The sequence below is a fragment of the Lepidochelys kempii genome, chromosome 21 (assembly GCF_965140265.1).
Source record: "Lepidochelys kempii isolate rLepKem1 chromosome 21, rLepKem1.hap2, whole genome shotgun sequence".
NCBI classification, from domain to species: Eukaryota; Metazoa; Chordata; order Testudines; family Cheloniidae; genus Lepidochelys; species Lepidochelys kempii.
Window position 1 is genome coordinate 17231345 of NC_133276.1, and position 70708 is coordinate 17302052.

Genomic DNA, 70708 nt, shown 5'->3' on the forward strand with positions numbered 1-70708 from the left:
TACCCGAAGTCCAAAGGTGCAAACAATTCGATGTTTATTGGGGTGAACTTCCAGCAAGCATGATTCCAGTTTCCTTCCTTAGTATCCTCCTTCCCAGCTCTGACACCACAGAGCCTTACACCTGTGTCCCTGTTCCCATTCCTGCCCTTAGCCAAACATGATTCCAACTTCCTTACTCCCATTCCCTGTTCCCATCTCCCCCTTTAGCAAAACATGATTCCAATTTTCTTACTCCCATTCCCTGCTCCCATTTCCCACACCCACCCCCACCCACACCCAGTCACTTCCTCATTGACTACAGATTATATAGTAAAACTTGAGTTCTGCTTAGCTATACCTTAACCAATCATTTTCCTGAAATTTAACTAACCAATCCTAACATATTGTAACATGATTATGTAACCAATTATATCCCACCACCTTAATTAGTTTACACCCAGCAAAATTAATTATACAGCAGACAGGAACAATCACAGAACCAGACAGAGATTATACAGACAAACAACAGCAAAGTGGGAACTACAATGACAAGACAACACAGAAGTGAGGATTTCACATCCCAGCTATTGATAAGTGAGTTCTTGCCAGACAGGATGCTATCAAACTAAGTTTCCTTTTACATTTTCTAGGCACTTCCCTTTCTCTGGAGGTGATAGGAATACAATCCTGTCCTGATAGTGCCTAACAGCCCAATAGCACCTTATTTCAATGTGACCGTTCGCTTCCCAGCTTATGGCTGCCTCTGCTGCTTAGCCAAAGGCCTGAGCCTAAGCACAGGGCCACAAACTGTCACAGTAAGAGAAGGCCCTTACACTGGCAGACAGTGGTTTTGATTCTTTCTTTTATACCTCTGGAACTAGCCAAGTGATAAGAATACACCTAAATTCTTAAAGTACAGGCCTTTGCAGACAGGCCTGAATATCTATATCCTAACACCTGCCTACACTGCTCCTGCAGTTAATCACCCTTGAGAAGTTATGTCTTCTTTCCCATTTGATGTTAACTTCATCTGGGAGTGGAAGCCCCTGGATCCTGCTAGGCTCTGGGGTGCTCAGTTACAGACCCTGAATCACAGGTAATGTCTCCCTGGGTATCACTGGCCAGAAGAGTCATCTCTTAACCGACTCGAAATTAGACTGAGCTCCCACGCCTCCTGAAGTGCCTGCTGGGAGACCCCATCCCCAGCCTTGCTGGGTGCCAGAGCAGCTCAGTGAATGCTGAGAAAACAAGAACGAGATTGCTAACATTTGTACAGCGCCTAGCACAATGGGGTCCTGCTCCACAACCACCGGAACTCAGATCCAGGGGCCGGTTGGGTCTGAGCTCAGGTGGCTAGCCTCCGCCACTGCCTACTAGCACAGGTCTGTCTACTTGGGCTGGGAGGCAGCTACCACAATACGAACAGGTTCTGAAAGAGCCCATAGGTGTCTAGTGCACACAGTACAGGACCACCGGTGCCTTAGGGCAGGGACAGTCTTTTTGTTCCCCTACACGGGGGATCCCGTCCCTGAGCAGGTCTCCTAGGTGCGACAGTAACAAACAAATGGAAGTTCAGCAGCAGACCACGCCTGCTGTGGAACTGGCTTTCTACAGCGCACAGGGACGTGGTTTGTACAGTGGCTGCACAAAGCCCTGGACCCTTCTGTCAATAGGTTTTCAAAACACGAAAGTAGCTTTTCCTTTCAAAAGCCCTGGGGAGTTGCCCAGGGACAAGCTGCCCTGGGGAGTCGTGCAGTGGGCTCCTGAGTTAGACCCTGGAAGGGGAGGGGCGGAATGGATCAGTTCTGGCCTCTACACTCACCCAATAGCCACCTGCTTTGGTATGAGCCCTCATCAGACTCCCAACAATTCCCCAAGGCCTCCAGCACTAGTGGCCTTGGCCCGCAGCGCTGTGATGCAGCAGGGAGGGGGGAGTGTTGACCTGGGAATGTGGCAGGGGAGTTTCAATGGGAGACCTGAGAGCCGGTAACCTGAGCGAGGAGGAGGAGATAACACCTCTGCCCAGGAATGTGGACAAAGGCTGCAGGAGGGAGCCTGCTGGGGGGGTTTAGTTTCAGTTTGGGGCTGGGTGGTGGAACGCAGGGAACCCCAGGGCTGGGGTCTAAGCTCCCTGCTCCCCCAGAAGGACTTGACTTGTACCCACAAGCTCTGTTTGAGACTGTGTTCCTATTGTTCAATAAACCTTCTGTTTTACTGCTGAGAGTCTCAGTGAATCCCAGGAAGAGGGGTGCAGGGCCTGGACTCCCCCACATCCATGACAGGCACAGCCTCCCAATGCCCTGCTCCCAGGCTGCCCGCCTCAAGGGCAAGACCTCACTGCTTTTATGCAGCTCCCCTTACGGACGGACGGACGCCAGACATGGAAGCCTGCCTCTCTCTGCAGGGCAGAAGGATCATGTGAGCAAAGGAAGGGGAGTTTTTCTGCCACTGGTAAGACAGAGAATCAACAGGACTAATCAACTGTACATTTTATTGACATCAGTGCATTCCCAGAGAAGTGCATTAACCAGGGAAGTGGCCACCGGAATAACAGGCTTACTGGAGCCATTAAGAGGGGCACACGGCTAAAGACTGACGTGCCGCTATCCCCTGACAGTGTGTTACAGGGGCTAGTCATGTTCAGAAATCAGCCTGGAGCTGGTGGGGAGCTGGGCCTGGGAGAAAGCAGCTAGTGTTTGTCACAGTGCCCAGGGGTCTGCTAAGGTGTGTCGCTGGGCCAGGCGGGAGAGGGCACTTTAGAGGAGTCTAGCAGGAGCCAGCCCCTCCTGCTCCCACAGTAAGGCAGTCCACAGAGCAGGTCACATAAATTCCATTTGATTTTTATTTCTAACCCAAATATTGCAAATATACAGAAAAATCCCAGTACAAAGTCATTCCCCAGCCCTGACTTCTCTCTCACCAACAGATGTTGGTCCGATAAAAGACCCCCTCCGCACCGTGTCTCTCTAGTATAAAGTTATACCCCAGCCAGGTTTGTTTACAGAACACTCCACACACCTTCATCCCGTCCCGTGTGCCTTCCCTGGACCTGGGCCCCGAGATACTCTCCATGGGAGGGCAGGGGCTCTGGCTTCAGTTCATGGGGACATAGCACGGGCTGGCTACCTGGCACAGCATCCCTGTGTTGATCTGCCCTACAGCCACGCTGGTAAACCAAGGGTACTGGGGCAGCATTGGGCTTAATGCCACATGACAGCAGCATCCCCAGGGAAGTGCTCCGGCAGCAACCATTCAGCAGGGACAGAGCTGCAGCATTATCAGTGCGCTTTGCTCAGGGAGAGGAAGGCTGCTGTTGCATGACACAGCGAGGCCACTGGCATGTGGGAAATGCACCATCGCCCACCAGAAAAATGTAATTTGTCTCTCCCCAGGGCTGCCTTCACCCCGTTGGAGCACGAGCTTCCCGGGGGGCAGGTGCTCTCCGCACCAATGTACCACGTGCGTAATGAACAGCAAGGCTGATGGGTTTGGGGGCAGGAAATAGGGAAGGGGGTGTGCAAAAGAGAACCACAGTGTTTACCAGCTTCCTCGACAGCCTGTAGATGAGAATGCTCCTTCAGAACAGGCTGGTCTCAAGAGCATGAGAATTCGTAGCCAGAATTTTACATTCATGCAGCCGACCAGCTCGTCCCCCAAATGCTCTGCTTCCGTTTCCCCTCGAAGGCTGGCACCTGGAGCGCTAAGAGCCATGGCCATCTGATTCTGCCCCAGATGTCTGTGCTGAGACAGTCTGCTGGAGACTCCCAGAGACACAGCAGCCACCTCTCATTTATTCTTCAGCCTTTGTTCCCAGCTGGCGAGGAACGTGGACCTGGACCTTCTCCTGGAGCTTTGGCCAGCTGCGGCTATTTGGCTGCTAGTCAAATTCTAACGGAAAAAGCTCCCCAAAAACTCATTCTTTAAAAAGAAATTTTGCTAAACCAAGTCTGGGAGTCAGAAACTCTCCAGGCAAACAGGCTAAGCTACTTCTTTCCTATTCTACACGACCGGACAGATACGGGGGGACGAGGGTAGAGTTGGGCAATGTGTTGCCCAGGAAAATGCACCCAGATCTGCCTTCACCACCGAGCAGCCTCTCTCTTAGCCAGAGAGCATCCGCTCCCTTACAACAGGCTACTCCAAAACATAGCACAGCTTCGGAGAGCAGCCTTCCAGCTGTACCCAGGGAAACAGCGCTTTCTAGTGGCCACAGGAATGGCATGGCTCTGCCTGTAAGTTTTTAAAGGAAAGCCCCAGGGTAACAAGAGTTTGGTAGCTTAGAGCCAGATTTCTGTGAAGGTATTTAAGGGCTGCTCCACTCCTTGTTGCAACACCTAACTTAGGAGCCTAAGTCCTATTGTCTTTCAGTGAAACTCAGGAGCCTAAGAGTACATCTACACTACAGTGTAAGCCCAGGGTTCGAACTCAGGCTCAAGCTTAACCCCCCTTTCGTCTACACACAAATCACGCTAACCCAGGGTTTGGACCCAGGATCCCACAGTGGTGGAGTATGAGAGCCCGAGTCAAGCTGGGACCCAGGGTTCAAACCCTATTACTTTGCAGTATAGACACAGCCCCCCTGGGCTCACGCTCCGGGAGTCTGCCAAAAGCACCCACTATCCTGCGGGCCAAATTTATTTTGTTCCTTGGACAGTCATGTTTTCGCATGCTGCCCCACGAACACAGAGCTCCAGTGGCCACGGTTAAGGAAGGAACTAGGAAGCCTGGGATGAGGGTGGCTGGACTCAGGCCTGCATATTGCAGTAGATGCTGGAGCTCAGGCTGGGACCCAGGGTTCAAGACTTCTGAACCTGGGGTCACAAATGAGTGTAGACACTCCAGCCCTACGTCTGCCAGACAGACCCCAAGCTCCCTGGAAAACATTATGCTCCTAAGTCAGCTGGTGCTGCAATGCTGAGCAGAGCAATGCCTAAGGCCCTGCCAAGGCTGGGACTTAGCAACGAGAAGAGTTGCAATAAATGGGTTTAACATGGCCAAGAAGAGCCAAGTCGAGGGGAAGCTGCTAATGGGACAGGGACCTGGACAATTCTAGACAAGCCCTGGCTCAGTTCAAATAAGCCAAGTTTGAAAAATACCAGTCCTTGAGACTCCTGTCTCCTGCGGGCCTGGGGTCGAACGGTGCTCCTTGCATCTTGGCCTATGCTGGGGCCTAACAATGCACCGGATGAATGGCAGCTCACTGGGACCCAGCCCTGGAGAACAAACACCAGTCATATCTGTCAGACTGTTCTATACATTCACTTTTTATCACCCAGCCCTCCAAGTGCAAAGGCCAACCAGACACCCCCTCCGCAATCAGCGGGGCAGCATCTATTGCAGGGGACAACTGGACGTTTAAAAAGGGACATGGACACACTGCGCAGTGTACTCGGCCGAGTGGAACTGCACCTAGAGCAGCAGCTTACAGTTTGTCAGGCGACATCACACCCAAACGCGGTACCACTGGGAAGGGCAGGGCACTGAAGATCCTGTTTGTAATTGCCAGAGTGCCTGCGAGCCACCGCCAGGCCTGGCCACATCAACAGCAGCTCTAGGAGCTACCAAACAGCTGGTTTCCTATCGCTTTGGGGCGGGACGGGACAGGCAGATGTTCGAAAAGTAGGAGCCTCTCTCTTCCGCCCCCTTAAACGAAGCCCTGGGGCTCTTCGCCAGAGCACTGACATTTCAGTGCACAGATCCACCTGGAACACGCTTCCCACCGCCCTGAAGAACACACCAGCACGCAGGAGATTTATTCCTACCAAGTTTTCTGCTGCACTTATTCCTAGAACTGAAAACAACCCCTTTCCCTCCCCTGCTGCTACCACCGGTGTTTGCAGATACAGTGCTTTCCCAGTTCAGTGCTTTGGTTCCACAAGGGCCAGTCACAGCAGTTACTCTTGGGGCGGAGATGAACTCAACTTTACGCGCTGCGTTGGTTTCATCCAATCACTCCTCTGATGAAGAAATCCGAGGCACCCGCCCCCCTCGTTTTGGCACGTGGCCCTGCGGGGCGCTGGCTCAGCGACATGCTGTCCTGGCGGGAATCCCGAGGCCTGCCCATGCTAGGTGAAGTGATGGTGGTAGGCCAGTGCCGGCAGCAGCTCTGCCCAGGCCACGCCGAGGCAGAGATGAGCCCCGAGGGGTGACGCTGGAGTTAAGAGCCTTCTCTCTGCAGCAGGGTGAATTGCACCTTTGTAATGCTTAGTGCTTAGGGAAATGCTGGTTTCACCTTCCTATTTAGTCTTCCTTAAAAACCAAAAAGCTGGAAAGAAATCTCATTACAATAAAGACAAATTAAGCCCGCCCCGCCCGCCCCCACCGGCTCTGGACAGTCTCAAGGGAAGCGGCTGGAGCACGGAGCTCCTCGGAAAGGGACCCAGGCAGCCAGCGCGGAGAAGCGTGGGCTGGAGGAGGCGGTTGCTGTTCTGCAGATCCGTGGCGGCGTCCAAACCCACTTGTCCCAGTGCCAGCGAGCAGCGGCGTGCCCCTACTCCAGGAGGTCCTGAGGAGAGAACACGAGCGCTCAGCCCTCAGGGCAGACAGCGCCAGAGCCTCCCCCATCTCAGCCTGATCCCAGCCCAGGACCACTCCCCTCCTGCCCTGGGAACAGGAGAGAATGGGACACCCCGCCTGCTGCCGTCCCCCCATGCTCAGGAAGCCACAAGGCCACTGGGAGCACAGCACTGTGTGAAGGTCTCAGCCTGTGTGATAGCTTGGATGGTGGGCGAAGCCACCAGGACAGCACAAGCCGGCTCCTCGGCCTGTCGGCCCCAGGACAGACATCCCGTTATCGACAGGATGGGCACCACTGCAGTGCAAGGTTCTCACATGTGCCATGTGGCTTCCTGGGCCAGAGGGCCTGGGGGTGGGGGCAGTGTCCACTGTCCCGCTGCGCTATTCTCTCAGAAAGACCACCTAGGAACAGGACTGGGACGGACTCATTTCCTGCAGGCCATTCAGCCCACAGGGGGTGGCTTTCAGAGACACTTGTGAACTAGCCCCGCCGCATCGAGGCCGAGTGGGAGACCCAAGATCAAGTATTCTTCAAGTCACTGAAGACATTCCAGCCCACCAGCTGCCCCATTCAGAACTCACTGGCCTGCCCCCCCAGCCCCCCAAGGGCTCCTTTGGCTGGAGCTGCTCCCCGGCCCGGCTCAGGGCCTTCATTCTGCAAGCAGGCCAACCCCAGCAGTTCAGCCCTGACCAGCCTGGCCTCCTGAAGCCTGGGGATGACACAGAGGGAGGAGGTTCTCCAGCGGCAGCCCTACGTTCCCTTTGCTGGTGGCTGTGGGCTGCAGGACTGCTCAGACAAAGGGGCATTTCATATGGCCCTGACATTCAGCCCCCGACTGCACAGGAGCAGCATCCATTTTTAACCCTATCCCAGCTCAAGCCCTGCTTCCCCAGGACACCGAGGACATGCCGTGCTCAAGCGCTGCTCTCCGCTGCATCTGCATCACCTACCTCATCAGAATCGTCATGGTAGCCCCCTTTATTTGCAGGGCTGGCTGCCTCCAGAGCATCAACCCCTTCCACCCCATTCGCCTCTGCATGCTGCTGCAGGACGGAATAGCGATGGACCAGGAACCTGGGGGTGGAGCAGACACGGGGGTCAGGGACACGCCATGCTGTCTTTCGGCACCTCTGGCATGTCAAACAGCAAGACCTTCTAATGCCCTAGGAGCTTGGCAAGGACAGCAGCCAGCACTGGGGGAAGAATTCCAGGCCTTTACGATGCCCCGTACTCTGCAGTGGAATGGTTAGTGACTGCAGACAGGACACAGGAGCTGCTTACCACTAACGAGCTTCGCTTAACTGAAGCTGGTAGATGTCAGAGCCATCTCAGGATATGCCTACGCTGCAGTCTGCGATACAACCACTAGCAACATGAGCAGGAGGCCGGGATCTCCGACAGCCTGCGCCGGAGCCTGTGCCACCGGCCGACACTGCTGCTTTTGGCCAGGGAGCTGCACTCACACTTTGGATTGCAGCATGGCCGAACCTGCTGAGGGGGCAAAAAACCCAACTGGCTTCAAGATTGAGCTGGATCAGTTTATGGAGGAGATGGTGCGATGAGATGGCCTGCGATGGCATGTGGCCCATCGCTCACTGGGCTGGTGACGGGACACTAGATGGGGAAAGCTCTGAATTACTACAGAGAATTACTTCCCAGGTGTCTGGCTGGTGGGTCTTGCCCACATGCTCAGGGTCTAAGTAATCACCAGATTTGGGGTTGGGAGGGAATTTTTCCCCAGCTCAGATTGGCAGAGACCCTGGGGTTTTTCCGCCTTCCTCTGCAGCCTGGGGCACGGGTCACTTGTAGGTTTAAAGTAGTGTCAATGGTGGATTCTCTGCAACTCACAGTCTTTAAAGCATGATTTGAGCACATCAGTCACTCAGCAAGGTTTAGGGGTCTGTTACAGGAGTGGGTGGGTGAGTGAGGTTGTGTGGCCTGTGACATGCAGGAAGTCAGACTAGATGATCACGATGGTCCCTTCCGGCTTTAAGATCTATGAGATGTGTAATACTTCACACAGAGCGACTGCATGCGAAACCCCTCCCAAACCTCACCTGCCCCCACAGACGTATTTCTTAATGATCAGGACTCCAGCTATGATGGTGAGGAGCATCACGCCCACAGCAGCCAGGATTACGGGAGCGGAGCTGGACGCAGCAGACTGCAGAGAAAGAGAAAAGCTTTACTACATTCACAACACATGAAACTTAAACCAAGACTGCTCCGGTACCTGGCGTTTGTACAAGAACCTTGTAGCCCCAAGGATCCCAAACCATTTCACAGTCTGGTATTGGCTGGCTCCCCACATGGTTTGCTATCACCTACCAGCTGGCTGGGAGTCAACAAGTTGCTTGTGCATTTCCTCTTCAGGTCCGTCACCTCACGGCTCGGACTCTTCCCACCGCTACATTTGTCTCCCGGGATCTTACGGTACCTGGAATGTCAGGGAAGAAAGCACCTGCAGGACCTGATGATCAGGAGGGAGCTTCCCAGGCCAGCTCAGAGATTGCCCGGCCATTCCTGGAGACATCAACCCCACCCCGGGATGGGCAGAAAGCGTGCAGAGCAACGTGGTTTCCTAGCCAGGATCAAAAACTGCACCCAGACCTGCTGGGGGAACTCCAGCCCTAACCTGCCAGGGGGCCAGAGGAACAGCCTTCTGAAGCTAGGCAGGCTCCCCTGAGGTCTGGCTCCGTGACCGACTGCCCGCACAAACAGCACAGGGCCAGCAGCAGGGGCATCCGTATCCACATCCATTCTGTGTGCCCAGCGCTGGCCTCCAAGGACCAGAAGGGCAGTTTCCCATTCGAATATGCTACAGCAGCACTTGTTCCAAAGCCCTGGGGCCAGGCTGGGAAGTATCATCGTTGCCCAGAGCAGGAATTGGTGACACAGCCTGGCACAGAACCCAGGTCCTCCTAATTCCCACCCTGTAGCCCTACACACTGGGAGTACGGTGCCATGGTAGCACCAAGATTTATCCCCCTGCTCCCAGGAGTCCCTGACACGCTGCTGCTGCTTCTGCCCCTATCTAGGGCTAGTGGTTGCTGAGCGACCCTGTTAAAAAGCCACTTTACCCTCTAGTCTTCAGCAGCTCCTGCCTGCCATAGAGACAGAACTCCAGGTCGTGGCCCTTCAGCTCCGGCTGCTCCACACAGACAGACTGGTTTTCAGGGCGGAAATAGCCAAAATCGCTGCAGCGCAAGGACAAAAAGCAGAGACGGGCATGAGTGACACACTGAGCGATGGCTCGGGGGCCCTTCAGCTAGCCGGCTAGAGCGTTAACACAGGCAGTCCTGGAGCACCTGCAGCGGACTCTTCTAGCCAAGTGGATACAGGCTGTGCCAGGCCTGCGGGTCAGCTCTTGGCACTCCCACATGCACCACAGGAAAGTCAGTGTCTGGTTGGGGGCCCCCACCCCCTAGTTATAGCATGGCACCATGTATGGTGCATTCCGAGTGGGTTTGCCTTCACCAGGCACTGGAGCGGGATCCCTACTCACTAGCTGATGCTCTGAGACAAACCCTACGCGCCGACCGGGCCAGACGATCCACACGAGCGGGTCCCGCGCAAAGGCAGCTCCTATGCCACCACCAGAGTCCCAGACGAGCACGCCACCCGATGCAGGGCCACTCTAGTAACCTCAGCAGAGCAGATGTCGCCCCTCGCCATGCAAGGCGAGCGAGCCTTTGCTCGCCATACCAGAGGTAGTCCTCCAGCGTGCACGGGCAGACAGAGGGCTGCTTGATCATCACGTAATCCCGGCCATTCTGACAGACAGATGACTTGCGGAGACGCAGATATTGCTCCTTATAGCCCAGAACGCAGCCATCAGTGCGGCTGCCAGGCTCGCTGGAGTGAGCCAGCCAGATAGTATAGTCCTCCTCCTCACCTACGAGAGGGGAAAGGCGATCAGACTCCGGGCACAAGATGATGTGATTGAGAAGACAGGAACTGACCCTGGGCAACAGCTGCCAACCCCAGAGCTACGCGTCACAGGGCTGAAAGCAAGAAGAGGAGTGTGGCCATTCCAGCCCATCCTCCTACAGAATCGGGCACAATGAAGCAGGACAGTCTGCCCACCCGCAGGAAAGGCAGTGATGGGTAATACCTGGGGGCACTGGCAGGGCCATGAAGGGGAAGAGATTTTACACCACCTGCTTTAGCCATTATCAACCACATTCCTTTCCGCCAACACTAAAATCTGCCCTGAAAAACCCTAGCAACATCTGCAGGGTTTTGACCGCCTGGTGAAGTCATTTGCTGTCAGTGGACCTCGGAATACTGGTAGGGAACCCTGGTTACCAAGTAGCCTACAGGAGTTAGGTGAGCCTACCCCTCATCTCACTGGGGAGTTACAGGACAGTGCATGAGATTAACTCCAGGAATCCCTGATTTCTATCCTGGCTCTGTTGGCCGTGGGTGTGTCACCCCCCATCACACCCATCTCAGAGGAGCCGTGAGATCTAGCACATTGGGAAGATTCAGAGCTCTGCATCGAGCACGGGAGACTCCTCTCATTTATACAACCCTCAGGACAACCAAGTGTCCAAGATGTTCCCATGGCAGCATCGAGCAGAGGCTCTCAGTGGGGCCGTGCAGCATCACTGCATCCTGTTTTACCGAGGGGTCTGGGCCTTGCCCGAGCCAGATAGTATAGTCCTCCTCCTCACCTACTCTAACCTGAGGCAGGCACATTAGAACAAAGCCCCCTACACCTCCATGTTCTCCACACCAAGCTGAAACCCAAGGCGGTGCCTAGGCTCGGCACAGCTGTGGTCACGTTTCGGGAGCGAAGGCTTGTACTGAAGGAGGGCAGCGCAGAGGTCGGTGAACAGCAAGTTCCATTGCGTGCTGCCCCTGCATTCTCAGCCACTAACTGCGTCATGGAAGTGGTTGGGATGAAGCTGGAGGTGCTAGCCACCGGTAATTGGGGCTTTTGGCCCCCTGGAGAGGTGTGGGAGTTTGGGCGGGCGGGTTAAGCACGCTGCCTCAGTGTTCCTGCAGCGACCAGCAGTGCAATGGTTAATGACAATACTTCCAGCGCTCACACCCAGAGCTAGTCTCATGGCTGTTGGCAGACTCTGCAGCATTTCACGCTCTGTTCATGGTTTCGCCACAGAAACAAAACTCTAAATGACCGCTCTGTGCAGGAGCGCAGTGCTCCAGCAAGGGAGTCACAGCATAGGCCCTACCCCACCTGTAGCAGCAGCCTAGGGCGGGGCTGCTCAAGGAGCTTTCTAGCGATTTACAAACCAAAGGGGACATCCAGGAAGGGAGGGAGGGGCATGTCACTAAGGAGTAGATGTGGGAATAGCAAGAGCGTAGGGACAAAATCAGGAAAACCCAGGCAAGGAAGAAGTTAAAACTGGCAAGAAATGTTAGACACAACAAGGACGGTTCTACAAATACGTCAAACTAAAAAGATCAATCGGGGACAGCGTGATCCCCGCTGCTCAGTGGAGCTGGTAACGGATTATAAGAAAGCAGAGCTGCTCATTGCCTACTTTGCTTCAGTCTTCGCACAAAAACCAGCCTGTGGCCAGAGGACTACCGAAGTTATCCCAGACAGTAAAGGGGAAGGGACGCAGATCGGGATAAGTAAGGAACATGTCAGATCTTCTGACAAATCTGAATGAATTCAAGTCCACAGGGCCAGATGCTATTCACCTGTATCTGTAAACTCCTGGATGACAGGAAGACTGGTGGAGGGCCAACTGGTGCCCATCTTTAAAAAGGGGGGAAAGAAGGAGCTGGGGAACTTTAGACCAGTTGGCCTGACTTCGATACCTGGGAAGCTGGTAGAGCCGTGTAGAAAACATTCCATTTCCAGCAACCTGGAGGATGAGGGTGATCACCAGCAGCCAGCCTGGGTTTACCAGGAACAAACCCGGCCAAACCAGCTTGATTCCTTCTTTGACAGGGTAACTGGTTTGGCGGATGGGGGAAATGTGGTGGACGTAATATACCTGGACTTCATCAAGGCTTCTGACACGTCCTACATGACATTCTGAGAGGTAAGCTAGAGAAATGTGGGCTTGACAGAATTACCATTAAGTGGATACATAATTGGTTAAAAGAACCGCAACAAAGAGTCACTAGTAATGGAATGAAATCAGATTGGATGGAGGTCTCAAGTGGGCCTACACAGGGGTCTGTTCTGGGTCCGGTGTTGTTTAACATCTTTTTATTAATGACCTCGATGTAGGAATAGATCAAGTTTGCGGATAACACAAAGCTGGCAGGAGGATGCGGGGGGGGTTGCAAACTCTTTGGAGGATAGAACTAAAATTCAGAGGGATCATGGTAAATTGGAAGACTGGGCTATGGACAACAAAATGAAATTCGACAAAGACAATTGTGAGGTGCTACACTTAGGGAAGAAAAACCAAATGCACAGATACAGAATGGGGGCTATCCGGCTTGGCGGCAGCACTGCTGAGAAGGATCTGGGAGCTGTGGTGGATCACAACCTCGGCATGAGTCAGAAATGTGATGCTCTTGCAAAAAAAAAAAAAAAAAAAAGTGCAAATGCAATTTTAGGTTGCATTAACAGAGGCACGGCATGCAAGTCATGGGAGGAGACAGTGCCGCTCTACTCAGTGCTGGTTTGGCCTCAGCTGCAGTACGGTGTCCAGCTTTGGTCACCAATGTCTAGCAAGGATGAAGAGAAACTGGAAACGATCCAGAGGTGAGTGACAAAGATGATCAAAGGGATGGAACACAAGCCATATGAGAAAAGGCTGAAGGAACTGGGTATGTTTAGTTTGGAAAAGAGGAGATTAAGGGGGGACATGATAGCAGTATTCAGATACTTGGAAGGCAGCCATAAAAAAGATGGGGAAAAGTTGTTCTCTCTTGCCACAGAGGGCAGGACAAGAGGCGATGGGGTCAAACCACAGCACAGCAGATGTAGATTAAACCTCAGGAAAACCTTCCTAACTATAAGAAGAATAGGACAATGGGACAGACGCCTAGGAAGCTTGTGGAAGCTCCTTCACTGGAGGTTTTCAAAAGGAGGCTGGAGTTGTGTGTCTGGGATGGGTTAGACCAGGGGTGTGCAAACATTTTGGCCCGAGGGCCACATCTGGGTATGGAAATTGTATGGCGGGCCATGAATGCTCATGAAATTGGGGGTTGGGATGCGGGAGCGGGTGAGGGCTCCGGCTAGGGGTGCAGAAGGGGGATCAGGGCTGGGGCCAGAAATGAGTAGTTCAGGGTGTGGGAGGGGGATCAGGGCTGGGGCAGGGAGTTGGGGCGCTGGAGGGGGTCAGGGGTGCAAGCTCTGGGTGGTGCTTACCTCAAGCACCGCCCGGAAGCAGTGGCATGTCCCCCCTCTGGCTCCTATGCAGAGGCATTGCCAGGCAGCTCTCCACACTGCCCCGTCCACAGGCACCGCCCCTGCAGCTCCCATTGGCCATGGTTGCCGGTCAATGGGAGATATGGGGGGTGGCTCTTGGGGCAGGGGCAACATGCGGAGCCCCCTGGCTGCCCCTACGCGCAGGAGCTGGAGAGGAGGACATGCTGCTGCTTCCGGGAGCCGCGCAGAGCCATGGCATGCATGGAACAGGGCAAGCCCTGGATCCTACTCCCCAGCAGGAGCTCGAGGGCCAGATTAAAACATCTGAAGGGCCAGATGCAGCCCCAGGGCTGTAGTTTGCCCACCCCTGGGTTAAACACAACAACAAGTCCTGCATCTTGGCAGGGGGTTGGGATTAGCTGACCTTTGCAGTCTCTTCTAACCCTATGATTCTAGATGGGACCAAACCATAGGAAATCTGGGGTCAGGGGATTCCAATTGCTGCAGCTTAGTTTGGATTCCTGCATGAAATCCCACAAGCATGCCCAGGTGTGAAGGGGAGTAGCAGTGTGATGTGTGCAGTCTATAGCAGAGAGGTACAGCCACTCTGCAGCAGCCTCTCTGGAGAAGATGTTCCCCTGTTATGAGGGCTGAAACTCCCACCTCTTCCCCAGCTAACGCGGCTGTACTCATCTGTTCAGATTGCTCCCCAACTTTGCCCCTCTTAGCAGGCAGGCAGCCCTTCCCTACCCCCATCTCTGTATGGAAAGGAAGGAAGCAAGAGATGCTCACAGTTCCTGCTGAGGAGACGACTGAAGTCAATGGTGTAGGAGACCCACTTGCGGGGCAAGACAGAGTCTCTGTAGCCCCAGAGGCTTACGTTCATAGATCTGGCTCCTGGCTCCGACGCCAGACCCGTGAAGTAAACGGGCTCCTTGGAGAAAGCGTACTTGTGCCAGCACTGGCCTTCATCCGTCGAGAACCTAGAGAGAAAAGACTTACCATGAGGAGCTGGATTCACAACCAAGGAGAGACCAGGTGGAACTTTCTGTGACCCCCTGCTACATTCAAAGGCGAAGAGGGGTGGAAAGACAGGCTTGCGCAGACAGGCATGAAGGCCCAGAAGGGGGAGCTTACCGACAGAGTGCCAAGCACAAAGCCGTATGTGCCCAAAGGAGAGGGCTCCTTCCCCTCTCAGCAGCCTCACTCCCATGGAAGATCCTTTGAGCAGCTGCAGAACAAGGGAGGGAGGGGAAATCCCAAGATCGACAGCAGCCTAGTTCCTCCCTCAGCACCAATCGATATGGACAGAGCTAAGCTGACAGCTCACCAGAGCCTCCCAGAACCAGAGAACAGACCCCCTCCCACCCCACCCCCTTTAGCAAGTGGAGCTCAGGCTTACTTAATCACATTGATCGGCTCGAGGCTGTGCTCAATGGCTACGATGATGCCCCCGGAGTCCAGGATGGCGTAGTGATGTGGTCCTTCCAGCACCCGTGCCCAGGTATAGCCCCCATCATCCGATACGTAAACGTCTGGGCTCACCACGGAGATGGCATCCCCCACACTGCCTGCAACATGGTGCCCAACACCACAGGGCTTAACGCAAGTCCAGGAAGTGTCCCTTCCTCGGGGGCAGACTGAGACTTACTTACTTTGACCTTCCCCTGCCCCGCAGCCTTGCTCTGTAGGAACGAGCAACTCACCCCAAGTGGATTAAACCTGTCACTTGCCAGCCCAAGGCCCAGAGGATGGATCCTGAGAGTTCCCTCCTGCTCCGCCCACATAACCCCTCCACTTGCCCTCTCCCTGTGTTGGTAGCAGTCGGGTCCGTTACCGTGAGCGATGACTGTTCCAACCACATTGGGCTCGGACAGAGGCAGCATGGGCACGTTGTGATTCAGGGAGATGCCGTACAATGCGTAGATGTAAAGGCTACACTGTAAACAACACCAAAGAATCCAGGTGAGGAGACAAGACGACACATGGGGGGGGAGGGGGGTCTTCCTGGCATGTTCCCACCAGCATCTCAGCAAAGCCCAGCTCAGGTTTGCGCCCACCCTGGGCTACTCAACTAATGTAGAGCCAGGGACCTTTACCTGCTTCTGCCATTTCCATTTTGTGCGAGGCACAGACCAACTACACAGGAAAGGCAGCCATCTGCCCCCAAAGACACCCCACAGCCTGGATTAACACATTGTGAAGTCTTGGCTGGTGTCGCTATTGAACTTTACTTTATTACACATCTCACTCACGCTGCAGGATGCCAATAAACTGAGCAGAAAATCGCCACACACAGGCCTGATGCTGCAGTATCTGGGCTGCTAGCCCTGCCACGGGACTAGGTCCCCTTGGACTTGCACATGGGAAGATGCAGGGGTCTTAAATAAAAGACTGCTTACAAAAAATGAACTATGGGGCCAAGTCTGCCCTGCCTGCATCCCAACACATGGCAGTGCCCCACACCTGAGCCTGGCTGCCCCGGGACTCATGAGAACACAGTGTGTCTGGCAGAGACCCCAGACAGACAAACCTCCTCCTTGTTCTTTGCTGCAGAGTTACACTTAGCGTTGACAGGCGCCCTCAGCGGCAGCCACTCACCGCCCTGGTCGAAGGTGATCACCGACTGGATGGAACGGTCTGGAGGGGAAGGGGAACACTTGGTGTGAAACCCTCAGTGTTTTGTATTCCACTCAGCTCACTCCAACTCAGCCCTCCCGCTGAAGACAGCAATACGGTCTGACGGGACCCTTGTCCCGGTCCATCGAGCATACATCCTACCCCTGCGAGTCAGGCAGCCTGGCTGCAGCAGCAGGTGATGAGTCGATTTCTCCCTGGCAGCTGACCACATATATTTCTGCTGCACCGTTTTCCCAGTGTAGAGCGCTCAGCTACACTGCACTGAGGAGTTTCTCACCAGCTGCAATCACTCCACTGACTCTGTTCCAGTTCTAGTAGGACCCCAAGGACTGGTTCAGTAATGGGCCAATAGAAAGCTCCCCAGTTACACCAGCAGGATGTCCAGAAGACAGCAGAGGCGAAGAACCATCCTTGCAGACAAAGGAGGAGCGTGCAAGTTTCAAGAATTTTTAAAATTATTAAGCCAGCCAGGCTCCCTCACTGCTCTGCCTTAGAAGTTAGATTGGTCCTGCATGGCACAGGTAGTGTCTGTTCACTGTATTAGCTCATACTGCCATGGACTACTCGCCTCCCTTTGTGTATCACTGTACCATTTCAGCTAAAATTCAGACACGCCAGTGAGAGCGCTGTTTCGCCTCCCAGCGATGCCCCATGGTGCCCACTTACCTCCTCCCCCCGGGATGTGCCTGCATAGTGCCATAGACTGCTGAGCAGCACTGAACCCCAGCGGGGCTCTGCCGACAACGTGATGCTTTCAAGTCAATGAGTAGAGTCCTGTGAATCGAAAGGTCTAGGTCTCGCCCCCTCTCCCAGCCAGAATAAATCTGTCCAGACTTTTGGAAGCCAACTCAGGCTCTTCTCTAAAGACCTCCGGGCTGAACCCAAACTTGGCCATTTACAGCCCTGCAGGAGACTCACACGTGAGCAGAGAAAGGGTGTTGGACTGAAAAATTTTGCACCTAGGGGCCAGCTGCTACTTTACTCCTGTGAGCAGGCCCACCAGCATCAATGGGAGCAGAACTGGGCTCACTGACTTCAATGGGGCTACTCACATGAGCAAGGACGGCATGCTATCCAGCCATGTAAGCCAGGCCCACGCGAACCCTGCAGACAGTGTAAGGGTTGGACTCAAACAGGAGCAGGCAAAGGACAGCAGAGATACACCCCATCCTTCCTGGGCAGGCCCCAAAGCATTCCTGAGGCCTGGTGCAGACCCCTGGAGAATCACACCCCCCAGGAACAGGGAGGGGCATTCAAGAGAAAGGTTCTGGCTTGACTGATGCTTTACCCCGGGCCCTTCCCCGGTGCCGGGGCAGAGGGTTTTGCTCTAATGCAGCCATCCTGCTGGGCGCAGCCCATCCCCCAAGAGCGAGCGCTTGCCTTCAGAGAGCACGCTGGTGATATAGACGCCCCGCAGCGAGGTCACATTGGTGAAGTCAGTTTCACTCCCAATGCCAGTGTAGAGATGCCGTTCGAGGGACTTGGAGTATATGAGGCCTCGATCGTCTGAGGTGTAGATTGTGCCGCATCCAGTATCTGCAAGACAGACAGATGACACAGCTCTGGAAGAGGAGCAATCAGATAGTGCCACAGAGGTTACCAGGCCAGGGAAGTTTCCTGGTCACACCCGGACTCAAGCCTCCACATGCCAGAGTCGCACCTTACGCTGCCCGTGCTGACACAGCATCGCATCAGCGATTTATCCCCATTTCGCATGGCGGGGGTGGTGGGGGCAGAGAGAAGCAGCAAGTCCAGAGGAGAAGCAAAGGGGGCCCACGAACTCCAGCGCTCACGTGGTGTGATGCTGCCAGATGCCAAATTCTTTGCTTCTACTTACAGCTGGCCTTGGAGACAGCACTTTCACCCTCTGCTTTGCCAGGAACGATGGCTCAGCAGTTAGGGTGCCCGACAGACCATGTGTAGGTGTACAACAGGGACAACAGCCCTGCCCCAGGGGGGCGTGAGAGGATAAACCAACAACAGTACTCTGGTAACAGGGCCATCTGAGCAAGGGTCTCCCTCTGTCTGAAGCCCAGTACTGATTCTGAGCCCCTTAGTTTTGCCAAATCAAAACCAGTGCAACTGAAATGTCGCAGGCATGATTGTGTGCCAGGGACAGCTTTCCTGGCAAGCCTGAAGCCAGACAGTGGCGCAGAAGTGAGGATTACACTCAGCAACTCTCAAAACCTGCCGCCTAGAAAGCAGAAGTTTGGGTTAATCTGCTGCTCTGGAAGCCTGGTGCCTTGGAGGAATTTGCTGCAGAGGGATCTGGGGGGAGAATTTAAGTATTTACATGTATCTGACAGGCAACTTCATGTGACACATACAACTATGGCACGGGGACAGTGGCAAGGAGCGCAGATCCCTCGATCCCTGTTCCATGCGGCCACAAGCCTGATGTGGCTCTCTCCATGACTGGAGAACGGGCGGGCAGGGAGCTACATTGGGTGTCCAGTCTTGACACTAGAAAGGAAGACTCCACAAAGGGACTGGTCGGAGAAGGAGCAGGGCCATCTGCAAGCTCTGCCGGGACCCCCAACACTGAGCAATTCCTGAAGTCTTAAACAATATTAAGGTAACCTTAACTCTGCCCTTGTATCACTACTCACAAGACAGTCCTACTTTCCAGCTGCAAACATGTTGACTGCATCAGCGACTCTGAAAACTGACTTGTGATCTAACTGGCCTGCTTTGGTCTTCTCCTAGTTTGCACTGGGGAATTTAAACTGAAGGGCACTCGTCTTTCCATCACTACAAGCTGCTCTTAACCTCCAAGACCATGAACAACTGCAGAGAAAATAAAGGAGACTGAGGCACTTTTCTTCATCAAAGCAGGCTGGATTCAGGACCATAAGATTCAAAGGACAGATTTTCAAATGCCGTGCCATAGTGAAAGATTTGGCACAGATAAGGGGATAATATTTCTAAGGGAATAAATTTAAGGCGTGGACCAAAACTTAACTTAAAAGATGGCGTGCAGGGTAGCGTGGAAACCACATGCATTCAGACACGCAACGTACAAAACCATAGTGTTCGCACGGGGCTATGGTATTCCCACAGCCACGGGCTACCAGGTATTAGAGCCCTTGCTGAACTCTCCTTCAGAACACTGCCTCCTACATGGAATTGCAGTGGGTATACAAGGCAAGTCAGTGCAGAACTGGACAAAGTTACGGTTGTTTCTATACTTAGAACATACAGGCAGGGGATTTACGTGAGTTATCAGCTTGGCTTTGCATTTCTAGGCTCTTAGGGTTTGCTATCAGAAGACTACAGTGTTCTCTTGAGTAGAGATTTACAATCAACTCCAGTTGGATGAAGCACTGGAACTGAAATTCGGATCTATTCAGGCACCCACCCGTCCACCTGCCCTCTGTCACTCACCTCCAGGGTCATCCACATGCATGAACACCATGTCCTCGTTAGCTGCCAGGATGGAGAAGAACTGCTCCTGACCCACAGATGGAAGCTGGGCCATATTCCAGGTCTCCCCTTGGTCAGTTGAGACATGGATCCTCCTCGTATTGCCCTGGAAGGCAAACACAATCTTTATGCTGCACCACCAGTGACTATCGTATTCAAGCGTCCGGCAGTGCCCACGCTCCTGGGGCCTAGGCGGACCAGAGAGGGCGACAGGGAAGAGAAGCAGGAGTGAGAACAGTCCCAGTACTAGATCAGGACACAGGAATGGGATAAGCAACTCTGGACAGCCACATGCTCATTTATGCCCTGGCCTGTTCCCAGCCCCTTAAGGGACAATCACATTCACACGGACCCTGCACCCACGAACCCAAACCAGGGCATTTATCCAAACCCGGGCCATGGCCTCCCCCATGGAAACAAAGAAAGGCCGTGACTTGTGGACTCTCAGAACCACCTGGAAGCCGGACAGAAAGGAGTAAAGCAAATCTCCTACCTTCTCCGTCACCACGGAAGTGAACAGGAAGCGACCTCCCAGGCCAAACGAGTAGATTTTGTTTCCTATGGTCTTGAAGCTTTTGCCAAAGTCACTGGTTTTCTTTAGCTCCAAAAACCCAAGATCAGTTTCTTAAGAGAAGGAAACGAGAATTCATGTTGCTGCAGTAGAGGGGGGGAGGGGAACACTGAGGCCAGGGCTACAGAAGGAAGAGAAGTTGGTGTAACTACGTTGCTCAGGGGTGTGAATAATGCACCCCCCTGAACAAAGCAGTTAACCCAAAGGCCCCAGTGTAGACAGAGCTAGGTCAATGGAAGAATTCTCTGGTGACCTAGCTATCACCTCTCGGGGAGCTGAACACCCACGCTGGCAAGAGACGCTCTCCCTTCGCCATCGGTAGCGTCTTCACCGACCCACTACAGTGTTTTAAGTTTTGTGAGGGTATTACGGCGTCATACTCTCCGTGATCGCTGGAGAGCACCTCGAGAATTGTGACCTGTAGGACTGCTACATTTAAACAGACTGGAGATGTAATTTACATAAATTGTTTAACCTGTAAATCCAGGCATCTAAGTCACCTTATATGGTACCTGGCAGGAGGGGGACCACAAACAGTTGACAGCTTTCAGAATCACATGTTAAAATAGCCACCGATTAGCTTTATACAACCTCCAGAGCATTTTTGCTCAGGACCATTCACTGGCCTGTCCCCAGCTCCTTGGGCAAACGAGTCAATTGCTAACGGCTGATTATTTATTAAGGTGTTTGCAGAACATGAAGCTGAAGGGAAAAGGTTTGTGAAGTCTCTGGCCTCGAACACACAGAGTGGCTTTGATTCTCTGATACTGCCCAACTGTTGGAACCAGGGAGTACTTACTGCAGGAGTCATTCAGGTAGGTGGTGAAGAAGATGGTGGCGTTCGGGCCCCTAGAAACAGACAGGAGGGGGGGAAAAACCACGAGTGCTTAGAAAGCTGATATCAGGAAAGCGGATCAACAGCTGTGTCAGACTGTCTGTGCTGCAGCTGGAGGTGTATCTGCAGCTTGGGAGGCAGATCTGCACTAGCTGTCTTCTAACTCGCACTGCTCAGACAGCCAGGAAGACGCAGCAATGCACACACCCAGAACACGTTCCCAGAGTCCCTGCCAACGGGTTTTCTCTGCTGCTTTTAGCGGCCCTAGTGATATTAAAGCTAGCACAGGCATGCCCACGTAGGCAGCAATCACACCCCCGACTGCAGTGTAGCCATACCCATAATTGTACACAACATGGGGACACAGGTGAAGCCAGACTCCCTGAGCAGGGACAGCCTGTATCCCCGTGGTATACTGGGATTCTACAACACATGCACCAGCGAGGACTGCTACAGGCCTTTCAGAGACATGTGGGTCCTTTTGCTCAAAAGTCTGGGGAACATCCAAGGGGTTTGTGAACTGCAACCAGATACCATCCATACCGCACACACTGGCCCTGTCCAGGTAGTCACTGAAGGACTAGCTTGACTAGATTCAAGTAAGTTTGTGATGAAGCTTCTACTTATCAGAAGCAGGGCTGAGACCTAACAAACTCATGGCACCCAAGCCCATGGTTCCTAAACTGTTCCAGTCTGAACTGAAAGCTACTGGATGCACGTGTCATCTTGGTATCTAGGACCAGAATGCTGAATGGTATTGCTGACTCCAAGGGGTTCAAAATCCAGCGAGACTAAGCAAACTGGGATTCAGCTCCAAAAAATCCAAGGTCCTCTCACCTTTTCGGTGCCCTCCCTCCCTCTGTAGCAGCCAGGAAGGAGGATTGTGGGCATCCATAAGCAGAATCTGACATGAGCGGGTACAGCACAGACACACACTAAAGAAGTGAAGCAGCCAAGCATGAACTGGAGTATTTATTAGACTGCTAAAGGTCTAAAGGAAGTGTGTGATGAACACAGACACTCAGATAACCCCAGTAAGGAACGGTGGCTGGCCAGGTATGGGGAGGCTCCAGATCAGTCAGTTAGGTGAAACCAGTCAGGCAGGTTTTACCAGATGAGCCCAGCCAGAGGCCCGTGGCTGTGTGTGGAGTTCTAGATACTCCATGGGAAAAGAGTGGAGGCTTCCATTGAGGGAACACTCAGTCCATGCTTTCCTGACCCTTAGAGAGCAGTTTGCTGCTCCTGATGGAAGAATCTGAGTCCAGGACACTGCACTGTGGCAGGGAAGGCTCCCCAACCCTCAGTGGGATGGGACACTTATTTCTAAATCAAAGCGTATTAAACATGAGTGGCATGTGCCCCTCATGCTGTTGGGCTTCCTCTATGGGAAAAGAGGGGACAGAAAAAGAGTGCAGGAGCATCAGTGGAAGAGCCACAAGCAGTGTTGAGTAGCTCCTGCTTTCCTTTGGCGGGAGAGCTTAGAGCAGCGGACACCGTGTTACCATTCGGCTACTCACCATTTTGCCAGACAAACAGCTTTGTGGATTTCTTCCCACTTCTCCCCAAAGTTCCTGGACACCCAAAGACTGTTCTGAAAAATTCAGTAGTCAGACAGGATTGCTGGTTACTGGCTGTGTTAACTCTAACGCTTCAAATAGCATCTGGCCTAAAAAAATGCAGAGCCAACCCTCTGAAATGGAACACACGTCAGGGCTTCTAAATACAAGGCCACATAACACTCCCTGGAAAGTACTGCCTGTAGGTTTCAGACTCAGGAATAGAAGTTCATCCCCCAGAAGCCTAAAAGGCTAAAGGACACAGCAGCTGTGATTTGTCATTCTTCCCCTTGTGGGATGCTACCACCCGACCCCACCAGGTGTCGCTACAGAACTCAATCCCGGGACATCTCTCAGTGCATTCTGGGCGCTATGTACGAAGCGGAGACAGGGGGAGTGGGACGCGTCTGGTCTCTTACTTCGGTGCTGAGGAGCAGCAGGTTGTCGGAGTTCTGCGGATGGTATATGACCTGACTCTGGGGCTGAAAGGGGAGATCTGTCTGAGCAAAGTTCTTAGCATAATCAGACGATCTGAAGATCTTTCCTCCACGGCTCCCTCCAGGCACAGGCATGTCCCCTGTCAGAATCACCTAGACAAGGAGCAAGAGGGAGACCAGGTCAGCGAGGGTGCACATGCCTTCACTGCGACAGTCAGCCTCGGCCATGTCCCCCGCGCCGGCTGAACTGACCTGCTCCAACACAATGGGCAGTGTGTGGCTCACTCAGCCCCATTTCCCTGCAATGGGATCAGAATGTGCATTTCCTGGCAATGGGGCTCCAAGTGCTTCACAGGCTCTGGCTAAGCCTCAGAGAGATAGGCAGACAGGGAAACTGAGGCACAGAGCTGTGATGTGACTTCCCCTCCTTCTCCCAGCAGGTAAATGGAGTGTTGGGAGCAGTACCCAACCCAGGAGCACACCACCACCCCTCCTCTGAACACCAGTCAGCACTGCCATGTGGAGAGTTGCATTTCAATGAACAAAAGTGCATTGCTATGCAGCATGAATGCAGCCCTCATGAAGGCCAGCTCCATCCCTGACTCAGGAGCAGTTCAAGGGAGTGCATGCTGTCCAAGAGCACATCAGCAGCTGTCTCCTACCTTCCCCGAGTTCTCTGGTCCGATGGCCATCCCAAGCTCCGTCCGGATGAAGGTGTGGTTAATGAGCTTAGTGATGTCTATGAAAGTTTTTCCATAGTCCTCGCTGAGAGGAAAGAAAGTAGATGATGACTCTTTTAGAGCAGTGGTTCTCAAGCAGTGGTCTGGGGCCTCCCAGGGGGCCGCGAGCAGGTTTCAAGGGGTCTGCCAAGTGGCACCAGTTTAAACTCGCTGGGGCTCAGGGCAGAAAGCCAAATCCTCACCGCATGGGCCTGAAGCCCCACCACCCAGGGCTGAAGTAGAAGTCTGAGCAATGTAGTTTTGCGGGAGCTCCTGTGCTGTGGGGCCCTGGGGAACTGCCCTGCTTGTTACCCTCTAATGCTGGCCCTGGCTTTTCTATGCAGAAAACCAGTTGTTGAGGCACAGGTGGGCTGTGGAGTTTTTATAGAATGACATGGGAGCCTCAGACAGAGAAAGGTTGAGAGCCCCTGGTCTAGGAGACACCTTGGGATGCAGCACAGGTGTCACTGATGCTTCAGGGACAACTGCTGGGATTAGAGAGCCTGAAAGAAGGGATGTCCTGGGCAACTCAAAGCAGCTGCTCAGTGCAGCTACCAGGCAAAGAACGGAAGCATTCCATGGAAAATGGCCCCTTTTCCAGCACTCAAGCTAGGGAGGAGCCAACCTGCAAGAGTTCCAATCACCCAGGACCAGGAACAGCCCAAAAGGGAGTCACAAGACCCCCAGACCAGTCCTGCATTGCTCAGCTCCAGCCTACAGGCTCCTTCCCCCCAAAAAAGGTGTTTACCCAGGACTGAGAATATTCCAGTCTCCAATGAGCTCTAATCCCCAAATCTTCTGCATCAGTGCAGAGGCGTCTGGGAAGCAGTGAGTACTGGTCACACCTGCCCATGAAGAACCAGGGCATGATTTGGGAGAGGGGAGTGAGTGACCGGGCACCACACACCAGGATCACCACTGGCATGTTTTAGCTCATGTGCTAGCTCTCCACTGGCATGGAAACGGTCTCGGCGACTGAACGCCCAGATTCCCAGAGCAGCTGAGCAGCCCAGAGCTGTTCTTGTCACCCTGCAGCACGCCCACCCCACTGGGCTGGGCAGTTTCTTTGCATTCCTCACACTCTCCCAGGCACATCAGAGGAAGAGACAAGATACACCCAAGCCCTGGCAATTATCCCCACTCGAGGCATCGCCCATTCCTGTACGGCAGCCCAGCACCCATCAGCAGCGGTGACACAGTGGAGTGATTAGGCACCAGTTTAGAAGCCCTGCCTCCCCCACCACACCCCAAGGAGGCTGCCTGAGCCTGCTGGCATCTCAGCCTCCCTCCAACTCCTCCCCCAGTGGCTACACCACCTTTACGGCTGGCCGCGAGTGAGCTGCAGCATCAGGTCGGACAGCCAGACGATGCAGCTCGCTAATCCACTGAGTTAATCAAATCAGCTGCATGCATCTGGCACTGGGGGCCTCACCTCCTGTAGAGTTTGGACTGCTTGAAACTCACGAACAGCAGCGGTAACTTGAATGTGGTCAGGACAAGAATAACCTGGCCAAAGAGAGGACCAGAGAGTCAATCCTGGGAAGGGCCATCAGGGAGAACCCATTAGCAGCCCCTCCCCCCGCCTGGCAGCCTGTGAGTGCAGCCCTCAGATCACCCCCTCCACTGGATTTACTGACCCCGGGAAGGGGGTTGACAGCCCCTTAAATACCCCGCCTCAGTCCAGTCACTTAGTGCTTTGACCAACCCTCCACGCCACTCTTACCCCTCTCCCAGGGAGAGTCGCTTTAACAGCAAGACAGGGACTCACTGGCCAAAAAGGTTTGTATTTGCCAGGGCGGGAAAGGAGTCTGGTGGCGAGGTACCCCCAAATCGCAGGCTGTGTGTGCTGTTGTCAGACAGCCATCTGGCCTCCAGCCAAATGCAGGGGCAGGTTATTGGCTCAACCCACCTTTCTCAAGAAACAGCAAATCCCAATGTCTTTAAGGCACCAAATGCCACAAGCTAGTATCTACAGATGGGTTTACAGGGGTATACGGCACCTTCACCTTCCAACAGGCAGCCATGTCTAGGGTGGAAGGCACCAAGCTATGGACAGCACAATGCACAACACTGATAAAAGGCGGGGGTGTTGGCCAGGCTTTAGGACACACCATTCACCCCTGAGAAGGGCCGACGGATCTTTGATGTCCACTGCCCAGACAAGACCTTGGGATGTAAGGTCTTGCCTCGCAGGCCCACACATGGGGAGGTTGAGGAGCTGAACCAACTCTGCCAGGGCTTGAGCCAATGATTCCAGGGAGACTAAGAACTTCAAACATGGGCTTGAGCCTCCAAGCTGCTCTGCGAGAGCCTTGTCCAGGACGCAGCGGGTGAGGGAGGCTGGCTGCCTCAGCAGTTCTTTCCTGCAGGGGCCCACAGGAGTGTAGGTTACCCTGCCTGATAAAGACAGCCCTGCCCTGCCCTGCCCGGAGCTGTAATTTAGAGGGGCAATTCCAGGGGTTGGAGGAGCAGCCGCCTTGTGATAGCTCGACAGAAAAACCCTCCGACGCCAGCTGCTCAGTGAGCAGTGCTGGCTGTGAAGGTTTCCTTGCAGCAGCTCCCTTGCTCCATTTTCAGACACTTCTAATGAGCGTCAGTCACACAAGAGCACAGCTCAGCAGCATCCCACTCCTCAAAGGCCTGGAGCTTCCATAGATCCCAAGGCCTGAAGGGATCACTGCAATGTTCCCTCTAATTTTTAGATCCATGTGCGGAATTAATTTTGTTATGTGCACCAATATGGAGGTGATGAGTGGCGGGGGTGCAGAAGGGGGCTCAGGGCTAGGGCAGAGGGTTGGGATGCGGGGATTGAGGGCTCCTAGTGGGGGTGCAGGCTCTGGGGCAGAGGGTTGGGGTGTAGGGGGTGAAGGCTGTGGCTGGGGCAGAGGGTTGGGATGTGTGGGGGGAGCAGGCTCTGGACTGGGGTTAAGGATGAGGGGTTTGGGGTGCAGGCTTCCCCAGGGAGAGAGAGGACTCCCCCTCTGCCCTTTCTTGCTGCAGCAGCCCGTGGCCAGGGGAGAGGTGCCTCTCCCCGCCACAGCCCTACATGCCCCTTACCTCTCTCCTCTGCAGTACAGGCCCCAGTGGCTGCACACCTGCACAGCCCTAGGGAACTTGGGACCACTGTGATCCTCCAGTCGGACCTCCTGCACAGCACAGGCCAGAGACCTGCCCCCCAATCACTCCTCGAGCCCATCTTTTAGGCAAACTTCCCATCTGGATTTAAAGATGGGCAGTAACGGAGAATCCACCACGCCCCTCGGTCAGTTGTTCCAATGGTTAATTACTCTCGCCATTAAAAATTTACTCCTTATTTCCAGTCTGAATTTGTCTAGCTTCAACTTCCAATTCAGACTGCAAGTAAGGCATCTATTTTGGAAGCTGGGCTCTCAGCGATGCCATGCCGGGACGTCAAGATGGATTTAGCATCAACGGGCCACAGGCCGTCTCAGTGCAGCAGGTGAAGGAAGAGGAGCACATATCCCTGCCCCACCCCCGAGGCTAACAATGGCGCCCCGTGTAAACCCTCCATCCCCTAGCTCAGGAGGAAGGAGCCCTGCTGGCCATTTCTTACCAGAGCAAAAGGGGGCGGCTCCCCCAACCCGTCAGGGTCAGACAACGCAACGCTCCCCCTCGAATCTGTCTAGACCCTTGTGCTGCATCACCCCTGTAACACCTGGGTACCTTCCACCATGTCTGCTGCCTGCAGTTTGTTCTCTCCCCAGAGGGTAGAGTTTAGTTAGGGGGTGGGGAGGTTAATTTTAAAATATTTATTTTTATTTCTATGTATTTAAATGTTGGGCCCCCTGGAGCAAGACAGAGCCAGATACAGCAGCCAATGGGCAGCGGGCCCTGCTAACATAATGGCAGCCACGGCCTGCAGCAGCTGCTGCAGAAGGGGTCTCGTGCTGGTCTACATGCAGGTTTGTACTGAGAGTTAAAGTAATGCAACCCTCCACGGTGGGCACAGACACATCAGGATAAAGGTGTCCTATCGGCGTAGCTCATTCCTGTAACTGTGCCGAAATAAGCGATACCAGTCTAAGCACAGTTCTACCAACATAACTGTACCCCTGCTGTAGGTTGCGCCCCTGCTGTAGGTTATGTAGATTTGTGCCATTTTTAACTATAATGGCTTCTATAGTAATTTAGCTGGAGTGTTAGACCAGCCCCCACCAGGGACCTTCCTAGGCAGGATTAAACGTATGGACACGCAGAACACTGGGAGTGTCCAATAGTCAGGAATGCTTGTGCCCAAGGTTCAAGGATTCCAGGAAGTGAAGTCGTGCTTCCCAGCTGCCTCTCCAGCTTGCTCACCCCCTGCTACTCATCATTTCGAAGGGTTACCTTTCAAAGCCCGTTCAGATCAAATGCGCTACTTACTCCAGTGCTGTCTCCAACCCAGGAGAGCGATACAGTGCCGCTGAAGTCATCAAAGACATGCTGCAAGGAAAAAGATCAGAGTCACATCCAAACTTCCACGCTCCACATCCCAGCTCAGGCAACAAGACCCTTTACTTCCCGTCACCAGAGGGGAGAGGATCAGGAGGAATTTGATCGGCATAGCGGAGTACCCCCTGGTTACACACCATCCCAAGGCAGTAATAACCACCCAGCCGCCAGCCAAGATTTGTCCATCCCACTGGCATTTCCCTCCCCCTCATCACAGGTTGCCTGGGGTTCCCTGTGCAGTCTATTGCTGAATCAGTAAAGCCAGGAGACACACCCCACCAGGGGCTTTTTTCCAGCTTCATGCTCCCTCAGGTGGCTTCCTTCACTGACCCACACACATCGCCTTACATGGGATGTTACTGAAATGCCCGGTGGATTTTTGCCACGCACCCTGTGTGTGACAACTCAACAGAGTTTGTCTCCTTAGCAGATCTCATGGGCAGGTGTCCCGAGTCCTCTTCTCTCGCTCGATACCATCCTGCCCCTTCGGTAGTTCAGGTAACGCTGGGCGGCTTGTGCTGGGCAGGCAGAGCGAAGCAGAACTCATGCTTTTTGGGCCAAAGGTGCTAAGTTCAACCCCCACCGACCACCTCTCCAAGGGGCTGATGTGCTCGTTTTTGAACTGCAGAGCCATCTTGTCTCTACCCCCAAAGCTTTACAGGGGCCTTTCCCCTTAGCACTTGATGCTCATCAGCGAAGTTACTGCAATGTGGAAAAAGCGTAGTCAGGTTCCCCTCGTGTCTGCCCTTGACACACACGCACAGGCATGACAGCAGCTCTGCGAGGGGAAGCTGATTTCACTTTTGGTTCTGCTGAAGTGCAGATGCTTGCCCAGTGTGGTCACCCTCACCTAATGGGGTTTCATTGCTAAACCAGGAGCCAGAGCCCCACAAGCGTCATGAAGCCAGAGATCGTTTACAATCCAGCCCTGTGAGAACACAGGAGTGAGCAGCACAGACTGCTCCCAGGTCCCACACCCTCATGAGTTAACAACAATGCTGCTCCTATCAGGGAGCGCCCCAGCAGCCAGCTGGCATCGAGAGGGGCAGTAATGGCTGAAAGTTAAGCAGAGCTGGACTCTTTTCCTGCTGGACATTACTAGTCACCCGTAAGAGCAGCACCATGCTGACAAGAAACACACTGGTGCATTCGCTTGGCCTTGCAGAGCAGTAAAACTGGGCTGTGCACTTTATCACGAGCACTAGAGTAAACAGTGCAGCCCTGCCAGCCTGCAAAGGCATCTGCATCCAGACAGCATTTTCCACAGCTCCTGCTGGCTACCAGGCAGGATCACAGCAAAAGGTGCACAGAACGCTCCCGCTAAGCAAAGGGACAACTGGACCTGGCTTCAGAAGCCAAGAGGGACTCCAGAGAGACGAAGCCAGCAGAGCAGCGATGCTGGGATTTGGCTAGCTAGCGCCATGTTAGTGCCAAGGAGGAACCTGGCAATGCAAATATTCCCCTGAGCAGAACAATAAACGCCATCAGTACCCTGCCCTGCAGTCTCAAAGGTTGCCTCATAATCTGTTCACAATCTCACTACATTTTGAGGCTCTCCATGTTACAGCTCAGCAGGCACTTACGCCATAATCCTAGATCAATGGCTGAGCTGGATAGGACACAGACCGAGATCTGGGTTGCAGGCGGAGAAACCTCTCCCCCTCCCAAAGCAGTGACTCCGAGACACCTGTGCATCTGGGAACAGGAATCCCAGCATTCTACAGGCAAAACCTGGGAGATGACCAGACAGTCACGATGGAAATACACCTGGGACCTTGTAATGCTCTGTTGTGAGAGGCCCTCAATACCTTGACTGCAACAGGAGAAGTGCTACCAGTTTCAGCCTCAGGCATCCAGTTACCTTTGCTGGAGGGGGTGGGAGGGGAAGAGAGACCAAAGTAACACCTTGGAGAGAGTGTAGAATGCCGTTTCTTCACAGCCATGGGCACCTTGTGGCCTCAGTGGTGCAGGGACGGGGCAGTACCAACACGGGTACTGAGCTATGCCAGACCTGTGCAAAAGGGAGGCTCCTGGGGAGACCAGAAGGAAGACGAAGGGAGACAGGGAGGCTGTGGAGAAGGCTCTTGCACCAACAAAGAGCTGGACCAGAGAGAGCTGATGCTATACAAACAAGAGGAGCAGAAGACAGAAAATCCAAGACGTGGGCTGGAGCGACCCCTTGGAGCATCACTAGCCTGGGTGACTCTGAAACGGACCCAGAACAATGCGGAGTTTGATGCAGTCTCACCTTTTGGAGTGTGCAGGAAGGGGCTGATCATATGCTTAAGTGGAGGAAACTGGGACTTTGGAAGACAAGGAGCGAGACATGGAGACACACATGGGGACTTGCCACAGCCAGGGATTGGCCCAGTGAGTCAGGTGAAGGAGGAAAGTTCTGGACAAGACAGAGGGGTGGCAGAGGGACTTTCCGAGCAAAGGAAGGAAAGAGGAAATGACATGTACAGCATAAGGGGGCAGGGGCACGTCAGGGTAAGGGTGGTGGGTATGGTACGGTGCAGACAAAGAGCAGAACCTGTGAGCTGCAGAAAAGGGGAGAGCTGTGCCCCTCCTCCCCTGGAGCCAGTGCGGCACTAATGGATTCATCTGAGAGACACCTATTACCATCTCATTAAAAAAATAGAAGAAATGTAAATTAGCTGTGTGCGTGACAGATCGGACCGGGGATACCAACGGGGGTTACAGACATGCCAAAGTGAACGTAATCCAGACAACATAGGGGCTTCGAGTGGGAGGAAACGCAAGGGGGAAATTTACAAATGATTGGCAAAAAAATCCCTGCTACCAACCACCTCCAAACATGGAGGCTGAGTCTGCATCACTGTCCTAGCCATCCCTAACCCCAGGCAAATCCGCCTCTTTGCTCCCCTCCTCCCAGGAGGGAGCAGCTCCATAAAGATACTGCTTTGAGCCAGATGGGGACCAGTTCTCTGAGAGCACCGAGGCACTCCCCTGACACATGGCTCAAGCACACAATAATCCCAACAGGCTTCCTAACCCCCTCCACTTCAGCCAAACAAGATCGGGAAGATCTTCAGCCAAGCAAGATCTGTTTCCCTGGGAATGAAGTTATGCTTTAATCTTGCCAGGCCTCATGCTATGAGGCCACAAACCATCCACTGGACGGCCATGTGACAGGAGGCCACTCTGCTATACAGCAGTGTAAAAGACCTTGCGTTTTCAGCCGACAGGTCCATCAGTAACCAAGCTTCATGGTAGCATAGCCCCCGCTGCTCAGTCTCTGTTAATAAAGGATGATTTTAACGGCGTTACAGCTCCTCTTCCTGCAGGAACGGAAGAGATGGGCTTAGCATTTAATTACAAGTACACGGCAATGAGTTCTTACTGCTAGGAGGGGCTCTGCGGAGAGCAGGCCTCCCACCTCCTACGAGATGACACTTGGCCCACGGCAGGGGTGCAGGCGGTGAACTAGGAACTCCAGGAGCGGCAGCTGCAGCAGCACAAAGAGTTTACTGTCTAAACGCAGGACTCTGCACGAGAGGGGCTGGAACACCCGGCGATATCGCCGTGCTAGCAGGTTAGTGGGCGGATTCAGGGCTTGCTTGACTAGCGGCAGGATAGACCCACTCCTCTTAAGTAGTCAAAACTTGCTTACACACAACTCCTTAGCACAGGTGCTGGCAACTCAAAGGCATTTCACGTCAGCACTGACCATCCCTCAGGGAGGCAGAAGGAAAGCTACTTTGCACTTTGTAAGTGATCACAGAGTGTTTAACAGCTAAGCCTCAACACCACAGTGTACAGGGAAGGAGCATGAAGAGATCTCTTCCCAGGGCACTGAAATTGCAACCACCTCTGGGACGGAACATGGCAGCTGTTTGTTATTATACAGTCACAGCTGGAGAACCCGACCAACCTCAGCATCTCATCTTGCTAAGCACCACACAAACAGCCCGTCATGCAGCGCTTGCACAACAGCCCATGCGCAGCCCCCTAGGCCACGCTGCCTCTTACATATAAGGCAACAAAACACTTCGCTCCCGAAGAGGTCTGCCCATACAGCATGTTTAACCAGAAGAAACGCCTGCAGAGGGAGGAGGAGTTGTTATTACTCTGCAAGCCAGCTGGCAGGTGCTATGCACGGACTTGGCAGCTAAGGCAGGAGAGCACACAGGCTGATGCTAGCCTCGCCTCACCCCTCCCTGGATTTGCAGGTGTACTCCTGAGCTAGGAAGTTTTCAAACCCTTCAGGAGGCAGCCACACATGGGCACACGTTTCAGCATCTGATCAGAGAAGGAAACCCCAGCAATCAACAGAATTAAACCCACTGGCCTCTCCTCACCCGGACTGCTGCTGGGAAGCTTTGGAGCGGACATCCCAGCAGAGCGAGAATCCCAGGAAGAAGTGTTGCTGCAAGACAGAGCTGTTTAATGCAGGCAGCAGTCTGCAGAGGGTTTGGGGATTTACTGGAACCGGCCTGCGCGAGGAGGGGATGGAAGGAGGGTCTTGTGACATCTGACTTGGCCAACTAGGGAGCAGCACTTCAGCTGTACAGAAACTGCAGCCAGGCCTCCCTGGACTGAACATTGACAGACCCTCTTCCCCCCCACGGGGAAGAGACTATATTCCCCACAGACACACACAGTCATACCTGAGATGTGGGGCCTCTCAAGCATAAAGCAGAAGACTCTGGGAGGAGAGGACCCTCAAGGGCTGGGGGAGAGCAAGCTGAACAAAAAGAGAGGCTGAGAGCTGTGTAAGCCCTGGTCTACACTAGGACTTTAGGTCGAATTTAGCAGCGTTAAATCGATGTAAACCTGCACCCGTCCACACGATGAAGCCCTTTATTTCGATTTAAAGAGCTCTTAAAATCGATTTCCTTACTCCACCCCTGACAAGTGGAATAGCACTTAAATCGGCCTTGCCGGGTCGAATTTGGGGTACTGTGGTCACAATTAGACGGTATTGGCCTCCGGGAGCTATCCCAGAGTGCTCCACTGTGACTGCTCTGGACAGCACTCTCAACTCAGATGCACTGGCCAGGTAGACAGGAAAAGAACCGCGAACTTTTGAATCTCATTTCCTGTTTGGCCACCGTGGCAAGCTGCAGGTGACCATGCAGAGCTCATCAGCACAGGTGACCATGATGGAGTCCCAGAATCGCAAAAGAGCTCCAGCATGGACCGAACGGGAGGTACGGGATCTGATCGCTGTTTGGGGAGAGGAATCCGTGCTATCAGAACTCCGTTCCAGTTTTCGAAATGCCAAAACCTTTGTGAAAATCTCCCAGGGCATGAAGGACAGAGGCCATAACAGGGACCCGAAGCAGTGCCGCGTGAAACTGAAGGAGCTGAGGCAAGCCTACCAGAAAACCAGAGAGGCGAACAACCGCTCTGGGTCAGAGCCCCAAACATGCCGCTTCTATGATGAGCTGCATGCCATTTTAGGGGGTTCAGCCACCACTACCCCAGCCGTGTTGTTTGACTCCTTCAATGGAGATGGAGGCAATACGGAAGCAGGTTTTGGGGACGAAGAAGATGATGATGAGGAGGAGGTTGTAGATAGCTCACAGCAAGCAAGCGGAGAAACCGGTTTTCCTGACAGCCAGGAACTGTTTCTCACCCTAGACCTGGAGCCAGTACCCCCCGAACCCACCCAAGGCTGCCTCCTGGACCCAGCAGGCGGAGAAGGGACCTCTGGTGAGTGTACCTTTTAAAATACTATACATGGTTTAAAAGCAAGCATGTGAAAGGATTACTTTGCCCTTGCATTTGCGGTTCTCCTAGATGTAGTCCTAAAGCCTTTGCAAAAGATTTCTGGGGAGGGCAGCCTTATTGCGTCCTTCATTGTAGGACACTTTACCACTCCAGGCCAGTAACACGTACTCGGGAATCATTGTAGAACAAAGCATTGCAGTGTATGTTTGCTGGCATTCAAACAACATCCGTTCTTTATCTCTCTGTGTTATCCTCAGGAGAGTGAGATATAATTCATGGTCACCTGATTGAAATAGAGTGCTTTTCTTCAGGGGACACTCAGAGGAGCCCATTCCTGCTGGGCTGTTTGCCTGTGGCTAAACAGAAATGTTCCCCGCTGTTAGCCACAGGGAGGGGGGAAGGTTGAGGGGGTAGTCACGCGGTGGGAGGAGGCAAAATGCGACCTTGTAATGAAAGCACATGTGCTATGTATGTAATGTTAACAGCAAGGTTTACCCTGAAAGAGTGTAGCCACTGTTTTATAAAATGTGTCTTTTTAAATACCGCTGTCCCTTTTTTTTTCTCCACCAGCTGCATGTGTTTCAATGATCACAGGATCTTCTCCTTCCCAGAGGCTAGTGAAGCTTAGAAAGAAAAAAAAAAACGCACTCGCGATGAAATGTTCTCCGAGCTCATGCTGTCTTCCCACACTGACAGAGCACAGACGAATGCGTGGAGGCAAATAATGTCAGAGTGCAGGAAAGCACAAAATGACCGGGAGGATAGGTGGCGGGCTGAAGAGAGGGCTGAAGCTCAAATGTGGTGGCAGCGTGATGAGAGGAGGCAGGATTCAATGCTGAGGCTGCTGGAGGACCAAACCAGTATGCTCCAGTGTATGGTTGAGCTGCAGCAAAGGCAGCTGGAGCACAGACTGCCACTGCTGCCCCTCTGTAACCAACCGCCCTCCTCCCCAAGTTCCATAGCCTCCACACCCAGACGCCCAAGAACGCGGTGGGGGGGCCTCCGGCCAACCAGCCACTCCACCACAGAGGATTGCCCAAAAAAAAGAAGGCTGTCATTCAATAAATTTTCAAGTTGTGAACTTTTAAAGTGCTGTGCTTAAAGTGCTGTGTGGCATTTTCCTTCCCTCCTCCACCACCCTCCTGGGCTACCTTGATAGTCATCCCCCTATTTGTGTGATGAATGAATAAAGAATGCATGAATGTGAAGCAACAATGACTTTATTGCCTCTGCAAGTGGTGATTGAAGGGAGGAGGGGCAGGTGGTTAGCTTACAGGGAAGTAGAGTGAACCAAGGGGCGGGGGGTTTCATCAAGGAGAAACAAACAGAACTTTCACACCGTAGCCTGGCCAGTCATGAAACTGGTTTTCAAAGCTTCTCTGATGCACCCCGCGCCCTCCTGTGCTCTTCTAACCACCCTGGTGTCTGGCTGCGCGTAACCAGCAGCCAGGCGATTTGCCTCAACCTCCCACCCCGCCATAAACGTTTCCCCCTTACTCTCACAGATATTGTGGAGCACACAGCAAGCAGTAATAACAGTGGGAATATTGGTTTCGCTGAGGTCTAAGCGAGTCAGTAAACTGCGCCAGCGCGCCTTTAAACGTCCAAATGCACATTCTACCACCATTCTGCACTTGCTCAGCCTGTAGTTGAACAGCTCCTGACTACTGTCCAGGCTGCCTGTGTACGGCTTCATGAGCCATGGCATTAAGGGGTAGGCTGGGTCCCCAAGGATACATATAGGCATTTCAACATCCCCAACAGTTATTTTCTGGTCTGGGAATAAAGTCCCTTCCTGCAGCTTTTGAAACAGACCAGAGTTCCTGAAGATGCGAGCATCATGCACCTTTCCCGGCCATCCCACGTTGATGTTGGTGAAACGTCCCTTGTGATCCACCAGAGCTTGCAGCACTATCGAAAAGTACCCCTTGCGGTTTATGTACTCGGCGGCTTGGTGCTCCGGTGCCAAGATAGGGATATGGGTTCCGTCTATAGCCCCACCACAGTTAGGGAATCCCATTGCAGCAAAGCCATCCACTATGACCTGCACATTTCCCAGGGTCACTACCCTTGATATCAGCAGATCTTTGATTGCGTGGGCTACTTGCATCACAGCAGCCCCCACAGTAGATTTGCCCACTCCAAATTGATTCCCAACTGACCGGTAGCTGTCTGGCGTTGCAAGCTTCCACAGGGCTATCGCCACTCGCTTCTCAACTGTGAGGGCTGCTCTCATCTTGGTATTCATGCGCTTCAGGGCAGGGGAAAGCAAGTCACAAAGTTCCATGAAAGTGCCCTTACGCATGCGAAAGTTTCGCAGCCACTGGGAATCGTCCCAGACCTGCAACACTATGCGGTCCCACCAGTCTGTGCTTGTTTCCCGAGCCCAGAATCGGCGTTCCACAGCATGAACCTGCCCCATTAGCACCATGATGCATGCATTGGCAGGGCCCATGCTTTCAGAGAAATCTGTGTCCATGTCCTGATCACTCACGTGACCGCGCTGACGTCGCCTCCTCGCCCGGTATCGCTTTGCCAGGTTCTGGTGCTGCATATACTGCTGGATAATGCGTGTGGTGTTTAATGTGCTCCTAATTGCCAAAGTGAGCTGAGCGGCCTCCATGCTTGCCTTGGTATGGCGTCCGCACAGAAAAAAAGGCGCGGAACGATTGTCTGCCGTTGCTCTGACGGAGGGAGGGGCGACTGACGACACGGCTTACAGGGTTGGCTTCAGGGAGCTAAAATCAACAAAGGGGGTGCCTGTACATCAAGGAGTATTTCAGGCAGGACTTCATGGAGGGTTCCAATAAGAAATGGTGCACCTAAGTTATCGTTGTTATTGGAACAAGGAGGTTAGCCTGGCCTCTGATTGATACATGGCTAGATTTACCTCGCTGCACCTTCTCTGTGAGTGACTGCAGTGTGATCTAGAGGAATGAGTCCCCTAGACAGGGGAGGAGGCAAATGAGTACAAAACAAATCTGGTCTATTTCTTGTTTTGATCCACTCCATCTATCTTTTACATCTTTGGCTGGCAGCAGACGGTGCAGAAGGACTGCATGCCATCCACATCTCATGGCTGCTCGGCAGAAGATGGTACAGTACGACTGCTAGCCATCTTCATCTCTTGCCTGCCTGGCAGAAGATGGTACAATACGACTGCTAGCAATCCTCATCTCTTGCCTGCCTGGCAGAAGATGGTACAGTACGACTGCTAGCAGTCCGTATCGCCTGCCCGCTCACCATAAGACGGTTCAATAGGACTGACTGCAGGACTAAAGAGAATGACCTGGTCAAGTCACTCCAAATTTAGTCCCTGCGCCCATGTCTGCCCAGGCGCTCCCAGCCGACGTGGCCAGGAGCACCTCGGACACGACGAGGACGACTACCAATCGTATTGCACCGTCTGCTGCCAGAAGGCAATGGGTTGCTGCTACTGTGCAGCAAAGCCGTACCACGTCTGCCAGCACCCAGGAGACATAGGGTGACGGTTACCTGAGCGGGCTCCATGCTTGCCGTGGTATGGCGTCTGCACAGGTAACTCAGGAAAAAAGGCACGAAATGATTGTCTGCCCTTGCTTTCATGGAGGGAGGGAGGGAACGGGGGCCTGACGATACGTACCCAGAACCACCCGCGACAATGTTTTAGCCCCATCAGAGCGCTCCATTGTGACTGCTCTGGACAGCACTCTCAGATGCCCGATTGTTTGCCATTGCTCTGACACCGGGAGGGGCGCTTACAGGGTTGGCTTCAGGGAGCTAAAATCAACAAAGGGGGTGGCTTTACATCAAGGAGTATTTCAGGCAGGACTTCACGGAGGGTTCCAATAAGAAATGGTGCACCTAAGTTATTGTCCTTATTGGAACAAGAAGGTTAGCCTGGCCTCTGATTGATACATGGCTAGATTTACCTCGCTGCACCTTCTCTGTAAGTGATTGCAATGTGACCTAGAGGAATGAGTCCCCAAGACGGGGGGCGGGGTTGCAAATGAGAACAAAACCAATCTGGTCTATTTCTTGTTTTGATCCACTCCATCTATCTTTTACATCTTTGGCTGGCAGCAGACGGTGCAGAAGGACTGCATGCCATCCACATCTCATGGCTGCTCGGCAGAAGATGGTACAAGAGGACTGCTAGCAATCCGTATCACCTGCCTACTCACCATAAGACGGCTCAATAGGACTGACTGCAGGAGTAAAGAGAATGACCTGGTCAAGTCACTCCAAATTTAGTCCCTGCGCCAATGTCTGTCCAGCTGCTCCAGGCCGACGTGGCCAGGAGCACCTCGGACATGACGATGACGGCTACCAGTCGTATTGCACCGTCTGCTGCCAGAAGGCAATGGGTTGCTGCTACTGTGTAGCAATGCAGTACCGCGTCTGCCAGCACCCAGGAGACATACGGTGATGGTTACCTGAGCGGGCTCCATGCTTGCTGTGGTATGGCGTCTGCACTGGTAACTCAGGAAAAAAGGCGCGAAACGATTGTCTGCCCTTGCTTTCACGGAGGGAGGGAGGGAAGGGGGGCCTGACGATATGTACCCAGAACCACCCGCGACAATGTTTTAGCCCCATCAGGCATTGGGATCTCAACCCAGAATTCCAATGGGCAGCGGAGACTGCGGGAACTGTGGGATAGCTACCCACAGTGCAACGCTCCAGAAGTCGACTTTAGCCTCGGTACTGTGGAAGCACTCCGCCGAGTTAATGCACTTAGAGCATTTTCTGTGGGGACACACACACACTCGAATATATAAAACCGATTTCTAAAAAACCGACTTCTATAAATTAGACCTAATTTCGTAGTGTAGACATACCCTAAGAAGATCCCAGATTTCACTCCCTCTTCAGGAGTCCAGAGGCCCATAATAAAAGTGTAAGAGCTATGGCTCGCTCTCTAGTCTCCAACAGGCACGATCCATTCTATCGCAGATGGCTAGGACAAAACACTGCCAGCCCAAGCAAACAAATGCTCATATTCTTCTCTGGGCTGAGACACCATGTTATTTAAGAATGCTGATTTCTGACACAGCCTGTTTCTTTTAGACACGAAGTGCTTTTTACATGCCCACAGAAGCTATGCGCTGGAGCAGGAGAGGATGGGATTGTGGGTCAGACAGAGAAACAGGAATCAGCTCTGTCACATACTGGCTTTGGGCAAGACACTTGCCCTCTCTAAGCCTCAGTTTCTCAACTGTAAAATGGGACAAAACTGCCTGTGTGGCAGGGAGGTTGGGATGCTCAACTCGGTGTTAGTAAAGGGCTTTGCCAGCTCTGGACGCCCAAGAAGATTTTTAAGTCACACCACCAGCTCCAGACAGAATAAGGTGACAGCAGATACACTGCAGAATACCATTGTACCATAGGGCACATCCACCACAAAGGCAGGATACAGCACCCACAAATGATGTAACATTACATTGGGATTACATACCCCCAACGTGTCAGGAAGAGTAAGGAAATGAATCCCAACTTTTGATCCTACATCAGGTACAGAAGAGGCCGACAGAAATGGGCTTAAAGCCCCAGGCAAGTCAGTTCACAAGCCTGGTGAGCGATAGGACTTCGCCACTAGTTGCTACAGAAGCTAAGGTTTCAGAGGAGCAGCCGTGTTAGTCTGTATTCACAAAAAGAAAAGGAGGACTTGTGGCACCTTAGAGACTAACCAATTTATTTGAGCATAAGCTTTTGTGATGCATCCGATGAAGTGAGCTGTAGCTCACGAAAGCTCATGCTCAAATAAATTGGTTAGTCTCTAAGGTGCCACTAGTCCTCCTGTTCTTTTTACAGAATCTAAGGCTTTGGTCCTTATGGTTGTGAAGAAAACCTTCCAAATGTGAATTCCATGTAAAACGATGCAGTGCCTGTCTTCCCCAGTCGGCAGACAGTGCCTCTACTCCTGCTCATAGCTTTGCCAAACAGCAGCATGAAATTAACAAGAACGCTGAGAATGCTGCGGTCCGTAGGCAAAACTGACCAGGATCATCACTTCTGGCTTTAGAATCTAGGTCTACTTTCTCCCAGCACTTGCTAATTTGGAAAGCTAAAAGCAGAGGCAGACACTGGAGCTGCTCCTAGGGGAGAAGGGCTCAAAGAAGAGGCTGGGGAAAGAAGGGGAATAGTAGGGACACTCCCTCCCTGGCTTGCAGGAGCCCAGAAGCTCTGTGGGATGAGCAGAGGAAACCTCTGCCCTTCCAAGCAGCCAGGAAGCTCACCTATTTGAGGCAGGTATGGTGTGAGGGGAGGGAGGGGAGATAAGCCTGCCAGACACAGTTCTGCCTCTCAGGGGATCCCCAAAAAGGCAATACATCTCAGGTACAGAATTAAACCACAAAGAAAAACACCAAGAGTGAAACAAACATCTGCTAAAGCCATGAAGGGAATACGGAGAGATAGGAGGGATACAGAAAGAACCAAATAATAGGATTTTCTACAGCAGATTATTAATGCAACAGCAGCACTGAATTGCCCGGCTATAGTTAAGGGCCTGTTACAGTTTTGATTCTATGCCCCTGTGCTCACGGTCAGTGGAGCACAGGTTCCTGCAGTACGCATACAGGTGCAATCTTTGGAGAAATTGCACTGTACCAAGTCAGTGAACTGTGGCTCTCAGATGACTCAGGGGAAAGGGGAATGATAGGTGTCTCTAAAAACCCACCACCTGCTGCTGCAGAGTTCCAAGGATGCACCAAGGTGCGACAAGACTCAGTGCCTCAGACCCTTAATCTCACGGGAGCAGCAGCACGGGCCCCTCTGCCGCTCACTCAGCATCAGAAGAGTGACCTGTTTGCAATCTCACTTTGAAAGTCAGGGAGAAGTTACAATGCTGTTCAGGTGAAGACACATCAAGGTGTTTAACACAACATTGAAGGGTTCTCTGTCTTCTATCTATGGGCCTGCTACAGTGCACAGACTAGCCCGATTCTGTCCTGCTCTGACACATGCAGGTAAACCAAGTGCTCAGACATTAAAGATACCTCTCTAACTCCAGGCAAAGTGCGTTCCATTATCCCCATTCAATAGAGGGGAAACAGAGGCACCAACCTAGGAAGTGACTTACCAAAGGTCACATTGACATTTGCCATATTACACACTCAGGTGGCAGGAACCTGCTCGACACAAACTTAACCCCTCAGCTCCTGGCTGTGCAGGCAAAGACCAGCCCACAAGCGACTCCCCCGCCATCCCGACTGTATGCAGAGATTTCTTGAAGGCACATGGGGCAATTAGTGTGGGAGGACCAGCTTTAGCACTCCCGCCGCCCAAGACAAGGGCTCCCTCGCTGCAAGAGGAGGAAGGTGAATCGCTGTCCTTGGGGCTCTGCTAAGAAGCAAAGACCAAGGCAGCTTGGGAGTCCCCAAGACCAGGCAGGCATGGCTGGCACAGAGCAGCGCCCCCTATTCTGGGCAGGGCAAGATCATCAGCGGCGGGGGTGGGGGGCTCTGTCGGTCTGTCGGCCCCCCGGCGTGGGCGGGTCCGGGGGGGGGGGGCTCTGTCGGTCTGTCGGCCCCCCGGCATTGGCGGGTCCGGGGGGGGGGGCTCTGTCGGTCTGTCGGCCCCCCGGCATTGGCGGGTCCGGGGGGGGGGGGCTCTGTCGGTCTGTCGGCCCCCCGGCGTGGGCGGGTCCGGGGGGGGGGGGACTCTGTCGGTCTGTCGGCCCCCCGGCGTGGGCGGGTCCGGGGGGGGGGGGCTCTGTCGGTCTGTCGGCCCCCCGGCGTGGGCGGGTCCGGGGGGGGGGGGGGACTCTGTCGGTCTGTCGGCCCCCCGGCGTGGGCGGGTCCGGGGGGGGGGGGGACTCTGTCGGTCTGTCGGCCCCCCGGCGTGGGCGGGTCCGGGGGGGGGGGCTCTGTCGGTCTGTCGGCCCCCCGGCGTGGGCGGGTCCGGGGGGGGGGGGGCTCTGTCGGTCTGTCGGCCCCCCGGCGTGGGCGGGTCCGGGGGGGGGGGGCTCTGTCGGCCCCCCGGCGTTGGCGGGTCCGGGGGGGGGGCTCTGTCGGTCTGTCGGCCCCCCGGCGTTGGCGGGTCCGGGGGGGGGGGACTCTGTCGGTCTGTCGGCCCCCCGGCGTGGGCGGGTCCGGGGGGGGGGGGCTCTGTCGGTCTGTCGGCCCCCCGGCGTGGGCGGGTCCGGGGGGGGGGGGGGACTCTGTCGGTCTGTCGGCCCCCCGGCGTGGGCGGGTCCGGGGGGGGGGGGGACTCTGTCGGTCTGTCGGCCCCCCGGCGTGGGCGGGTCCGGGGGGGGGGCTCTGTCGGCCCCCCAGCGTTGGCGGGTCCGGGGGGCTCTGCCGGTCTGTCGTCCCGGGGTCCCGGCCCCTCACCTGGTAGGTGTTGTTGCCCAGGACGGGCTCGAACCCGCGGAGCTCCCGGCAGCCCGGCTCCGCCGCCCGCCGCCTCCGCAGGAGCCCGGCGCGGGCCCCCTCCAGCCGGCCGGGTCCGGGCAGCAGCAGCAGCAGCAGCAGCAGCAGGAGGGTCCCGCGCAGCGCAGCCGCCCGCAGCCCCATCGCCGCGAACCAGCCCGAGCCCCGCCAGCGCCCGGATCCCGGCTTCGCCGCGCCCCGCCTACAGCCACCCCATTGGGCAGCACGCACCCATCTGCCACGTCTCATTGGTTGAAGGAAACAGCAGTCTCCGCTCCAGGAAACAAGCCCCGCCCTCCCTGATGGCTCTGTCCCTGGTCGTGTGGCCGCTCGAGCCTCAGACTTCTGATTGGCTTCGTGAGCTGTCCGTCTCTACCCTCGCAAGCTCTCACACCGTCCCCCTAGCAACGTAACGTGGGCCAAGCCTGAGCAGACCCTTTGCCTTCTGATTAGCTTCCCACGCCCAGGCCTTGCCCTAGGCCCCCTCCCTGCCCCCGGCTGCGGCCTCAGGGGCTTTTTTTTTTTTGCTCCAGGCTGGTTCTACATTAGTGATGGACTTAGATGGAGCCTGCCAGCATGGCTGGCTGTATCACCACGCCCCTGACAGTGTGTTTCTTACAGCTCCAGCTTCTGGAGTCAGGTGAATGTGCGAGTCTCAATGAAGTAATTTTAAAAGTTTCTAATGATCCTGGCTGTGGACAAAGTTGAAAAGGGGGCCCGGTAGCTTAAACACCAAAAGGTCATTTTTTAAAAAATGTGTTTTTAAAGTCTTTAGTTTAAAATATATCTCAAGCTTGTTGAGTGCTTCGTGGTAGCAATGCTGGGAGTAGCTGGCCCTCTGAGCAGTTCAAGCCATGGTAAATTAGGCAGGAACAAAAGTAACCTCAATTCCAACCCACAATAACACCATGGCACGAGTGGAAAGCAGCTTCTAATTACAGGTGTGGATTTAGCAGGATTAAACCGATGTCTGCTTGCAAAGGTTAGAAAACATTATCAATCACCTAGAATCTCAAATTCCCATGATTCTTTACATGGTTTAAGGCACCTGCCCTTGGGCAGTGAACTTCACCCTCTACAACAAGACAAGACATTGCAGGGATTGTGGGGACTGGAGAATTAGACTGAAAGTAAGAGAAGGGGGAGCCTGGTGGTGGATGAGAACACGGAGACGGATCCAGGCCTAGGCAAGTAGCATGATGGAAACAGGAAGCCAAACGGGTCAGTACAGCAAGAAGATGGAGGGGGACATGAGAGCACAAATGATTTGACATGCGAGATTAGTAAACCAGTAAATTTGAATTAGATGGAGAGTGAATGAAGGGATGCAATATAGCACTACATAGAAGGAATGTAAAAAGATCCTATCTACTAATTAAAATTATGGAAAAGATGTTCAGCGTCTCTGCCTCCTCCAGCAGTGAATGGACATACATGTTTAACTGGTTTCTCTTCAATGCCTTTTAAGCCCTCTTCTAGCATAAACATTTTGAAATGTTTTTCATTCTGGGCTATAATTATGCCCTTACAAATCCACATTTAAAATGTTATGTAAGATAGTTGTACCATGTCCACACACATACGCAGTCTGAGAATCCTAGAAAGGAAACCAAACCTCAGGTCCTGCAGTGCAATGCTGCTGTTTGGAGTGCCACTCCACCCCCACACAAAAACTTTAAGTGCTTTTTGAGGGTAAAGAGCAGCTTTGTAACAAATTAAGCTCCAACTCCATGGCAGGGGTCATGGGGAAAGTAAGACGAGTCAGAACCCACCAATGGAATCATCAGAGAGATAAAAAAGCTCCCCCTTCAGCCAAAGGCAGGTATGGAGTTCACAGCGATTCAGATTAAGGGAAGCTGCAAAGGAGAAAGTTCCTAACCCAACTGTATAACACTCACCATCTCGAAAGCTTTATAGTGACTAAGCCTCATAACTATGCGGAAGTGAGATAGCTTATCTCACTTTGGCAGATATGTAGAAGTCAGGTTAAGTAACTTTGCTTTGCCCAAAGCCACAGATTAAGTCAGCAGGCAAACAGATTAAAAATCAGCAGTTTCTGGATCTTCATTTTGTTCTCATTCCATATTCCCTAGCAAATGAGAGGGGGGCTGCAGCCAAGAAAAGAGCTTAATTTTATATCAGTGTCATCCCATTTTTCCAGGCATTCACTTGGATTTCATGTTTGAAAAATATAAGGACAAATATCTGACATTTCTACAACTGCCTGAGAGGCACTGCGTATCACCTGAGTAGTGCCATGGGAAGACGGCAAAAAGAGCCCAGATGAAACTCATTTGCAAGAGAGCAAAATCTATTATTCCAAGATGCCCTACTTGTATTTGACTTGGCTGACTTGCAACAACTTCAAGTATTTAGTATTTCTCCCTAGAGGGATCAGAGATCAGAACACAAAGCCTTGATTTAGTTAGAATACCATGGCAGGATCACATGATAGTTGGTACCAGTAAACAAGTGATTAGGATAGGATATAAAGGACATTTCATTGTTTTGAGTCCCACCCAGGGAAGATGTGTTTGTTGTATTTTTTTTCCCTAGAAAAGTCAAGTCAAAGGAACAGCACCATCTCCTGTAACAGCAGGATTCTTCTTGTCATATACCACGGCTAACTGTACAACAGTTAAGAACCAGAGAAGAATGGTACTATAAAGGCAACGTGCTGTTGCCCATCATATTAACCCAAGCCATGGAAACACTAGCATTGATCTCCAGATATCTGAATCCTACATTTCTTTTTAATGGGCAAGTTTCAGTGGCACTGACCTTTGAGATTATAGATCTGCAGACAAGGCCCATGAGGAATATGCATAGAGGTAGAGTGGGATTGGGAGTCAGAAGACCTAGATTCTATTCCTGGCTCTGCCACTGGCTGTGACCTGGGGCAAGTCACTTCACTTCTGTATCTCAGTTTCCCCATCTGTAAAATGGAGCTGAGACTTACTAAAATCTACAGATGAAAAGTATGAGTCAGCGATTATAATACTCAGGTCAATGAAGCACATATCTTGTGATGGCATATAAGGGCAATCTGGCCAATGACTACTTATACCACACAATCACTAGGATTATGGTAGACGAGGCTTTTCAGCTCAGCTCAGCAGCTCACCTAGGAGAAAGACAACTCTGAGTACAAATCCTGCACCCACGTCAGCTGCCATGCTTGTGGCATTTACAGCGGCTTGGGTGAGAGCGTGGGAAAGACACTGTGCAAGCCTCTCTCACTTAAACCCCCATTCATAGTGCTGGTTGTTCAGCCAAACTCATTTAACTCAATGTAATCAACTTACCCAAATGCTGTGGTGATGGGGGACAGGCAGAGGATGCTGCTGGCAGTCCTTAGTCACAAGACTGCACGCAGGCAGCCTTACGGTGACAGTCGTTCTCCACAGCGTAGGGCAGATATGGAGCTCATCCTCCTGAGGTGACAGAGCAGGCCTTTTTGGAGACTTTAATGCCCCTGTGGCAGCCAGTTCTGACATGGGGAATAGGGTGCTAGGCCATCATGGCATTGGAAGGTCAAACTCCAGCAGCCAACTATTTCTCTCCAAGTGTGCCAAGTTCAATCTCACCATTACTAACACAGTCTTCCAACAGGCCAAGACAACATGGATGCATCCCAGATCAAAACAGGCACATGATGGATTATGTAATTGTACAGTTTAAAGACATTAAAGATGTGCACATCACCTATGCTCTGAAAAGAGCCGAATGCTGGTCAGAGCATCGGCTTGTGAGAAGCATGTCGCTACACTTCTCAGAGTCCCCTAACGACACCATAAACCACCAGAGATCAATGAGCTGCCATGAAAGACCAACTTTGCTTGTTTGCTGGGGAACAGACACCAGAGACTGCATTAGCTGAGGTATCAGAGAACTCCACAGACATTGAGGCAACCTCAGAAGCTCAGATATGTCACATCCAAGGTATTTGGCTTTGTAAGGCAGAAACACCAAGACTGGTTCAATGACTGACTGTGAAATAGACTGGCTAGTGGAGACTATGCACATCACACACAAGTCCTACATTTTGGATAAGAAATCAGCAAGGAAGGCCTGGTACCATCAGGCCAAACACTGCAAACCTGATGAAGAACCACTGATGGGAGCGGAAGGCTCAAGAACTGCAGAAAGTTGCTGACAAGCATGACATGAAGACCTTGGGTGCTAAGAAGGGCACAAAATCAAGTGGTACAGTCACTGTCCTTACAGCCGATGGTAACCGGTTGCTCACACACAAAGAATATTCTCTCTCGCTGGGAAAAGTACATTGATCATCTCCTGAACTATGTCTGACAATGCCACTGACTCAGTCCAGCAGTGTCCTGGCCTGGAGGAGCTGCCCATGTACCTTTCTTTATATGAAGTTAAAGGCAACTGTCCTCAGGCAAGTCACCACACCCTGACAGTGTCCACCTGAAGTGTACAAATGTGGAGCTGCCCACCTATCAGGAAACCCACCAGCCTTTTCAAGGTTCTATAGGAACAGGGTACGGTGCCACAGGAGTACAAGGATGCTTTCATAGTCCATCTCTACAAGAGGAAGGGAAGCACATCCAGCTGTGACAACTATCGCAGAATCTCACTGCTGTCTGATCCTCATTCGGGTTGTCCTCCACAGGCTTGTCTCTCACCTACTGGATTCAGTCACTGCGTGGCTTTGGTGCTGGCTGTGGCACCAGGAACATGACTTTTTCAGCCTGACCAACACAAGAGAAGGCTCGTGAACAGAACAAGAACCTGTACATAGTGTTTGTGACCTAACCAAGGCCTTCAACACGGTGAATCGCAAGGGCCTTCTTAAATGTGGCTGCCCAGAGAAGGTGATTGCTGACATCTGCCCATTTCACAGTGGCGTGATGGCCAGCGTGATGGTGTGGTGACTCAGACACCTTCCCCATCACCAATGGCACCAAACAAGGGTGCATAATGGCTCCCATTCTCTCTGCCATTCTCTTTTCAGCTGTGCTCTTGTTCGCGTTCCAGGACTTTGATGGAGGGAGAAGAACACATCCAGTTCTGAATGGATGGGGGGGGGTCTATTAAATCTACAGCGACTCAGGGCCCACATCAAGGTAAACAAACAAACAGCTCCTGTTTGCTGACAACTGTGCCCTCATTGCAAACACACCCAAGGACATTCAGCTTACTGTGAACTGCTTTACCTATGCCTCAAAATGCTTTGGTTTTACAATCAGCCTTTACCCGCCAACACCAGACCATCAGCAGCATGAGCACAATGATCCCATGGTCACAACTAACAATACACCCCTCAACTTGGTCAGGAAATTCTGTTACCTGGGTAGCACACTTTCCAGCAATGCCGTGTTGGATGAGGAGATGAGGGGACAATTTCCTGGCGCAAGTGCTAGAGGAGCCAACTAGGGGGGGTGCTTTTCTTGACCTGCTGCTCACAAACTGGGTAGAATTAGTGGGGGAAGCAAAAGTGGATGGGAATCTGGGAGGCAGTGACCATGAGTTGGTTGAGTTCAGGATCCTGACGCAGGGAACAAAGGTAAGCAGCAGGATACGGACCCTGGACTTCAGGAAAGCAGACTTCGACTCCCTCAGGGAACGGATGGCCAGGATCCCCTGGGGGACTAACTTGAAGGGGAAAGGAGTCCAGGAGAGCTGGCTGTATTTCAAGGAATCCCTGTTGCGGTTACAGGGACAAACCATCCCGATGAGTCGAAAGAATAGTAAATATGGCAGGCGACCAACTTGGCTTAATGGTGAAATCCTAGCGGATCTTAAACATAAAAAAGAAGCTTACAAGAAGTGGAAGGTTGGACATATGACCAGGGAAGAGTATAAAAATATTGCTCGGGCATGTAGGAATGTTATCAGGAGGGCCAAATCGCACCTGGAGCTGCAGCTAGCCAGAGATGTCAAGAGTAACAAGAAGGGTTTCTTCAGGTATGTTGGCAACAAGAAGAAAGCCAAGGAATGTGTGGGCCCCTTACTGAATGAGGGAGGCAACCTAGTGACAGAGGATGTGGAAAAAGCTAATGTACTCAATGCTTTTTTTGCCTCTGTTTTCACTAACAAGGTCAGCTCTCAGACTGCTGCGCTGGGCATCACAAAATGCGGAAGAGATGGCCAGCCCTCTGTGGAGATAGAGGCGGTTAGGGACTATTTAGAAAAGCTGGACATGCACAAGTCCATGGGGCCGGACGAGTTGCATCCGAGAGTGCTGAAGGAATTGGCGGCTGTGATTGCAGAGCCACTGGCCATTATCTTTGAAAACTCGTGGCGAACCGGGGAAGTCCCGGATGACTGGAAAAAGGCTAATGTAGTGCCAATCTTTAAAAAAGGGAAGAAGGAAGATCCTGGGAACTACAGGCCAGTCAGCCTCACCTCAGTTCCTGGAAAAATCATGGAGCAGGTCCTCAAAGAATCAATCCTGAAGCACTTGCATGAGAGGAAAGTGATCAGGAACAGCCAGCATGGATTCACCAAGGGAAGGTCATGCCTGACTAATCTAATCACCTTTTATGATGAGATTACTGGTTCTGTGGATGAAGGGAAAGCAGTGGATGTATTGTTTCTTGACTTTAGCAAAGCTTTTGACACGGTCTCCCATAGTATTCTTGTCACCAAGTTAAGGAAGTATGGGCTGGATGAATGCACTATAAGGTGGGTAGAAAGCTGGCTAGATTGTCGGGCTCAACGGGTAGTGATCAATGGCTCCATGTCTAGTTGGCAGCCGGTATCAAGTGGAGTGCCCCAAGGGTCGGTCCTGGGGCCGGTTTTATTCAATATCTTCATAAATGATCTGGAGGATGGTGTGGATTGCACTCTCAGCAAATTTGCAGATGATACTAAACTGGGAGGAGTGGTAGATACGCTGGAGGGGAGGGATAGGATACAGAAGGACCTAGACAAATTGGAGGATTGGGCCAAAAGGAATCTGATGAGGTTCAATAAGGATAAGTGCAGGGTCCTGCACTTAGGACGGAAGAACCCAATGCACAGCTACAGACTAGGGACCGAATGGCTAGGCAGCAGTTCTGCGGAAAAGGACCTAGGGGTGACAGTGGACGAGAAGCTGGATATGAGTCAGCAGTGTGCCCTTGTTGCCAAGAAGGCCAATGGCATTTTGGGATGTATAAGTAGGGGCATAGCGAGCAGATCGAGGGACGTGATCGTCCCCCTCTATTCGACATTGGTGAGGCCTCATCTGGAGTACTGTGTCCAGTTTTGGGCCCCACACTTCAAGAAGGATGTGGATAAATTGGAGAGAGTCCAGCGAAGGGCAACAAAAATGATTAGGGGACTGGAACACATGAGTTATGAGGAGAGGCTGAGGGAGCTGGGATTGTTTAGCCTGCAGAAGAGAAGAATGAGGGGGGATTTGATAGCTGCTTTCAACTACCTGAAAGGGGGTTCCAAAGAGGATGGCTCTAGACTGTTCTCAATGGTAGCAGATGACAGAACGAGGAGTAATGGTCTCAAGTTGCAGTGGGGGAGGTTTAGATTGGATATTAGGAAAAACTTTTTCACTAAGAGGGTGGTGAAACACTGGAATGCGTTACCTAGGGAGGTGGTAGAATCTCCTTCCTTAGAGGTTTTTAAGGTCAGGCTTGACAAAGCCCTGGCTGGGATGATTTAACTGGGAATTGGTCCTGCTTTGAGCAGGGGGTTGGACTAGATGACCTTCTGGGGTCCCTTCCAACCCTGATATTCTATGATTCTATGATTGGCATTTGGCAGGCTCACCCACAGGCTCCTCCAGAGGAAGTATGGAGTCTGCGTCAGAACCAAGAGAATCTATCGTGCTGTTGTACGCACCCCACTACTCCATGGCTGTGACACATGGACATTGTACTGATGCCACATCAAACAAGTGGAGAGCATCCACCTTTGCTGCCTAAAATCCATCTGCAACATCAAGGAGTACAAAAGGAGTCCTGACATTTAAGTCCTTGAGAGGTGTCAAATCTCTGGCATCGAAAGCATGCTCATCCAGCTTGCTGGGTCAAGCACCTGGTCTGCATGGAGATTTCCTGTATATCAAAAGCAGTTCTCTACAGCCAACAGAGCACAGGAACCCACTCTAAGGGTTGACCTATCCTTAGATATAAAGAAACAATGAAGGCCAATCTCAAAGCATGCTAGACACTGAAATGTGGGAACTTGTTGCACTAGATAGACCTAGATGGAGAGGTCAGTGCCATGAGGCTGTGTGTCTGCTTTTGAGGAGTGGCATGAGAGATCTCTACAGGAGAAGAGAGCATGTCATAAGGCCAATGCCTCAAACTCTCCCCTCAACAACCGCTACACTCGCAAAACATGCAACCGTATTTGCAAATCCAGGATCAAACTCGCTACCCATGTGCGAAGTCATAAAACCAAATAAGCCCAGAGCCTCCATGAACAGTGGATACAGGTACAAAGCAACAAAAATTATTAGGGTTATGGAATAGCTTCCATACAAGAAGAACTTAAACTGGGACTGTTCAGGTTAGAAAAGTGATGACTAAGGAGGGATATGATAGGGGTCTATAAAATCACAACTGGTGTGAAGAAATTGCCCTGTTCCACTCATTCCCTCTGAAGCACTGGCATTGGGCACTGTCAGAAGACAGGATACTTGGCTAGATGGCCCATTGGTCTGACCTAGTATGGCTGTTTTTATAACTAACTGCTTACTTTTATGGTCCACAGACAATTGGCTGATAAAGTCCAGCCTCCCACTCTTGCTACTAGAAAGAGATGATGCTGGAATTCCTGATGCTTTCTGGATGCTTTCTGGACATTGCTTGGGGGTCCACCTTATGTGTCTGTTGCTGTTCGATTTGAAACTTTCATGCTCCCAGCAGTTGGAAGGATGAGTTTTCCCTCTGCCTAGCCTTCTGGAAGGCGAGAGAGGGCTCTGCTACTCTAACCTTACCCAGCCTCCATTATGAGATCTTCCTCCTGGCTCCAACAGCCCCCTTGCCTCCCTTTGCTGCTGCTCAGACCATTTCCAAGCAACAGCAAAGAAAACTGACCCAATTCTCTTGGTGTTTGGACTTCCACAAGGTAAGGAATAGAAACAGTGAAACTGATCCGTCTTGTCAATTTCATGCTGTGGCTTGAAAAAGCTAAAAGCAACCATGAAATTAATGCTGGAGACAGAAACAGCTTCTACTTCAGAGTCACAGTGGAAAGGTTTTTCAGAGGCATAAGAATACAAGTTTTCTGTTTCAGTCAATTTTGCAGAAATTTATGTCTTAAGTATTCCCATTTGCCAGAGCAAGTTTCCTTCTCTGCACTGCTCAGAGTCTCTCAATGCCTATATTAAAAAATGCTACCTCAGTTGCTTATTTCACAAAAAACAAAAAGTTTTAATTTCTTCATTATGAAACTGTTTAATTTTTCAAAATAGGAAGACAAGGTAAAACTACAGGTAGATCCACCCTCAACCGTATGCAAAGGTTTAAAGAGCCACCCACTCAACAGAACTGTAGTCACAGGCCTCTACTGGGAGGAACCACCACGTAGCTAAATTTCCTACATTCTGAAATAGCATTTGTAAAATAAGACCTTGATTTCACAAGGACAAACTTTTTGGGTTTGATGATTAAGGAGAGCTTCCTTTTAACAATCCAATACACATGGATATCAACCACAGTATCCAGATTGTGCAGTAGAAGTTACAGCTCCTTTGGTTAGAGAAACTAATGCTGTGTTTTATTCAACTGGGAACAAAAGTAAGACAAGTAAGGGGATAAGATTCACACTAGATAAGCAAAAAGGACACTGATCTAAATGACAGGTCACCAGAAATAAATGAAACTAGGCTGATTGTTAACAGGACAATACTGCACCCATATATCTCAAAGCAATTTCACATCTGGAAAATGAAGTCACTCTTTGAAAATTGACTATGAAAATAAAGTCACAGGCATTTGGTATGTTAAAATTCATTTCCAGTTAAGGGTATAAGTATCCTACCATGCTCTTTGGTCCTACTTTTAAGGCTCCTGTTAAGAAAATGTCAAATCCAGTTATTGATTTCACAACCTTCAACAGAAGTCAAAACTACAGGCAAGCCTTGGACATATGAAGGAGAATGGGTGAGATGAATCTGGATGAGCAGGGGCCTGGATGCACTGGATACACAAAGGGGGATTCATCTCAGGTAAGTGACATTGGATCAGATGTTTGAGTACAGATAGTATGTCATTACAGCATTCTCCACAAGAGGGAGCTTTGCCATTGGAGTTGCCAGAAAGGATCTCCCCCAGAGTGGGTGCTGGAGGTCGGGCCATGTCTGGGAACACCAGACAATGCTGTCCAGAGAAGCAGTGTGCATAGCAGTGCAGGGAGAGCAGCTTTATTAGGGATGCCTGTTTGCAGAACATATATTAGGTGCAGGGCTTTCTGTATTACCTTGCAGCAGTTTAACAGCAGAGGTCATTCTATACCTGCTCTGCATCTCCCCCCACCCCAGAACTCCATTACAAGAGAATCAAGATAAGAGTAACAAAAGGATTTATTCTCATTTCCTTACTGTAGATTGTTTATGTACAGAACCTGTAAAAAAAACCATTACAGCCTTCTACAAAGAGCAAGCACATACGCTGCTGGAAATAAAATCATGGGTACTCGAAGGAACTGAAAGAAGTCAGTTCACTTAGAACAGGGAACGAGGCTTTTGAGGGAGTCTCTCTCTCAAGCTCCTTGTTTTTCAGATATCCTTGATGACTTCTTCAAGCTCTTCTTTTGTATACATGTGAAACTTCATTCCGGGCTCCACCGTTGCAAGCTGGAAGGAGAAGAAGAAAGGGTTCAGTGTAACTATTTGCCTGCATACGTGAGGAAGTGACAGCACTGGGCATGGAACAGAGAAACTGCCAGAGATGGAGCAGCTGTTCCCTCTCAACTGCCTGATCCGCCAGCCCAGCGAGATCGTTCCAGCCTGTAACATGTTCTTTGATTCCCTAAAATAGCTGCCTGCTGCAGAAATAACTTCTAATTGACTCAATCTCCTCATAGTAGCAGCAGCTCAGGGAAACATCTACTGGGAACGCACAGGTTCAGCTGCTTCTCCCTCTGCAGGGACAGACTGGTTCGCACTAATTCTTCAACAGAAAACTTCGGGGCGGCAGGGCAAGACAAGCTGCAGTTCAGCCAGTTCCATTTCTAATCAGGCCCAGGCAAACATCTTTTGGACCACCATCTTCAGGAGGCAAGTTTAGAGAGCCAGCTTCCCTCTTCTGTAATAACCAGGGTTACAAGCCCTGTCCTGTTACACAGGCATTCTAAAAATGAGGCTATCAACAACTCAAATCATTAGGGGACAATTTGTTAATACCGAGCTTGAGTATCTTTGGGAAATTGGTAACCAAAGAGGCCATTTGCATCAAAGTCATTACTTCAAATACAGACCTGGTCAGTAGTGAACATCTGTCACTGCCCTCTATCAATCAGCTGTTTAGTGGCTCAAATGGAGATCGGAAGAGGGCCAAGGATTCAAGGGGACCTGGGCTGAGAGGAAGTTCACTCTCCCGGAAGTGACCCCAGGAGAACAGGACAGAGGCACATTATCAGGGCAGGGCATGGATCTCCTGATGCTGTTTGGATTCAGTTTCTAGGGCAGATAGCCTGGAACCTTCATGGACCAAGCACCAAAATATTAAGAAGAAATTGGAAAAGGAGCAACAGAATATTTGAAGAGCCATTTAATGGGGCTGACATGGGAAGATAGCGGTAAAGAACAGATGCAGTGGAAGCTAACAAGGGGGACTGGGGAGCACCTGTGGTTGCTACCGTATGTGGCACAGAACATTCATTCCTTGGACCGCCCTGGGATGTACTGAGTTCTGGAAGTGGGGCAGAAGTCTTCACTCTCTGGGGAATGGGGAGTATGCTACTGCCACACATCAATGGAAGAGGAAAGACTGGACACAGAAATGCAGAACAAAAAGGACCCAAGACCCACATGACCTGGAGCTTCCATTGGGCCCCATGCGGCACTGCTTTGTGGTCACCCACAGGGGAGCAAAGAATGTCAAAGATGTACAAGGTGAAGAGTATAAAAATAGGTCAAGAACTTTTAAGGCCAACATTTTCAAAATGATGAGTATTTTGAGTGTCCAACATGGGACACCTTAACCAGACCTGGCTTTCAGACGGCAGGTAGTTGGCACTTTCTGAAAGACAGCTCTGTTTACGGAGTCTCATGTCGGGCACCTAAAATCACTAACTGTTTTTGATAGTTTTGGCCTAAGATACTGGACCCACTTTGACTGGGTAGTCCTTTAAGTACAACTCTACCATGCCCCCTCCCACCCCCCAGACCACTATTCAAAGACACTAGTGAACGACAAAAATTTATCCAAACTCTAGACCAGTGGTTCGCAACCTATTTACCATTGTGGGCTGCATATGCAGCTCTCTGTGTGTTATGTGGGCCACATCCACACAATACATACACACTATCTGTATGGCCCTGAGGATGTCACATGGGCCGCAGCTGTGTGCTGATTGGGCCACAAGCAGCCGTGGACCACGTGTTGAGAACCACTGCTCTAGATTTTAAGACTTGTCTGTAAGGAAAGAGGTTAAATAAAGGGAAACAGTCACATTGAAAAAGCAAATTTTTGGAGAGACATTTCAGGTGCTGCACTGGCTCCTGAGCCCTATTGTCAAGGTATATTTTTAACTGTTCCTTTGCCACATTCTCACGTTGTTTTTCTCCACCCCACTTCCGTGAAAAAAGACACACAATGTGTTGTCAAATGTAAAAAAAAAAAAAAAAACCTAACCTTAACTCTCTCTTCGGTTTGCTTTCTAGCCTTTCAGATATAGTAACTAAGTCAAACATTCTCAACTAGAAGGGTGATTTCACTATACAGTGCCCCTTTAATCCTCAGCACACTATTCTCATACTTGCGAATACAGACTAACACGGCTGCTACTCTGAAACCTAAAAAGAAAAGGAGGACTTGTGGCACCTTAGAGACTAACCAATTTATTTGAGCATAAGCTAAATTGGTTAGTCTCTAAGGTGCCACAAGTACTCCTTTTCTTTTTGCGAATACAGACTAACACGGCTGTTACTCTGAACTCTGAAACCTGTCATTAAACCGGATAGTGATTCCTCAATGCATACAGGGCTATGCTGAAGACAGTTAAGCCGTGTTAAATGAGGACCTGAGATAAGTATACTGTACACATTACTCTGCATGGATTTCTTCACACACTGTACTATAAGTCAGTCATCCAGAGGAAAGCTTCACTGACCAAGATACTGATTTGTAAGATAGTAATAATGAGCAAACATGCTTGTAAATGTGTGGCCCCTTACTGGGCACCCCACTGTACCCTCAGGGCAGCCCTGTAAGTGGCCCCTTGCCTCAGTTTCCCTCTATTCTGCAAATAAACTCAGTACAGCCTTTGGAATACATAAGTAGCCCTTTTTGCAGTTTTAGTTTATTAGGTTTCAGAGTAACAGCCGTGTTAGTCTGTATTCGCAAAAAGAAAAGGAGGACTTGTGGCACCTTAGAGACTAACCAATTTATTTGAGCATGAGCTTTCGTGAGCTACAGCTCACTTCATCGGATGCATACCGTGGAAACTGCAGCAGACTTTATATACACACAGAGAATATGAAACAATACCTCCTCCCACCCCACTGTCCTGCTGGGAATAGCTTATCTAAAGTGAAGTCCCACTACCTACCACAAACCAAGATGCCCCCAGCACAGTCCAAATAGCACATTTGTCCCAAAAGTCCAACACCAAGTTCAGCTCTGGCATTTCTCAACATGCCCCAGCTCAGCACCTCTAGCTGGGGTTTCTCTCCACCCTTGTTCCTTTTCAGATATAGTTCCAGCTCTTCCCTGGAGACATCAGCAGACTCACCCATCCGTCCTTCAGCCCTCTCTGGCTCTCCAGTTCAGAGGCATCACCCTCTGCTGCTCTCAGCCTTTAGCACTCTCTGACCAGGGGAAGTTTGTAGGTGCCCAATCGCCGACTGCTTTCTTGCCTTCTGCTTTCCCCAGCCTGATCTGGCTTCATGGGCATCTCCTCCCTGAGCTCTCAGCCCAGCTCTGCTCTTCCTCTGAGCTCCGTACTCTCAAGCCTCTGGACTCTCTCCCATTCTAAACTGTACCTCAGGATTCTGACCTCTTGTTTATAACTCCGGGAGAAGCCTCACCCTCATTACACCAAACTAGAGTACACCTGGACTGAAAAAGGAGAGCTGAGTCCAATTTTATTTAAGGGGCTGGCTACCCTGTTAAAATGCTCATGACTTAGTCCTTGCTAATTGGAACATTTCTGGGGATGGCACAAGATTGTGCTCTGAGTGTGCAAATGCAACCTGGCATGTTCTCTTCCATCTCTCCTCTCTAGGACAGCTCAGTTTGTCATCTCAGAAGGGCTCACTAACAGCATTTAATATTAGACACAAGCAGCACATCTAGCATCAGATGCCTATTGCTAGTAGCTTTTGTTGCAGTCATTAAACTTCTCTCCTATTGCTGGTACTGTTCAGGAATGGTGCTTAGGGAAGTTTACTGGACTTCAGAGCATTTATACTGGACCCAAAGTATTTCTGTGCTTTAGTAGGTTGTGCAGTACAAAAATGTAAAATCACGTCATTCTGATCATCTTGCTTGGCTTCCCCACCTACTCCCATTACAATTTCAGCAACTGATCCTTCAGACTGCCAGAGCTAAGGCACCTCACCTGCAGCTCACAACTCTGAGAAGTCAGGCCCCAGGCATCTCAGGGTGGGCAGTCAAAAACAGAGGCACCCAAAATTAGAGTGTGCGCCTATTACTTTCAGCCTGAAAGTTACTACCTAGAGACAGCAGCTGTTGAAATCACATCCGTAACTGAAGAGACAGAAGAGCAACTTAGTAGTCAGAATGACATGATTTTAAGGTTCAGTTATCTTGTAAACTGCCAGAAATAGAAACAAATGTTATACACCAGCCTTGATTAAAATAAATCTATTCACCTACCCTTTACCATGATGGACAAAAAGAGGGAAAAAATGATTTTTATTTGCCCCACAAAAAAGTGTTAGCATGTCTGAACCAAATTGCATTTAGCAAGGCTGCTGCTCATCACTGGGAAGTGGCGGTTAACACAGACTCTACATATTCATTCCCAGAGATTTGAAGTCTGGAAAAACCATCTCTTTGGTCTTATTTTTTTGCACTGATCCAAGACTAAGAATAGTAAGTCCTGAAGCTGTATAATTTTCATTCCTTGGAAGTGACAAGAAGGGATGGCAGTGGGAAACCCTAAAAAAATTACCCAGCTGGCATGACATGTCCATTCTGGCAACTCTTGAAATCTTGTGTTAGTGCTCTTAGAACGGGGCCCCCTCCTTCAAGGTTTTGGAGAGTAATACAAAGTCAAGCCTAGCCACATTCAGGGAGTGTTGCAGGATTCAGATATTTACTCAGACAAGCATTCTCCAATTAGCAGGGCAGAAGAGCCCAGCAATACTTTCCCAAGAGCCCAAATCAAGATTAAGGATTTCATTCTTACTTCAGGTATGCCACATGGAGTTATGTGGCAACACACTGATATTATGGCAATGAGCACATTAGAAATGTATAGATGTTGACAAAACAACAGACAAGAATCACCACCTCAGGAAGAGATTGAAGGCTTAAGAATTGCAGATTGGCCCTTGTTTTAAAGTCCCCTCATCCCAGTCATTGCTATTTTGACAAATATCTAAAACCAACCCTGACCTAGTATCAGTTGAGACACCCTAAGGAGATACTTGCTGTGCAGCCACAGAAACTTGGACCAGGGAAGCAGGACAGATTTTTCTTGTAGTCCAAATGCTGCCAACTCCTACAGCATTTGTACAAGGAAGAACAGGGCAGCAGCACATACCTCAATGTTAGTTGCATTCAGTTTCTCCTCCATAACTTGCTTTAGGATGATGAGGGATGACTTGATCGCTTCTTTCAGTGTCATTGACTGTTAAATAAAACAAGCCAAAAAAAAGTTAGCCACTCAGCTTCATTGTTTAGCTTCTCACACACACCTCTCTAAACAGTCCTCTGAAAAAGAAAATCACATCCTCTCCAAAAGTCGTGTCCTCCCTCTGTCCTGCTCCAAAATATCATATCAAGCTATCAGTGGCAGCAAATCAAAATGTCACCAAATTATATATATTACCAACACTGCACTAGTCAGGAATGTAGTTCAGGTAAGGCAATAACTAAATTGCTGGATACATTGTTTTCCTTTTTGTGTGTAATACTGCAGATCTCCCCTTCTCTATGTTATCATTTTACAAAACTCAAATCAGATCTCCATCACAAAAAAAACATGACACTAATCAGGTCTCATTTATTACATCTAAATTCAGCTGCTTGGTCACCTCAACAAGGCTGTCTTAGGAAGTCCCCACCCAACACCGTCTTTCTAGTTATAAATCAGCAGGGTTCCTGTTTCTCACTGAATATTATTTAACAATTCTGAAAAATTGGCCTCCGTATTCAGAGAGCTCTTCATGCTCTAACCTGTGAGGCCCCCCATGAGCCAATGTCCAGAGCCAATGATCTATGCGATACCCAAGAACGGATGACTAGCGGTTATCAGTTGTTGGCTGTGTGCGTGTTGTACTGTACTGGCTCCGACCAGATCGATCCAAGTCTGCTGTTTGGATTAAATGCCCAAGGAAACCACAGACTCGGTTCAGTGGCACAGGGGTTCAGACAGGTGTATTGTTTACGAAGCACAGTCCTAGCGCCTGGTAGACTCTATGGCAGCGTTTCTCAGACGCTGCCACCAGCAGATTTTTCTTCGGCCACAAAAGCCTCCAAAGCAGGTGGAGAATGGGGGAGCAAAGCAGTGGCCTCTAACTGCAGCACCCAGCTGTTGCTCCTGAATAGCTGTTACCAAGAGCAGCGAGATGCACTGGCTTGGTGTTTGTGCTGGTGCCGCCAGAAGGGATCTGCACCCTGCAGCCTCCTCAGGGGATCCGGGCAGCGCCTCTGAGACATGAGGGGCTGATGTGCATGGCACTGGAGGTGGCTGCAGCGTTCAGTTGCTGGTGTGCTCCCCTGGGCAGCTCCCCTGCTCCTGCCCGGGCAAGGCAAAGGGAGCCTGGGACTCCACATGCGGCTGGTGAGTTCCTGACCCACCAACTTGATGCCGGCTCTCACTGAAGGGCTGCGGGAGGCAGGGACAGAGAGCCCGGTTTTTCAGAGCGGCCACCAGCAAGAGTTGGTGGCCACGCTCTGAGGCCACCAAAATATTTGTTGTAAGAACCCCTGTTCTATGGAGACACTTAACACATGTATACCTATTACAACGGACACAGCTCAGCGAGCAGGCATGACCTTCTGCTCCCCTCTAGCCCAGACAGAGGCACCCCCTCAGCAATCCCTCTTTTATACACCTATACAAACAAGTTATATATTGCCTCTCTGACGTGGTTAGTTACCACCCTTTAAACGTGTACCTGTTGGTTCGATCAAAACATCTCTATCCATCATGCTGTCAACCTGAAATTATCTTTAGGAGGGGTCAGCGTGTCCCTGTATCATCTTGGGGAGTGTATTTATACCATAACATGGTATCGGAGTGCTCTGGTACTACCCTTCTGGATTTAGCCCCTGTATCTAGTTTCCCCACCCATGAAGTGGGAGTAATACCTACTTCCCAGGGCACTGCAGACATCAGCTAGCTAATCAGTGGGTGTAATTCTGAACTCATTCCGTTACCTTGTGATAAACCTCTTGCAGGGAGCTCTGTGCACCTTCCGAGGCAGACCCAATTGCTTTGGCATCGCACTGCACAAATGTCCCAGAAGGGTCCATGTGAAACCTGCCAGGAATACAGGTAAGAGAGTCTTATGCCACTGCATTGCAAGGGGTTCCCCAGAAGATTCACAATAATGAAACATTCTCTGCAGAGCCCAATTTACAGCTGGAAGTTAAGGACTCATCGGGTGACATTTAGAGAGCAGCAGCTTGCCTGACATCCTGAGGCAGAGGCTCAGGGTACATGCTATGTGGCTAAAGCCAGCATCATCCTGTATGGCAGATTTGAGGGGCTGCTGAGACAAGATACACCAGCAGCAGGTAACTCCTGCTGGCATCTGGAGGACAAGACAAAATTCAGACCAAGATTCCAAAGGGGCTGAAGGGTCAAGAAATGCCCTGAAGCAAGTGCCAAACCCAACAGACAACCAGGGTATCCAAATTAGAATTAGAGTTGCACCCCTTTCTGTCACTATCGCTCACAACCCTAGCAGAAGCATTTCACATTAACAGGATCTTTCATTATTCTGACAGGGACCGAGGCCATGGTTACCCAGAAAGACAGACCTTCAGCTCCAGATTCTTTTCACTGTGCTGTTCCTCCCACTGCATTCATGGAACTTCCACCCCCCACCCCCACCACTCCAGGAAGGTCTGGATCTTGGAAGCACATTGAGTTTCTGGTTACAAGTGCTCCCACCCCCTCCCTAAGGAATGATATAGCAGGCTCCAGATATTATGTTACAAGTGGTTCTGCTAGTCCTTTGGGGAAGGGTAAGAAAGATCTTCCCCCCTCACTTTATTCTCAACTTTTTTTTAAATCAAACTTAAAATCAGGGTTTACTGCAAGCATCATATTCTGTTCCACAATGAACAGGCAACCACTGCAGCTTGTTGCATCCCAGGCACATACTGAGATAAGCCCAAGATGTTGATTTCTACGCAATTCCCTATTTCTTGTCTAATCAGACTATCTCGTGGTGCTTCAGGTAGAAGCCCCGCCTCTTCCCAAGAAGAGCATGAACCAGTGAGAGAACTGAACTTACAGTTGGGGTCCTTTTTCATCGACTCCTCCGAACAGCAGCGCTACACCAAATGGACGAGACTGTAACAAAACCACAGGAGGGTTGAGAGAGACCAGGACTGTTAAGGCAAAGGAAATCCAATGGTTTTACAATCAGAAAATGTCCTGTGCCAGCACCTACTCACCATAGCACCAGGATCAGCATCCTCCTCTCCAAACTGCAGGGCTAGGTTGGATACGGCCTGTGTCACGCTCTCTACTGTCATGATTTCATTGTATGTAAACCAGTGATTCTAGGAGAAGGTAATACAAGGGCTTGACCCATCTGTCCCTTTCCAAAAGCCAGTTCTTGCGCATGATCCTCAATAGGACACATGCAAAAGCCAATGCTCTGATGGAATAAAAGGGTCTCAAAGGTAATGGGCCTGCCATGTAGCCTTGTGATGGTGCTCTGCATTGCCATGCGGGAGACTCATAAGAATGGCCATACTGGGTCAGACCAAAGGTCCATATAGCCCAATACCCTGTCTTCTGACAGTGGCCAATGCCAGGTGCCCCACAGGGAACAAACAGAACAGCTAATCATCAAGTGATCCATCCCTTGTCACCCATTCCCAGCTTCTGGACTCCAGTTCCATTCCCTGACCTGGCAGGAGCTTGGGGCATTACAAGGGCAGTACATTCAATCACAAGATGGAGATAATGCAAGGAACGCTCTGTATTGCTCAGAAGTGACATCCCAAGCTAAAGGACGTGTGTCTGTGACATGGGCCTCTCAGAAGAGGAGTATCTTCATGGCCTGGTTTGGGATGGGAAAAAACGAGTAATTTGGAAATTATACAAATTCACAAGGGCTTCTTTCAGAAGTAGTGGATCGGTCCCTTTACTAGTTTGCTGCTCCCTTAGGGACACCTGATACCCTGGGACACTACCAGGGTGATTGCAAAGTCAGTACATCTTAGAACTACACTCAGCTGAAAGGAGAGAAGGATTTCACGTTACTCTAAAAGAAGGGGAGGAACAGTGCTGATGTGTCTTTATCCACCCATACCAGCTCCGAGTCCCCCAGGAAAAGCTCCTCTACAACAGAATTTAATGCAGTTCCTTCTTCATACCAAGCTCTCACTACTAAAAAGACCAAAACAAACAACAAGTGTGAGTGAGAGTCAGTTCTGCCAAACACCTGTGAAATTTCAGCTGCTGGGCTTGGCTCCGAGTTTCTCCTCCTGCTCTGCATTGTTTGCCTTTGCTACCCAGGTCTGCAAGTGCCAGGACCATCCAATTGGCCAGAAAAATAATCTATTCTCAGAATCAGGTTGTTGTTTTGAGATACTAGAGGAAGCTTTACCTGTGTCTCCACTCTTGCTTTATCAATTAAAGTCTTTGCATCAGCTATTAATCCGCTCATGGCACAGCCTGAAACAAAGGGGAGAGAGTGTGACAAATAAGTTCATTTATTAAGTTATCTACCACTTTTGTCCCCAAAATGCCCAAAGCACTTTACTAGTGACATAAGTACTCCTTCACCCACTGGGCCAAATGTGGCTCCTGTGTAACAGCATTCAGTAACGCTATACAATAGTTTAGGTCAGAAAGTGAAGAACACTGGATGCAAATGGAATTGCCAGATAGGTAATATTCTACTGCTCAGCTAGATGGCTAAAGCTATGGCTTATCAGGGCTGATGCCTGGCATTCCGATATACAGAGCTACGCAAAAAACCACTACTGCAGCGAATGGACAAAGGAACCGAATCTGAAACCTTGGAAGAGAATCCAAGGCACTAGCCAAACCTGCTGGAAAGAATAAAGTCATCCTCCCCCGAAAAGGGGGCTGGCTGCTTCTCTGTTAGCTGGCAGTGGCACAGTAAGAGGTCTGAGACAGCAATCAGGCTCCACAGGGAGCCACTCACCAGCTTCCTGAACATAGGTGGCATAATGTAAGGGTGAATTAATTAGTGGCTGGGTAGCACAAGGCAGCCAGAATTTAGGCTGGGAACTTACTAAATGTGTGAGAGTGAAGGGCTGCGGTGGGAGGACCTGTGGGGCTATTGACCAAAAATCTAAGTATTGGAAAAGTCACCTTTCTGCCTGATAGCGTTTGATATGCACACAGAATGCCACAAAGTTGCACGTTTGTAGCTGGTTGAAATAAGCGGCTATAAATAAATTGATCCGTTCAACCTGTTATACCACATGGCGTCTGGTAGCTGTGGAAAGGGCTGTATTGTAAGAAAGCAGAGGAGAAAGGTTTTTTCTGGGAATCTAGCCTGTCTCTTCATGAGCAGCACAGCCCACACCAATTCTTATCACTTACAAGAGTAGTGTTTTGGAGAGCTCTAATTTTTTTAAGCAGACATATTTTAAGCTGGCCCAATCAATCTTCCTTGGGCCCCCTGCAGCTGCAGTAAGCTGCCTTGAGCACAGAGGAACAGTCTAACATTAGTGATCCAACCAGTGAGCTCCCAGCACAGACACTGGCCTGGGATCAAACCTTTACATTGCAATAATTCCCTACCCTCCCAGATCTAAATTTGGGGATGAGTTTTCATTAGGGAGGTCAAAGAGGAAGAGCATTTCAGCTGCTGCTTCCTGCTCCTGCAACTATGTCCTGCTGGCCTGGAGCCTGGAAAACCAGTAACCAGTATTTGCTGGGAGTTGCTTGTTCATTCCCACCCAAGAAAGCCACGTGAGGGCCTCAGATGACTTCAGAAACCATGTTTCAAGACAAGTCTCTCATGAAACTCTTCTGGAGAAGCTTTTTTTACACGTCCAGGGCTGGAAGGATGACACAGGCCTTACCATGAGAAGGAACAAACCTGCATTACTCTTACCTATATGAGAATCTATTTCTACAATTTTTTCAATACTGCTGGGTTCCATAAGTGAGGAGGTGATTCTCTTCTCCACTGCCAGGCAAACACCTTCTGATGTCTGAATCCCAATGGCTGTGGAGCCAAGCTAAGAACACACACACAGTTACCACCATCACACGTAATCTACAACAGCATTAGGGTGCCTACACTTTGGTATCTAATCTACACAAAATGAGGATGCTCATCTTGACCTACATCATTTGTAGTATCTCTACCCCCCCCGCCGAATGATGCCATTACTGTACTACAACATCAGTAGCAGAAACAGATTCTGCATATACTAATGCAGGGGTTCTCAAACAGTGGGTCAGGACCCCAAAGTGGGTTGTGACCCCATTTTAATGGGATCACCAGGGCTGGCGTTATACTTGCTGGAGCTGAAGCCAAAGCCCGAGGGCTTCAGCCTTGGGTAGCAGGGCTCAGGCTTCGGCTTCAGCCCTGAGCGACAGAGGTCAGGTTACAGGCCCCCTGACCGGGGTAGGGCTCGGGCTTTGCTGTCCTCGCCCAGCTGGGGTAGCAGGGCTCAGGTTTCAGTCCCCCCTCCTGAGGTCATGTAGTAATTTTTGATGTCAGAAGTGAGTTGTGGTGCTATAAAGTTTGAGAACCGCTGCACTAATGTATCTACAGTTATGTACCTTCACAACAAATACAGGATAACGCACAGTGAGAGCTAAACTAAGAGGGCATAATTTGATCTGGGAACTGAAGTTAAGCTGCTCAGGACGTGCAGTTTGAAAGTTAATCGAGACCCAGAAACCCTCTTGCAGATTAGTAATTAATCTCTTCCCTGAGCTATACCATAATCTCACTGAATTTTTTTTTAATTTTACAGATTAAAAAGAGCTTTGTGAATTTTTTTTTGCAGAACAAAATTAAAGTCAGATGCATTGATTTCCATGGATATAAAATGGGATATAACGAATATTTGCAGATTAATTTTATTAGTTTAGTCACTTTTATTCTTTCCTTTGCTGTGAAATCCCTTACTATCTGCAGAATTTACTTAGGAGTCTTCACCAAGTGAAAGAGAGGTACTTTGCACTCTCACCAAATCCTGCTTTTCATGCCTTAATTACTGGATCCTCAACTCCCCTGTGAGATAATTAAGTATTACACTCCTCTGAGAGACAGGGAAATGGGCATAATGAAGTGAGGTGACTGACAAAGGCCACACAGGGCATCAGAACTGGGATTAAATCTCAGGAGTACTTGGCTATCAGTTGCCTGCTCATAACTCTAAGAGCTTGCCTACACAAGGAAGTTTACTTGTATAACTATATCAGTAAATTTCCCCATATAGACAAGCCCTAAACCATGCCACTGTCAAATGCACACAGGTATTCCCTAATTTTGGAAGTTGCATCATATTCACCTGCATGTTTCTCAAAGACTGAACCACCTGGATCCCTTATTAAGTATATACCTTACTTGAACCACATTCAAAGCTTTGGCTGTAATTATGAAACAAAATATGATTGAGGTACTGCAAAGATTGCATTACCAACTGCCCCAATTTATTTCCCTGTAAACTGAAGGATCCCCCTGCACTCCCAATACATGGAATAATGTACCGAACATCTTAAAGGCAATATTTGAGCTGCATAAATCTAATTCATTTCCAGGCTTATTGATGGAACACACAATAAAGACAAGCAAGTTTATCCTATGGATTAGGTTTCAGATTTATTATATGTATTTTATGAGCAATATGAATGCATCAACACGCTGACTACTAGAATGCATTTAAGAGTTCTTGCTTCCAAAAACTTGATGAAACTGAATAGCTGCATCTTGCCTGCTCCTTGTGGCCAAAGTGTTTGAGTGGAAACTAGTAACAGAGAAGATATTCATCTACGTGGACCCTTAACGTTAATCCCTAAATAGAGGCTATCGAAGAACCTATAAAAAAAGGTTTCTTTCCTCAACGCCACTTACACTAAAACCCTCTGCATCAAATTTGGAAAGAAACTGTTGGTTTCTTCATATATTAGAAAAAATACACTTCAATTTCTCAATTAATTTAAAACCCATCTTGTGCATGAGCAATGAGACAACTGCATTATTTGCAATAGAAAGAACATTCAACCATTATAAACAGGCACTCACAAACCCCAGGTTTCTTTGGCAATTAGCCAAGAAAATAAAGGTCATCTAGTTAACACAGAATAGAGTACAGTTACAATCTGGTAATCTTTGAGAGAGGTGGTATGTGGAAACTACACATCCCAGAATGCAATGCTCCATTAGCCCAAAAAGGTTCAGGGCATCAAGTGAATATTTTTAATTGAAGCTGTAGGGAGGCATTTAAGGAGGTAGAACATAATTACTCAAATAAGAATTTGGTGTACATGTTGGAGCGAACACCAAGTCTCAAAAATGCCATGGGATCTTTAATAATCTCAAGTGTCCAGGACACCCCCCACACAGTTCTAACTACATTTGGCAGTATGTTAGCATTCAGTAGTTTCCCCAAGCTTTTGCTGAGTGTGTAGTTTTGGGGAAGAGGTCTTTCCCCTTCCCCCACTCTAGGCTGTGGTGTTCTTAAGTGTTAACTGACATTCAATTCAATTGATTATACAATGGATTTTGCTTATTAGCAACCTCTTAGTTCCCAGTAAAAATTGCTGCTACCCAGAAGTTGCCAATAAGCAGAAGGCTGGTTTTGCGGGGCTGCAGCCAGGGAACAAGCACTAGACAGCCCGAACCCCCGGTGTCAGGACAGAACGCAGCCAGGAAAGCAGAGGGAGAGGTACTGTGCAGCCTTGTGTGGCCTCAGAACCTACACACTCCATGGAAAGCCCCAGCATCTGGGCTGAAGTCTCCCTACTGCTGCGCAGCCCACAGCCTCCCCTCCCAGCCCATAGTGCCAGGACTCTGGTAGGGGATCCCCCATTAGGCTGGGACGTGGGCACCCCAGGCCACTATGAATGTGGATGGCAGTTCCTGGTCACGGGCAGGTTGGTGGGGCTGCAGCCAGAGAAGGAAGCACTGGGACCTGCCGAACCAAGGTACTAGTGCTAGGGCGGCACACAGCATACAGACGTACTGTGCAGCCTCAAACGCTTCCTTTCCTTTCTGTAGCCCTGCAAACCTGCCTGCAGCTGAGGTCTTTCCTCCAGAAAAAGTTGTTAATAAGCGGCATGCCTGTTGCCAGCATCCGAAGCCCACGATGGAACAGGATTGGCTCTCAACTGCAAGATGTCATCAGGATTACTATTAACCAGCATCACTGTATGAACACAAGAGCTCCACCAGGCAGGGTGTGTGTGTGTAAAAAAAGGGAACAATAAATGATAGAGCACTGGTTCAGTCCTCACTTCAAATGAAGAGTCAACTACTGAAATGAACAACAGGACTTTTGTTAAGAGCTCTCCCGTCCTTAGTGACTAAGCCCAATCACAATTGGGAGCGTTTGGGCTACAGATAGCAACGTATCAACAATGGCTGAGGTTTGCAATACCTTGATAGCCTCGATGGCATATTCCACCTGGAACAACCGCCCCTCTGGAGAAAAGGTATTCACACCCCTGCAATGAAAAAAATCAGAGCTAGAGAAAAGGCCAAAAACTTAAGGACAAACATCAGAGAAAATAGTTCTTGGTTCTATTCTGCAGAGGGACCTAATGGCACCAAGTCAAGTCAGCTGGTAATGCAGAACGACGGCATTTTAGTCAGTGGCTGGATATGTTTATAGATGTTCCTCATCCAGCAGCATGACACCTGTATATTCAGAAAGCGAACACCAACATGGCAGATATTGACTAGAGGGATGTAGACCCATGAGTTTTAAAAAGAGGAAGGAGTGAAAGAGCAGCAGGGACTGGACAAAGAAGCAGAAGATGCCCTAGAACTCCAGTGGGTCCAATTATAAATGTGGGGAGAAATGCTCCAAAGGATCTTCCACAAGCAGATACCAGAACGGCCACTGGACTCTAAACAGTGTATGCTCCTATTGGCTCAGGAAGGCTATTGCCTTGCTTATATTTAGCAAGAGTTTTTCCCACCTACATAGCTACCACCTCTTGCAGAGGCAGGAGTTATTAACCTGACAGGAGAGCTCTCTCCCGTTGGCTTAGAGCAGTGGTTTTCAAACTTTTTCCTCATGACCCAGTGGAAGAAAATTGTTAATGCCAGTGACCCAAAACAATTATTTTTTTTTACTAGAGTTTTCATAAAATCATAATATTGCAATACATTCCAGATTAACCCCCTTTACATAACACTAGACACTACCCTTAGTAAGCCTACGGTAAGGAGTGTGGGAGGTGGCCCAGGGTGGGGCAGAGGGTGGGGTGTGGGCTCTAGGGTGGATCTGGGGATGAGGGTTCAGGATGCAGGATGGAGCTCAGGGCTGGGGCAGAGGATTGGGATACGGGGGGAGGGATGAGGGTTCTAGCTGGGGCCAGGGATTTGGGGTGCACCAGGCAGGCCCAGCCCTCCCCCCCGCCCCCAGCAGCTAGCTCTGGGAGAGGGACCTGCCTCTCTCTCCCTTTGCCGGCTGCCAGCACCAAGCACACGCCTCTCTTCCCTCTGCACGGAGCTCCAGGGAAAGGGTCCCTCTCTCCAGGCCGGCAGCAACAAGCTCCGGGGGAGAGGCTCACAGCAGCCCTCTAAGCCCCAACTTGCTACCCTCCCCAGTTCCCATCCACCCCCTACCTCTCTCCTCTCCAGTTCCCTGCTGTGCAGCCCTATAGAGCTGCTGCACAGCAATGATAGTTATAATTTGAATCAGCAAAGCGACCCAATGCCGGACATTCCGCGACCCAGTAATGGGTTGCGACCTGTACTTTGAAAAACTGCGGCCTAGAGCGCTACAGTGGTGCAGAAAAGGTACTCCTTTTCTTCTTGCAGATACAGACTAACACAGCTGCTACTCTGAAACCTGTCAGAGTGTAAGGGTGCATATGCAAATTCACATTTGCCACATCCACGCGAATAGCTTAGCTCATGATTACATAGTGACCCAAACTTTCTGAGAGAGTAGTTTTTGTTTATTTGCTTTGATGGCAGTTTTATAACCATGCAAAACATAGTGTTCGGTCCAACTAAAAATGGAACCAAAAGCCTGAAAACTCAGTCACTCTGTGACTAACCCAGCCTGCTTCTTAGGCCCTGCCTACACTATAGTTCTGAAAAAAGAAAAGGAGTACTTGTGGCACCTTAGAGACTAACCAATTTATTTGAGCATGAGCTTTCGTGAGCTACAGCTCACTTCATCGGATGCATACTGTGAAAATTTTCCACATACTTTCCACGTATGCATCCGATGAAGTGAGCTGTAGCTCACGAAAGCTTATGCTCAAATAAATTGGTTAGTCTCTAAGGTGCCACAAGTACTCCTTTTCTTTTTGCGAATACAGACTAACACGGCTGTTACTCTGAAACCTATAGTTCTGAAGTTGCAAGCCAGACAGTAGGAGGTCTAACATGAGTAGGTAGGCCTCATGTACTTGGGTCAGGGAAACTATATTAACACTTTGTTAACAACCATCGTATTTAAAGCAGATTGAGCTATGGCATAGACAGGGCCCAAGTGTTTGGAAACAGCAGTTAAATTACAATAAAAAGGCACAATATGTGGAATTAGGGACAAGGCTACAACTACTCTACAATTATCTGTCTCCAATAAGCCTCTTTCTTGTAATGAAGTCTATGGCCACCTGTAATTGTAATGTGGACAGAGCCAAAATGGCTTTGCTAACTTGGACTCTACTTGGTTACTGCTGCTTTACGTCTGACTTTTAGCCATACTGCAGCACTATTGGTATTTAATCTCAAGAGACTTCAGGGAGAGTTGGGTGCCACGAGTGGAAAAGGAGGATGCTGTAGTGGGATAATCTGATGGTGTTCCTTTGAGCGCGACATCAAGGGCACATCTTTACTTTAGCACTTTAATGTGGCTTGGGTAGTCACAGCACAGTGCTGGGAAAGAGCTCTCCCAGCGCTATAAAAAAGCCACCCCCACGAGGGGAATAGCTCCCAGGGCGGGTGCACTGTCTACACTGGCACTTTACAGCGCTGCACCTTGCTGTGCTCAGGGGGGCGTAAAGTGCCACTGCAGACAAGCCCCAAGTTTCCTACTTCAGAGACATTAAGGCTGGGTGGCTAAAGCATCCTTTCCCATTGCCCAGGGCCCCCAAATGCTGGCCACCTCCAGCGTGCTGTCAATCAGGCCCCAGAGTGATGACACAGCGGGGTCTGTCCTCCCCCACTAAGGACCCCGGCTCAGGGCCAGGAGCAAGGGAAGGAGCCCGACCCTGGGGACTCACTGGGAGCATCGCCCCCACGGACACCGCCAGGGAGCAGCCCAAGGGAGGACCCGGAAGGGGGGATCCCCGCCGAGAGGCAGCGGGAGGCTGGGCGCGGGCAGAGAGAAGGGAGCGGGGAGGCTCAGGGGGCAGAGCTCCCCGCGCGGAGGGGCGGGCGCTGAGCGGGGACCCCCCGCAGTGCGGGGACCCCCGGCGCGGCTGAGAGGGCTCGGCGGGAGGGGTCGCGGAGGCTGGGCCGGCCCCAGGCCCCGGCCGGGCTCCATGACGAGGCAGATGCTGGGGCTGGGCCCGCGCCGGGGCGGGCCCGCCCTCG

The 70708-nt window shown here is 50.9% G+C and overlaps 2 protein-coding genes across 2 annotated transcripts in view; both read right to left on the minus strand.

Moving 5' to 3' along the window:
- Window positions 1-2798: 2798 nt before the first annotated feature.
- Window positions 2799-42662, minus strand: SORT1 (sortilin 1). The gene is made up of 20 exons (XM_073319617.1): window positions 42442-42662; window positions 28364-28423; window positions 25413-25486; window positions 23924-24026; window positions 23244-23414; window positions 22786-22859; window positions 21233-21282; window positions 20356-20486; window positions 19824-19968; window positions 17820-17975; window positions 16333-16439; window positions 15637-15739; window positions 15202-15370; window positions 14592-14782; window positions 10202-10391; window positions 9577-9693; window positions 8825-8933; window positions 8554-8660; window positions 7447-7570; window positions 2799-6484 (listed from the first exon to the last, which is right to left on the minus strand). The coding sequence occupies exons 1-20, from the start codon at window positions 42622-42624 to the stop codon at window positions 6470-6472; spliced, it is 2379 nt and encodes a 792-aa protein (XP_073175718.1). The 5' UTR covers window positions 42625-42662; the 3' UTR covers window positions 2799-6469.
- Window positions 42663-52957: 10295 nt separating this feature from the next.
- PSMA5 (proteasome 20S subunit alpha 5) overlaps window positions 52958-70708 on the minus strand; it is a 17936-nt gene continuing 185 nt past the window's right edge. Inside the window, exons 2-9 of the mRNA XM_073320362.1 lie at window positions 67587-67653; window positions 64085-64211; window positions 62600-62667; window positions 61437-61544; window positions 61274-61332; window positions 60189-60291; window positions 58348-58434; window positions 52958-53248 (exon numbers count right to left, since the gene is read on the minus strand). Of these exons, the coding sequence (XP_073176463.1) occupies window positions 53171-53248; window positions 58348-58434; window positions 60189-60291; window positions 61274-61332; window positions 61437-61544; window positions 62600-62667; window positions 64085-64211; window positions 67587-67653 (697 nt within the window). The 3' untranslated portion in view covers window positions 52958-53170. The remainder of the gene's footprint in view (window positions 53249-58347; window positions 58435-60188; window positions 60292-61273; window positions 61333-61436; window positions 61545-62599; window positions 62668-64084; window positions 64212-67586; window positions 67654-70708) is intronic.

Coding starts and splice junctions, on each gene's coding strand:
- SORT1 (XM_073319617.1), bottom strand. CDS start 42,624: ATGGGGCTGCGGGCGGCTGCGCTGCGCGGGACCCTCCTGCTGCTGCTG. Junction 17,976..19,823: donor GCATGTGGATGACCCTGGAG/GTGAGTGACAGA, acceptor TCTGTCTTGCAG/ATACTGGATGCGGCACAATC. Junction 14,783..15,201: donor GAGCCGATCAATGTGATTAA/GTAAGCCTGAGC, acceptor TTTTCTCTCTAG/GTTCTCGACGGATGAAGGCC.